The sequence below is a fragment of the Gobius niger genome (assembly GCF_951799975.1).
Source record: "Gobius niger genome assembly, chromosome: 7".
In the NCBI taxonomy this organism is placed as follows: domain Eukaryota; kingdom Metazoa; phylum Chordata; class Actinopteri; order Gobiiformes; family Gobiidae; genus Gobius; species Gobius niger.
Genome location: NC_136858.1, coordinates 28,655,307 through 28,727,395, shown reverse-complemented (window position 1 = coordinate 28,727,395; position 72,089 = coordinate 28,655,307). Strand labels below are relative to the sequence as shown.

The 72,089-nt window shown below is 42.1% G+C and overlaps 2 protein-coding genes across 2 annotated transcripts; both read right to left on the bottom strand.

Annotated features, from left to right (window-relative positions):
* Positions 1 to 21,996: 21,996 nt before the first annotated feature.
* Positions 21,997 to 29,957, bottom strand: npas4l (neuronal PAS domain protein 4 like). Its single transcript, XM_079560457.1, has 9 exons — positions 29,729 to 29,957; positions 28,138 to 28,301; positions 27,809 to 27,954; positions 27,086 to 27,185; positions 26,321 to 26,591; positions 25,373 to 25,482; positions 24,193 to 24,322; positions 22,722 to 23,851; positions 21,997 to 22,640 (listed from the first exon to the last, which is right to left on the bottom strand). The coding sequence occupies exons 1-9, from the start codon at positions 29,830 to 29,832 to the stop codon at positions 22,612 to 22,614; spliced, it is 2,184 nt and encodes a 727-aa protein (XP_079416583.1). The 5' UTR covers positions 29,833 to 29,957; the 3' UTR covers positions 21,997 to 22,611.
* Positions 29,958 to 38,412: 8,455 nt separating this feature from the next.
* On the bottom strand, positions 38,413 to 70,496 carry klhdc3 (kelch domain containing 3). Its single transcript, XM_079559792.1, has 11 exons — positions 70,435 to 70,496; positions 67,770 to 68,020; positions 65,430 to 65,606; positions 64,536 to 64,651; positions 64,391 to 64,462; positions 63,241 to 63,454; positions 61,962 to 62,048; positions 60,933 to 61,041; positions 45,780 to 45,853; positions 43,599 to 43,677; positions 38,413 to 39,757 (listed from the first exon to the last, which is right to left on the bottom strand). The coding sequence occupies exons 2-11, from the start codon at positions 67,921 to 67,923 to the stop codon at positions 39,691 to 39,693; spliced, it is 1,149 nt and encodes a 382-aa protein (XP_079415918.1). The 5' UTR covers positions 67,924 to 68,020; positions 70,435 to 70,496; the 3' UTR covers positions 38,413 to 39,690.
* Between the last annotated feature and the right edge of the window lie 1,593 nt (positions 70,497 to 72,089).

Below are 72,089 nucleotides of genomic sequence, written 5' to 3'. Positions count from 1 at the left end.
ACGGCTGTTCAGGAGACCGTTCGAAGCCCCTCTCCTTCAGTTTCTCACTAAACATGCTGAACACAAACGCATTTTTGTGTGTCTTTTCTAGCAGTTGGGTGAGTGCACAACTGGCCAAATATCCAGGAGGCATAGTGTCTCCTTGTAGCTCCAGGTCTGTCCATGGCTCATTGTTTGTAGCATCCATCCAGTATTAGCGCTAGCAGCAGCGACGGGCTAATTTTTCCCATGGTGCCTTGCAACAGTGGCTTGTTAAGCCCAAAAAGGCGCATGCATCCTGGAGTTGTTTCGGATCAACAGTGGTTTATATTCACACCTGAAGCTAACTGGACCAGAGTCCGTCTGGAAGTGGACCGAGACCATATGAAAAAGTGGGGCTTGGTCCGGTTCTTTGATCCGCACCAGGATTTGTTTGTTGTATTCACACCTGCGTAAAAGGTCAGTATAAAGTGGACCAAACAGTGCAGGTCTGAATACACCCTACGTCTAATCTTCCATGCAGATACGTTGGCGTTTAAACAATGATGTCTTATTGAGAGAAGATTTGTCTTGTTTTATTTAGGGTTTTTATCAAATGTAACACAGCATGGCTTTAAAACGGTTTAGAATAAAGCTATTCACCTGCAGCGACAAAAGTTCACAACTGACACGGTCATTTTTCAATATAAATGATGCTCGGGACATCATCTGAAAGACGTAGAGCAAATACGTGGCCAAGGGAACACAGTTTACTATTTAAAATTACAGCGTTGGTCTGGTTTCATAACTGTGTGGGGAGAGGAGATTCACTGACATCTGTGGGCTGTGTTTCTTTGTGTCTGAAGAAATATCAAGTCAAGAAAATCTATATCAGTTCTGGCCAAGGTCAACTGTGTTCAGAGAGTTCCTGCACAATATCTGAGAGTTAGCCAAACGGAATTATTTCATTCGAATATTATTGTTATTTACTTTTCTCAATGCTGGACCAGCTTGTCTAAGTTGCTTGCTTTGACTAGAGCCGAACAGGAGGATCACAGTAAATGTGCTCCTTCAAATCTATATTTTGATAACCCAATTTTTATGACGTGTAGCAGAGATGTTCTATATTGTGGCTTTGAGGATGCGGTATTACTTTTCTTCAATTAACACTATCCATTATGAATATAGTGTTATCTCAAAGAAAATTAAATTAACGCAGCTGACAAGTACATAAGGTAGACACAGCTAGCGACACATTAACACTGTGTAAAATGAATTCCAATTATACTTTGATGAGGCATGGTATTCACATTTATAAATGATAAAGTATGGGATGTTGACAGGTATGGATTTGTTGTCGGTGTGCGGTGCCACCCGGGGAGATGCCCTCCATCACTCCTCATTTACATTCAGTGTTTTTATGCTGCTGGTGTTTCACTAATGAAGCACTCACAGGACGCACGGGGCCACAGGGACAATATTGTCTTAACATCACGGCAGAGGTCTGTGCAAGTAAGACTTGTTTACTCATTATTACAGGACCACGCAATAAATCACAGTCACATCATGTGCATAACAATGAACTTCCTATATCCCCTCATTGGACTGTGTTTACTGTTGGAAAATGAAAAGTAAAAGCAAAACATTTAAAGTTGTAGAACCTGGACCCTTACTCACACATGGGGACAATAAACTAAAGTAAATAACACTGATTATGAAAATAGACGAGCTTCTACTTAAATCTTCACAAATATCGCCATACAGTTGGTCAGCAGAGATAGCCTGCCTCAAGAGGAGGAGTTAAAGTATCTCTGAGACTTGTCATGAGAGAGGGAACGGTGGAGAGTGAGATTGGCTGGCAGATTGGTGCAGAGCGATGCAGTTGTTGTGTCAGACTGTTCTGGCGAAGAAGGATCTGAGTAGAAAGGAAAAACGGTCATGACCAAAAAAGCACAAGCGGTCAAGCGTCTTCAGTGGGATAGCAAGACGTTCCCTTAGAAGTAAAGTAAGGAACCCAGTGAGAGCTCATAGTAGAGCTGCTGCGCCTTCACATTGAGGGGAGTCAGTTCTTCCTGTACACTCCCTTGTCTTGTTGGGGAGGTGCCAGGTACATGAGTTGTGTTGGAGCGTAAAGTCAGCAACTGAGACGTCGTCAACTTACATTGTGCATCGTGTTTGTGCTGAAATGACTGGGTGGTCGTTGATACTGTAGATTCATCAATGTTTCATTATTTTTAGCTTGCTGGAGGCTTCTGCGTAGCTGGGCAGGGTCAGACACTCAGGGTCCAGGAATGGCTTGTCCAGAGACCGCATCACAACCATTCACCTGGTAAGCTTGTAGTCTGTGCTATATTATACTTTCCATCATATAGCCTTAGCCTTACATTTAATATACTGTTGTAGGGTCCTGATGCCGTGCCCACCTCCCCTATTGATTGTACTGTTTTATAACTGCTGTGTAACTTCTGCCTCTCTTGAATAACAACTCATTGGAACTCACTTGAATATCATTGGTCCGTAGAATTCAGGTAGAATTCTACGGACCAATGTTGGACTGTCTATAATTGTGAACCTATGAACTGAACTTCCTTGTCAAAAGATATTTTGCTAAACCTAACCCAATCTTAACTCTATGTTTCTTAACTTGCTTTTGTCCTGTCAATTTTAACAGACCTTCATTGCCTATGGGTTGACTAGAGCATAAGAAAATGGATTGATGAACTAAAAGTCAGTCCCCAATCAAATTTCAATTAAATCTTTTGACACTTCTTAGTGCCATTGTTTTCCTGTTCCTGTTGTGCCAAACCCCCCTTCATGTGTTCTGATTAATTCAGTTCAGTTTGCATTCTTGCCCCCCATGAGAAAGCTCAATGGAGTTAAATTATTTTTCTACTGGCAATCAGCCAACCCACCCAGCGTCCCAGCTCCTTTCTCACACAAATAACCACCATTAGTCCCTCATCGGGAGGTGTGTCTGCTCCCAGGAGGTGACCTGACTGTGGCTCCAGGGTCAGTTAGGCCACAACCGGGGCATTAATCTAGGTGCACAACTCATAGAATAATGGGACAAGGCTGCCAATTGTCGCCCATTCAGCACTGACTCCAATCACTGACATTTGCAAAGAATCAGTGGAGAAATAATCAGCGAATTGGACAGAACATTTACAAGATTTGGAGGCAAATGTTTGATATTGAAGGCTTTCCAAATTCTGAACCCTGCTCTCTTAAAGGAATAGACTTTACTGCGCATACATCGAAGTCTTCCCAAGGTATTATACACCTTACAATATAGTACCCCTTTTTATCCGCTTTGAAAATCGACATGTTTAAGTCTGTATTTAAATAGGGGAAATGTGGAACAGCTTGGTAGCTTCTATCTTCACCAAAGTTTGGAGCTATACCTAAGATAAGATAAGATAAACCTTTATTCATCTCACAAAGGAGAAATTCACTTGTTACAGTCGGCGTTACTTCACAGTCTTATTGTACAGTCTGACAGCAGTGGGGATGAAGGCTTTGCGGTAGCGCTCCGTCCTGCACTGAGGGTGTCTCAGTCTGCCACTGAGAGAGCTGCACAGCTCTTCTACAGTCCCGTGCAGTGGGTGGGAGGTGTTGTCCATGATGGAGGTGAGCTTGGCTAACACCCTCCTGTCCCTCACCTCCTCCACAGAGTCCAGGGGGCAGCCCAGGACGGAGCTGGCCCTCCTGACCAGCTTGTTCAGTCTGTTCTTGTCCCGCTCTGTGCTGCCCGGGGCCCAGCACACGGCAGCGTAGTGGAGAGCAGAGGCGACCACAGAGTCATAAAAAGTCCTGAGCAGAGGCCTGCTCACTCCGAACGACCTCAGTCTCCTCAGAAGGTGGAGGCGACTTTGGCCCTTCTTGTACAGGGCGTTGGTGTTGTGGGACCAGTCCAGTTTATTGTTGAGGTGAACACCCAGGTACTTGAAACTGTCCACCTCCTCAATGTCCTCCCCCTGGATGTTCAGCGGTGTGTACGGCAGTGGCTTCCTCGTGAAGTCGATCACCATCTCCTTCGTCTTACTGATGTTCAAGCACAGGTGGTTGCGCTCACACCAGTCCACAAAGTCTATGATGACTGACCGGTACTCCAGGTCGTTCCCCTTAGACACACAGCCCACGATGGCGGAGTCGTCGGAGAACTTCTGGAGATGACAACTGTCCGTGTTGTATGTGAAGTCCGATGTATAGATGGTGAAGAGAAACGGTGAGAGGACGGTGCCCTGAGGGGCCCCGGTGCTGCAGACGACCACCTCAGACTCACAGCTGCGCAGCCGCACATACTGTGGTCGGTCCGTGAGGTAGTCGATGGTCCATGCGGTGAGATGTTCATCCACTCCCGCGTCCTCCAGCTTCCCCCGCAGCAGCGCCGGCCTGATGGTGTTGAAGGCACTGGAGAAGTCAAAGAACATGACCCTCACAGCGTTCCCGGCGTGCTCCAGGTGCGTGAGCGCCCGCTCCGACAGGTAGATGACAGCATCCTCCACTCCGATGTTGGGTCTGTAAGCAAACTGCAGCGGGTCAAGGGTGGGGCTTACCACAGAGCGGAGGTGGGTGAGGATGAGCCGCTCCATCGTCTTCATCAGGTGGGAGGTCAGGGCGACTGGTCTGTAGTGGGCCGGTTCCCTGGCGTGCGCTGTTTTAGGAACTGGAATCAGACAGGAGGTCTTCCACAGGACGGGGACCTTCTCCAGGCTGAGGCTCAGGTTGTAGATGTGGCAGAGGACCCCGGAGAGCTGGTCTGCGCAGGTCCTCAGCAGCCTGGGACTGATGCCATCTGGTCCTGCAGCTTTCCCCCGCTTCAGTCGCCTCAGCTCCCTCCTCACCTGGTCCGGTGTGATGGAGAGGGGGGAGTGAGGGGGGGACCGGTGTGGGGGTGGACTGCCGGGGGTGGGGCAGGTGCTAGAGGAAGTCCGTATGATGGGGGCTGGAGACGTGGGTGCAGGGGGGCTGGAGGCAGGTGAAGGTGGTCGGGGGAGGGGGGCAGTGTCCACTGTGCTGGAGACGCGTGAAGAGGAGGGAGTGGGGGGAGAATCAAACCGGTTGAAATGTTGGTTGAATTCATCCGCCCCGCGCTGGTCTCCATCAGCTGTCCCTCTGGCACTCTGTCCAAAACCGGAGATGTTCTTCAGTCCCCTCCACACGTCCCGTGCGTTGCCCTGCGCCAGCTTCTGCTCCAGCTTCTGGCCATAGTCCTTCTTGGCCTTCCTGATCCTCCACTGGAGTTCATGCTGGACTCTCCTCTGCTCCTCTCTGTCCCCTGAGTTGAAAGCCCTTTTCTTTTGGTTCAGGAGGGCTTTAAGTTCAGGGGTCACCCAGGGGTGGTTGTTGGAGAAACACCGTACCTTCCGGGTTGGTACAGTGTTTTCCACACAGAAGTTGATGTAGTCTGTGATGCAGTGGGTCAGGCCGTCGATGTCATCTCCATGAGAGCTGCAGATCATGTTCCAGTCTGTGGTCTGGAAACAGTCCCTAAGTCTCTCTTCAGCCTCTTCACTCCACACTTTCACAGACCTCTTCTGTGCTGGCTCCCTTCGCACCCTGGGTGTGTAATCCGGCCGCAGTAGGACGAGATTGTGGTCTGAGCGTCCGAGCGGGGGGAGGGGGGCAGAGGTGTAAGCGCCCTTCACGTTAGCATACAGAAGGTCCAGGGTCTTATTGTTCCTTGTGTGGCACTTAACATACTGCGTGAGTGTGGGGATAGTGGCAGAAAGAGAGGCGTGATTAAAGTCACCGGTGATGAGCAGCAGGGCGCGGGGGTGACGCATCTGGGTCTGGGTCACGGTACTGTGGATGCGCTCACAGGCTGCGGCGGCGTCGGCCGAGGGAGGGATATACAAGCACAACACCACCATGTGTGAAAACTCCCTCGGTAGATACCTAGGCCTCATGCTGACGACGATCATCTCCAGGTCCCGGGTGCATATCTGTTCTTTCACGTGCACGTGTCCGGGGTGGCACCATCTCTCATTCACAAACACAGCTACTCCCCCGCCTTTCTTCTTCCCGCTCCCCTCCACACACCGGTCTGCGCGTGCGAGTTTAAATCCGTCCAGGGAAACCACAGAGTCCGGTATATTCCCGTTCAGCCACGTCTCCGTAAAGCACATCAGTCCGCACTCCCGATAAGCCCTCTGATGTCGGGTCAGTGCGGCCAGCTCCTCGGTCTTGTTCACGATGGAGCGCACATTACCCAGGATGACGGAGGGTAGCCATCTTCTCCTCTTGCGTCCACCTCTGCAGCCTCTGCGTTTTCTGCGTATCTCGGCGGGGATCACCGGCCTCTCCACATGCATGAGAGGTGAGTCCTTGAGTCCGAGAAGCTGTTCCCGTGAATAAACAAGAGGACTGTGTGTGTCACCGTGGCAACGAGAACAACAAAAAGATGCAGATCCCAAAAATGCTGAAGACATTGCAAATAAAAGGGAAAGTGCAACAAAAAAACAGCTTCCCCTGTGCACAAATGCACAATGTCTAGTCTACTTGATGAAATTAAAAAAAAAAAAACACGTCTATAAATAAAGATAAAAGCAAAAAGTGTAAGAGAGGTAACAGAGCCAACGCAACTAGCTGCCAGTTAGGGCCGGCGCCATAGCAATTGCATTTAGCCTCTCCTATGCTAGGAGAGGCTAAATGCTAACAACATTTGCAGGACTGAGCGCACGCAAAAGGACCGGACTGTTATGCATCAACTCGTCTAAGCAGTGGCGTAGTAAGAGTACCTGGGGGGCCCAAGCAAGAATGTCAGTAGGGGGCCCTCTGGTGCCTGTTCTCTGTGAGGGAGGGGTGAGTTTGGCTCATGGGGCCCTTTCAGGGAATATGCGACGGCCAATTGTTGCACCCCGTCAACCCCCTGCTGGCTTGGGGGCTCCAGGCAGCTGCCTGCCTTGCCTAATGGCAAGATATGCCTCTGCCTCTAAGCTAAGGTAAGAACATATCTCAGTATATAAAAACGGTGGCCTGTTCCTTTAAGCATCAAGTTGAAAAGTCAAGGGGAATGTTTAGCAAAATTGACTTTCAGAGCTCAATACAGTAGCATAATATTGTTGCATAATTAAACATACCTGGAGATATGTTTAAGAAAATTCTGAATCAGCTGTTATCAATAAATATAGCAGATAGTTATCAAGACGTGTTCGAAATGATTAACAATGCTGCAAAAAGTCGTTTTAATGGCAGAAAGGTTTAAAATACCTTTCTGATTTGCATGTTTTTAAACCCACACACAAATCTAAATTCAGTGCTTTCCATAAATGAATGAACATGTAGGTGAATAGCATTATGGATTTAGTGAATGTGTACAGGAACGTCAATGTCAAAACTAAAGTATGAGCTCAGAACAAACAGCTGAAAGTGCAGCAGAGAAATTCTGTAAATCAATGTGAAAGGAACATTGGTAGAACCTGTGCGCCTTTTATATTTTCTTGTCTCAGTTACACTGGGTAGCGTTGTTTTGGCTTTGGCTATAAGCAGTTTTATTTCAACAAATTACCACCACCTCTTGTAATGCCATATACATAAATATATAATGCAAAATGTATGTTTGACCCATGCATGCAAATGAAGAGTCACTCCATGACCTCGTTTGTACTGAAATGAGATCAACCTTTGATCATTTTCCTCTTTGGTTGATGATGATCAGCTGAATGCAATAAGTCCACTCAGGGGGCACACTTTAAAAGAAATCACGGTTATTCAGGTCTTGCCTATTAAATCAACCTACAGGGCTGTTTCTATGGTGACATCTGTAAAGCAGGACGTGAATATGGAGATGAAACTTCTCATTGTGAATACACGGTGTCGAACAATACAGCTTTTATCTCGAACACTTTGTACATGCACAAAGACACTGTCACCGTGCTCCACACAGCGTGCCTCCGTCTAACGAACAAACACGATGCATTTTTCATATCCTCTCCATTCCAAAATAGCTACATGCCATGTGGCCGACAAGTGTTTCATGTTGTCTGGGGTTTTAAAGCAAAGGTCGGAAGATAAAAGCAGCCAAGATTTGATCATTTTCCACACTACATTGATTATTCTTCACACTGCACCGCCAGAGTGTCAATGTTCCCAGGCAAAGTGCATCACTCCCCTGTAGATTTGGGTAAAGGAGTTGGTGGTTTATTAGCCCCAAAGTGAAGTGAATAAAACTGGGAAGACTAATTAAAATATGTCAATGTCTGCACAGGGAAATGTGTCGTGTCTTGGATAGGGCATAGTTTCAGTAGAGCTCGATTTGTACACAAAGTCATTCAAGGTCAGGCGAGTTTACAAGAAGAGCACAGTTTGTAGTCAGTACAGTTCAAAGTGCAATTCCATTCAAGAGCTAAACAGAACAGGACAGAACAAGTTCAAATAATGACACTTATGAGCAAGTAAAATGAATAAAACATAAATAACTACTAAAAGCACAGTTGAATAGAACCCTTTTCAGCCTGGATTTGATGGTCAGAGAAAAGTTGTCTCTCATCTTTCAATCTTTCATTTCTAAACCCCGGTTTTGCCCAAAACGAAAAGCTTCTGGACTGGAGTTTACAGCCTACAGGCCAGTGTGATGCCCCATTTGAAAGCTAAGACAAAACCGATCTAAGATTTTTCCTCATTGTGTCTTTTTTTGTCACGTTTTTTGTTGTGCTTTTTCGTCTTCTATTACATCTCGTTTTCAACGCTCTTTCAAGAAGCTTTTAGATTTGGGTGAAGCCTGGATACCCGGATAATAACTGGAGGAAATGTGCTGGGTTAAGGCGGGGGTTAAGAGGAGGTAAAGAACACTCTTCCAGATGAAATGCAGCCTCATTGTGTTCAGTTCTGACTCTGGGCACCAGCAGGAGACCACGCCCAGAGGTTCTCAGAGCCCAAGATGATTCATACGGCCCCAGCAGGTCAGAGAAGGCTATGAAGTGACGAGTACACAAGAAGAGCTACTTTAAAGGAACAGGCCACTTTTTTCCAATACTGAGATATGTTCTTACCTGAGCTTAGACAAGTTGATACGTACCTGTCTGGTCTTTGCTCATGCCCGTAGAAGAGTGTGGTAGCTTCCAGCTTCCCCTCCGTTTGGAGCTATAGGAGTACATTGGGAGAGGCCAAATGCTTGCTCAAGTGCTGCTGTTGCAACGTGTCAGGAGCAAAGTACAATTACTGTGCTGCTCTCATCCTTAGATTCGAGGCCGCATCCAAGAGCAAAAAAAAAAAGAGCCCTGAGTATGAGCCTTTTTATATATACAAGAAAACAAGCCCCACACAGTGCAGGTATCAAACCTTGAAACATCTTGCATGAATGCTAACTCTTTGTTCATGATCCTCTTTTCCTTTGCATTGTGCTTATTTATATTTTGTCTGTGCCACATTTCACAGTCGTCAAGCCTTCCTGCTCAGTTCATGACTTTGGGTTATGACAGATAAGAGCAACCGAAGCTCTTAAATGTTAAGATGACCTACAAAAAGCTCTTCCTTTAAGGACTTTTTTTTTTATACTTCATATTACTTGCAGCGGTGTCACCCACAGTTTCCCTCTGATGTGTTTGAAGTTTCTTGGAGACATTTTGAGTGCAGCAGATAGGTTCCTGCCCCTGCTGTGTCTCCTGCCTCAGTCTCTCTCTCTCTCTCTCTCTCTCTCTCTCTCTCTCTCTCTCTCTCTCTCTCTCTCTCTCTCTCTCTCTCTCTCTCTCTCTCTCCCCTCGTCAGCACTGGCGCTGCTACAGAGAAACATTTATATCTCCTCAAAACGCCATAACGCCAGGAGTGTTCACCAGGATGTATTATTTACATGTTTCTCCCAAATCTGCGCTGTCTCAAAGAAAAGGCTGATACGTTTTCGACATAGATGGCATGACAATCAGAGAGTGAAGGTGGCAGTAAACATAATATCATGAAGCTAGTGTACAACTACAGTACCACAATGACAACAATCAGCACATAATAGATGGAAAGACTTTTTTTTAAATGTCACCATAAATGAGAACATCTTGTTATATCAACCTTTTTAGTCGTCAAAGCAATGATTACAATGGTCATAGCTATAGTTGTCGACCTAATATAGAAGTAAAAGAATATATATAAGATACCTTTAGCCAAAATAGGATCATTATTAGGTTCATGAGGTCTCCTGCTAGTAGTGATAGAATTCTTTTAGTCAAACCTGTGTGTTTTGTTTCATAGCTGTGTATATTTTGGCCGCAGACTTCAGAACAGTCATGTGTGATGTGAGTGATGTGACGCGGTGGGTATATACCATGTTTTCCGGACTATAAGTCACACTTTTTTCCATAGTTTGGCTGGTGGTTCGACTTATACTGCAGTGCAACTTATTCCACATTGTTTTTTAATTTCACACTGACAGCCACTAGAGGGCGCTCTAGTGGAGATTTAAAAAAAAAAAACGGTAATCGAGCAGCAGAAAGACAGTTTGGAGTGAGCGAGAAACTTGTGAGGGACGAGCGAAAATCGGAGGTTACTCTTACTGCAATGAAGGGGAGAAAAGCTAATCACGGGCTAAAAGCTAGATGGCACAGCTGGAGGAAAGAGTTTGAAAATGGGTGCTTGAACAACGTGCTGCCGGGAGAGGCTTGTCAATGGTGCAGTTTCGCCTTCATGCCCGGGTAGTTGCCAAGGCTGGTGCGACTTATATGGTTTTTTTTCTTCTTCATTTTGCCATTGTACAATTGTGCAACACTGTCCAAACATGTTGTTGCCTTGTCTTGCTAGTTTGTTCACTCCTTTTTGACATACAATGTGAAACTGAGTATGTGAACGAGCAATTGTGAACAAAATGTTTACTGTGAAATGCTGAACTGTGGGCCAGCTTTTAAAAACAAATGAAAAACAGAGATTAATTTATGTAAACAAAATATATAGTAAAGTAAGGATTGTCTGCCTGTCAATCAAAATCAAACCTCCAAAACCTTCTCTCCCTGACGTCATCAATGTATTTTATATTTGACCTGGGATATAGTCCTGAAGAAGTTTCCAAGTAGAAAGACTTGTTATTGCTGACTGAAGTGAAGTGAAGTTGTATTGTTGAACTCTGATGTTTGATTTTATTTGTGGATCCAGTTTGACTCCATTGACATGTTTTTGGGGGGGGGGATGAAACCTGGCTGCCGTTTACTTTTAGGGGTCTAATAATGAAAGGAATAACCAAAATGCAGCAGCAGTGGTTGCTCTGATTTGGCCTGTGGTTATGCATGAGCTGTTACCGCGTGCCCTTTGAGTGAGCTTGCTTTGTCAGAATTTTTAATGAGAGCTAAAACCACGGCTAACTCCGTGTGCGAGGGGTCTCATGGATGTAATGAATTTTAAAACAGCCTGCTTCCTCTCATCTGCCGCCTTTGAAAAACACAGACAAAGAGAAAAATGACAAAAGCCAAAGCAATAATCTTTCAGCCTCTTGCTTCCGTCACTCAAATGTGATTAAGTCTAGTTATAATGAATATCAGGAGCAGTTTAGACAGGATGAAACCACGAAAGTCTGTCACACAGCTGTAAAAGCCAGACTACTGTGACCCAGTAAAGAATCACTTTATATCTTTAAAGGCATTTCTGCGTCAAATATATAAACAATTCATAACAGCTTGAATATTATTGAAGATTGAGTTGAAGATCCGTTTCCTTACAGTGTGGAGTCTACATACGAGTGTTGGTTTCCTCCAGGTGCTCTGTCTTGCCCCATAAACCTAAAACATACACAATAGGCTTCATCCTCTAGCTTGGCAAGTCTGACTATGAGCCTTGTTGATGATGTGGAGGTGGAACTGCAGTAGGAGGTGCGATTGCCCCATGTTTGCCCAGTGGCATTTGAAGAAAAGGTCAAATGCAGGGGACAAATTTTCCTACAAGCAAAGAGTCAGTATTTCGCCTTCAGTCATTGCTATTTGTCTTTGTCTTTGTCATTTTAACCCCGCTGCCTTAACCGAGCACAGTTCATATATACTCAAATCTAAAAGCTTCTCCACTGGAGCTTACAGCCTACTGGCCGTATTTGAAAGCTAAGACCCACAAAACTCTTGTCGATCACTTTTCTTGTTGCTTTTTCCATCACATTTTTGTCACTCTTTTGTGGCATTTTTGTTGCTTCTTTTCAGTTAAGTGAAATATGGTTGGGTAGACTGGGATCCATATAAGGATCGCAACACTCAAGGCTTTGGGAATGGCTTCCGTAGACATATATGGAGCTTTTGCATCCATATGTGTTCTTCTGTTTCCTGGCAGCGCTTCACTCAGTATCTATATTCAATCAATACCCCTTTGCACATGTCCAGACCCTCTCACCTACACTGCATAAAAACATGAATTGGCCTCACTTCTATTTGAATTAAAAGGGGAATAAACTGCAAGCTTCAATATATTTGGAAGATATACAGATCTAAATGCACGTCCGTTCAGTCTTTTGAAGACTATTTGCGCCCCCTGACACTGTGAAAATACGGCAATTTTACTTAAACAGGATGTACTGTATTTTCTTTTCAAAACAAGGTCAAGAAATGGCTTTATGAATGGAACCAATTAATCCGACGCCAACACCTTTTTCAATTCATTCTTTTGAAATTCCTTTTGAGGATTTATTTTTTTTCTTTAATGGAAGATAATCTAAGTGAAGTCATTCATCCACGTAAACACGATAATGCAATGTGTTTTCCCTCCGTTTCCTTCCTTCCTCTCTGGGAATTGTGCAGAAAAACATATTTACCATGCCCGCATATGTTGTGTGATAAATATTACATTACCATCTATATAAATGATTACCGACAGGCCTCCACAGATTCATCTATTTCTTCAAATACCCTCATTACCACCAAGAACAACAGCAGCAGGAGGAAAATCAAAGTGTATTTTGCGGAGATACATCTCTGGGCCGCTGCGTATTGAAAATTCAGCAGAGAGCATTGATTTTGCCGGAGGTTGAGCTTTATGGTCATAAATACACAATGTTCGGATGTCTTTAAACCCGCGGCCAGGGTTCCTAAAGGGCTTATACTCTACAATTAGTCATTAGCATCTGCTGATTAGCTTTAGATAATTCAATTTCACCAATTTCCCTAAAGAGAGTGGAGTTATTTGTGGGGAAAGACTAATGCATGTATTTTGCATCATATTCTGCCTTAGATGCCAGATTTCGATTTTGTGATTTCAAAATAGACAGTCCAATATCCAACCATTGGCTTGAAAATCGCAGTGTTTCAGACCAGTCATTTTAACCTCTGAACCCCTGCCTTAACCGAGCAAAAACAATATGTAAATGAGGATGAGGATCAAAAGAGCGACAAAACAGGAGCCATAAATGTACCATATTTTCTGGGGTATAAGTTGCACTTTTTTCATAGTTTGGCTGGGGGTGCGACTTATACTCACTTATATATCAAAATATATAATTTCACATATTTGTTTTTTTCAAACTAACAGCCACTGGAGGGCGATCTAGGCTTGTGTACCAGTATCTGCTACTCTAAACCTAAAAGTCCCCAAAAAGAAAATCTGCAGATTACAAGCTGCAACTAATAAAACGGTAGCAGAAAACGGTAATCGCGCAGCAGGAAGAATGTTTTGAGTGAGCGAGAAACTTGTGGGACGGGCGAAAAGCGGAGCCTATCTTACTGCAATGAAGAAAACAAACAAAAGCTAATCACGGGCTAAAAGCTAGATGGCCACAGCTAGAGGAGGAGGTTTGTAAGTGGGTGCTTGAATAACGTGCTGCCGGGAGAGGCTTGTCAACAGTGTACCAGGGTCGTGCGACTTGTACTTCGGAGCGACTTATAGTCCAGAAAATACGGTAATAAAAAAGCAAGAAAAATGCAACATAACGGGAGATGAATATGCAACAAAACAGGCGGCAAAGAAGTGATGAAAAAGTAACAAAAAGGCGACTATACCAGGGAAAGCCTCAGATGAGTTTTGTAGGTTTAGCTTTTTAGATTTGGGTACAGCTGTACGGGGGGAAAATGCACTTGGTTCAGGCGGGGGTTAAGAGGTTTATCTAAATGTAAATTAACAGTACGGCGATGATGGAAACACAAGAGGTTTGATGCTACAGACTTACATAAACAGGTGACATTTTTTTAAATGAAATATCTAATTCATGTACTTAATTATTGTACTATCATTCCGATTCACTGGATGTGCTTGTGGAATCGACTATAAAAGCGAATTGAACGGAACTGAAATAAAACATTGGGCGTGCATTCATGTGAAGAATGCGTGATTTCCATTACCAACACATTTTTTTCCTTTCAGAGTTCATCCTTGAAACAGACTAATGTGAGATCCAAATGATCGGCCTTCCAAAAAACCTGTATGTTTTTCGCTTCGGGCAAGAAAGCGAACATTTGTGAACATTTTTTTTTTTTTTTTTTTTTTGAGCGAACAATTTGAGAGAGTATTTCTGAGAAGATCATACCCTCAAAGCGCTCACACAGCGGACAGGTCTACTGCTTTGAGCTCTGGATTCCTCTCAGTAAAAACAAAGCAGATTACGATAAGACGTTCATATGGAAGCGAGCCTGCCGTTTAATGTGTGACTCTTTTTTCCCCCGCTCGTTTCCAGTTGGCTGCTGTCCCCCCGTGTATTGCAGCGGGATGTGTTGACTCAGCATGACTTCAATCCGACAAGGCAATTTAAGGTACAATATAGCAGAAAGAATAGAAGGGGTCCAGAAGGGAGTATAGACTATTTTGGATCCTTTTGTTTGACACAATTACACTGGCGGCGTGCAGCGGTTGAGCCAGGAACAGTCAGGTGATCACTGAAAAGGAGCAAACATGAAATCCAACCAGAAAATACCAAGCGGAGGAATGGAGATACCAAGCAGGATTCCAGCGCACGGTGAGGAGAACTGGAAAGCAGGATAAGGCAGGATAATGGGAGCATAGAGTAACAGCCGATCGGTTTCTGAGGCTCTAGTGTCACGCAGACAATTACGTTTCAAATTTAGACTTAATGATACTATATACATTGTTTTAAAGTGATAGTCTGTAAGTTTGCAAAGTGAGGAGAGATTGAAATTTGAAAGTGAACAATCAAATTCCTCCCCTCTTTAATCAGAAAGCCCTTCTTGGTTTGCAAAATAAGGAGAGCAGGAACAGAATTTTCAAAAGTAAATGATCAAGCTCCTCCCCCTCCCTCCTGATTGGACCTGACAGGCTGGTTCACAGGAAAAGCTAGTCTCATTGGTCAACGCAGGAGGATACAGGACTCTGATTAGCATCTGAGATCCGGGAAGGAAGAACTTTACCAAAAAATAAATAAATAATCAAAATGCAAGACCAGGTGGTAGATTTTGCACTTTTAATAAAATCTGTAATACATTTAGACTCCAGACTATCGCTTTAATGGCTCATAATTTATACTTCACGATTGAAAAGCTAGGGATCTCAAATACAAGAGGTAAAAATGAATTCCCCACATTTGAAAGTTTCTCGCTCTTCCCCCCCACTGTCCTAAAGCTCCTGCAAGGACTTGGCGTTAAGTCCAAAATCTTCAACTCTATCTGCAAATGGACTCCCATTACCCCCGTCCCATAGCGACGTTAGTGGAGCTTCCCTTCAATGTGATTCTACTCTTTTCTCTCGCTTTGTGGTTTTCTATGCTGTTCATCTCTACTGTCTGACTGTTGACGGTTCTTTTGGACATCATATTCGTTTGTCTGTTTCACTGTTTGATGAGCGAAATTTGTGCAGCCCTGTGAGACAACTGCTGTTCAACAATAGCTATTTTATTCTACTTGATTTATCCAGTAACATGATATTGAGAAGATATTATCGTACAAATAAAGCTGTTTTTATAAATGCTAATAACTATAATTATCCTGAAACCCACCAAAATGTACTCTTCGACGCCCCCTGACTTAATATGCAGACTACAGTGAGTCCATGCTGCAACATTTTAATGAGCTGACTTGTACTTAGCTTATAGCTTCAATCAGAGAAGACATTCAGTTCTGTGGCTGTAAAAGATCAATATTTGAAATGATTGTTGGGGGCATTTTAACTACGGCCTAATGCTGCTTAGACTGTCTGACCATGCCCTCCTTGTATTTATTGAGTATCTGTCATCACATTTGGGCTGTTGTAGCCTCTGTAGAATAGCGTATCACTAGCTCGATCTGTCCAATAATCCTGCCCCAGAATGGACATATTAGACTCCTAGCTGTGTGTCTTTGTGAGCCTTTGTTCGATCAAAACCAATGCATACTTCGGGTAAGCCCTCGATAGCCAGGTTCATTACAGCTACAATACAGAGATAAATCCAGTGAGTGAACAAGTGAGAGGCGAGATTTACTTTGACTTCTCTTTCTGACATGGTAAGACATAATATTAAGACCACTGTGCTCTTGGTCAAAATGTTGTGGGTTACCACCAAATATTTCACCAACTACTACATTACCAATGCACTGGATACCTTCCCCACAGAGTTAGCAATTTGAGGAACAGTATCTTACGCAGGTTTACGGACTGTTGACATGAGTCATTACCCAAATCATGACCACAGATGAGGCTGGGAATGTAGATTGAGCGGTAAATCGAGAACTTTGCCCCCCGACTCAGCTCCCTCTTCACCACGACAGTCCGATACATCGACCGCATCACTGCCGACACCGCACCGATCCGTCCATCGATCTCACGCTCCATCCGTCCCTCACTTGTGAACAAGACCCTGAGATACTTGAACTCCACTTGAGGCAAGGAGTGTGCATCAACATGGAGAGCCACCTTTTTTCAGTGGAGAACCGGATTTGGAGGTGCTGATCCTCATCCCGGCCGCTTCACACTCAGCTGCAAACTGCTCCAGAGCACGCTAAAGGTCCTGACCTGATGAAGACAACAGAACAACATCATCTGCAAACAGCAGTGATGAGATCCTGAGGTTCCCACACTGGACACCCTTCGGCCCTTGGTTGCGCCTAGAAATTCTGTCCATAAAGGTAATGAACAGAGCCATTTTATATACTTTCATCCCTTTTCCTCTGTACAGCACCTTGTGTACAGATTGTGCTCTACAAATAAACTCGCCTTGGTATCAGGGAACAAAGTGCTGCTGACCCTGGACCAAATGGCCATCACTGTTTATTGGCACATCACTCTTTCTTGCTTGGGTCACAGACAGGAACCCCATAAGAGATACAATTTGGAGATTCCCTTACTCATTCTTCTAATGTGACTATTTGTGCACCCCTAAATCCTTACCCATGTATGCTGCTTTTTACCAACCATGACCAAGGAATATATGGAGGAATGGAACATGCAGGTACCATGAAGAAGGAAGGCGTCATTCAGTGGATTTATTATCCCGCCAGCAGCCCTCCACCTGTGAAAACCCTTTCAACAGCATTGAAGTCTTGAGGCTGGTGACACTTCCCTGTACCTGCTCTTCTTCACCTCTCCTTGCCGCAGAATAATGTTCGGCTTCATCATTTACCTCTTACTCAGCTCCTGTGGGACTCCAGATACCGGTAATATTATTTCTCATAAACTTAATTTCATTTCACAGACAGGAGCGGCATTGCTGTAATTAAATGATGCATTAAGTTATAAAGTGTGTGGGTCGGTGCCTATACTTCACTTTGTTATAATGGCAACTCTATATTTAGCTTTAAATGTACTGCTCGGCACGGTTTCTTGATTCTAGGTTGTGCTATAAGTATGCTTGACCTTTATTTAACCAGGAAAGTCCCACTTAGTTTTCAGAGCATCATTTTCATTGTAGCAAGTGACTGTTTTGGAGATGTTTTGTTGCATCTTTGTGGACTGAAGAGCATTGTTGTTGTTGACCTTAGTTAGTGAAAGTACTGTTTTAAATGTAACTTATGGGGATGTGATCTGCTCTATCGATCTCAACAAGAGGAGTGACAGAAAACGGAGAACACTAAACAGAGTTATCTGATCCAGACCAGGGAACTCCACACCAGCCCCCGTCTTGACTGTTGAGGCCATCGTACACACATTGGGTAAAGCTGTGTAAGACACTTGCGGTTTTGGCTCAACAATGATCTGGACGGGGCCCATTCGACCAGCTTTCCGGCAATAGAGCGGACAGAATTATCTCATAAGGAGGTATCACTTCCTCAGTCCTGCCTCAAGGAGAAAACTGCTTCATCCACCAGGCTGTCAAGAAGCTAAACCCCGCCTCTCTCTGCTGCCCCCTATTGTGCACATATGCATTCGAGATCTATAAACAATGGTATTTCATCCATGCATTGAGCAAAACAAAAAATGCCATTCTCTGCATGTGCTTTACATGTAGCAGAATTGACAATAAAGCTGATGAAATTGAAACGAAAGCATGCCGCTTTTTCTTCACCCAAAACAAAATTTCCCGCAAGTGTCAATAAAGATAAATCAAATCTGTTGGAAAGTGTGGTGCTCGACCGAATCGATGCCAGTGTAAAACTTGGTCACTATTTGTGCAATGCATAACTTTACAGTGCAACACTTACACTCATGCCATGTTTTTATACATGCCTCAAGTTCAATCCCCTATTTCAAGTAGATCTTTGAGTATGTAGATCTTTGAATTGTAGTGCAAGGCAAGTAGTCATCAAAATGAGCAGAGGTAAGAAATGATAATACTTATTTATCAGTCGATCCGGCGTTCCATTAACAAGAGTTAGTATTCAAATATTTCATGCTGAAATACTCATATAATAGGGATAATAAAGTGAAACTCGCTTGAATGATTCCTTTTCCGACATTAAGTAGACATAAGCGATCATTATTCAGATTAGCCTGTTCAGAAAGCTGAACATATTTGGCACAAGTAACCCGAACAGACCCTCTGAGTCATTAAAGCGTCAGGGCGTCCTGAAGGCACCGCCGCAAATGCTCATCAATGCAGCAGGTGTTCACAGGCACTGGGGTAAAACAAGGCTCTTCCAAACAGAGCAGTGTTAAACAGCTTTGTTCTCAACCTTTACTTTTTTGGCTTTTATTTCTTTTCTTCAGATAAGGACTCCGTTTATTAGACTTAAGCTTTTTCATTTACTGTTTGACATTCAAGAATATTGTTTCACAAAACCTAGAAACGATTGCGTTGAATTATTGAAGGTATTCTGTCGACCAATGGTGCTTTTCAAGGTGAAATGCAATAAAGGGCATTGGGGGAACATGCAAACTCCATCATCTGGGAATTGAACCCAGGACCGTCTTGCTGTGAGGCGATATGTGTTACTCATCCAGCATTGTGTGTACTATAGGTATCCTCTACTATAGGTATCCTCTACTTGCACCCTATACACAATCCTTTTTCCTCTACAGTAGAAAGAAATCATCTTTCCTTACCACGCCTGCACTTTCCCTTGTCCTTGTTAGCAGGTGTTCATTGGAGGCCGGAGTCTTTGATGGTGGAGGTCAGACCAATGCCGCGGCGTCTCCTGGACGTTGGACACAGTTCTCCTGGCGTCCCGTTGCCTGTGGGAGGTCATTATCGCTGTTCTAAGAAAATGCGCCGACCTGATGTGCCAGATGTACAAGACAGTGAGTTTTTAGCGAACTTTATTTGCCGCTGCGCCCTGCAAGACACTTCGCTCTTAATTAGGTCTCGGCGGACATAACACAGGCATCTGGACACTTCGCCCATGAATGGATTTGAGTTGTGTCCTTTTGCACATTACAGTCTCAAAGCAGCCTCACATGCTGCATTTTAGACTGTGAATAACAAGCTATATGTTATCAAATATGCATCAATTGGAGCGTAGTAGTATTTTCATATATTTTGTCAAACAGAGTGGATGCTTGATAGCGGAGTGGTCAGCAGTGCACCATTTGTAAAAGTAAAAGAATAAATAAAGTGGGTTTAATGCTTGAAATAGCCACAAAACTGTTTCACATATAGAGTTTGTGTGTTCTTCCTGTGGATTCTCTCGTTCTTTACATTTGAAATCTTCTCCATGTACATGCAGGTAAAGGGGAATTGAGTTAATTAATAGTCATTGTCCAGGGTAAAGCCCTTTGTAAAGCCCACATTATCTAGGATAAGCTTCAGCCTCCTGTGACCACAAAGGTAGTAAACAAAGTTGCTTCCTCCCCTCCTGATTGGACCTGAGCGCCCCTTCTCGTTCTCTGTGCACCGGAAAGATCAACTCATTGACAATCCTGCAAGACTCCGATATGATGCTGAGAAAAGGAAAGACTTTTGAAAAATATAATGATTTCATGTTGCTTTACATCAAACTGCAGGCCCAAGAGGGTTCATTATACACACACTTATAAGGGAATCATATAAAGGGAATCATATAAATTTGACCTCTTCTTCAGTGCCGGGCAACCTGTCAGGAGCATCATCGCCGGATCTTGAACTGGGTTCGGTCAGGAGCACCGCTGGAGGAATCTATGCTTTTTATTGATTGATGGGGGATTGATTCAAGCATCCAGAACATCCCACACACACAGAAAGGCCCGCAATGTCTGGGAATCCAACCTGAGACTTTCTTGCTGTGAGGCTAGAATGCTGAACCGTCATCGTGCAATGTTCATCCTCTCAGTACCTCAAGTATCTGGCCAATACTGTAAGACACTAGAATTTGTATGTTTCAAACCATCTCCAGGTTATACTCTTATTCGCTCTGCAGTCTTGTAGCCCAGTGTTTCCCAACCAGGGGTACTGGGACCACTGCTGTTGCCTACATGTTGTGTGGAAAAGGTAAAGAAAGTTGCCAAAAGTTTGTAGCGTCGGAATAAACAACAACAATTCTCCAGTGTTGCCCCTTTAGAGCCTTTATATTTATCCTGTTGCCCCAGTGCTTTTACACCAACTCTCATCGAAAAGACATCAAAGGAGACTGTGCGAGAAATCATTCACGGTATTCTTTGAATTCTTTGCAGTCTAGAGCCCCGTCTCAGAGATGTCACTTAAAACGCCCAAGCTCAATCTTCAGCTCGGGGCACAGTCATTCCCCTGCGCCTCTCCTTTTTATTGTCTGTCTGCTGCTTCATACCAAACATATTTCAACTCACAGTAATTCTAAAAAAAAAAAACACATTAGGAATGACAGTCACTTACTGAATCTAGCCCACAGTGAAACACCCATGTCAGATTGTACATGTGGTGCCAGTGGGACAGGGTCGGCGCGATCACTCCATCTAGTGGCAGGTTTAGATCGACTGCGAAATCCCTGCACTGCACCATCGCAGATAAGCCTTATTTAAACACGATGAGCCTCAGTCAGCTCAGCCAGCTCTCTCCCCTCTCTCTCTCTCGTATCTCCGCTCCTCTATTCATTTTGCATTGACTGTGCGCTCCTGTCTGTCCACATTGGTAATTGATTCCCCAGTACACAGTATGTGTATACGGCACCAGTAAGTAATATGTGGAAATCAATGGAGCCCTGAACAGACCAGATGGCTGCGTGTACAGAGTGTGTTCACAAGACAAAACACTGCACCATACTGTGAAAACTATGGTCTTTATAAATGCTTCCCTTTTTTCACCCGTATTTATGCAAAGATGTATTCATTAATATCCCCGTCACTTATAATTCAAGTTTAACACCACGGACAATAATGAAAATGTATGCCGTCTCATTTTGCTTGCAATTTAGTCTTATTGTAGACCCAGTTTAGTCCTGATTTGATCTTGATGTAGGGCTGGTGGTGCTTGAAAGGTCAAATATCTCATAAAGTGGTATTCTCGAAGTGTTTTATGAGATGGTACTTTGTGTGAAAAGTTTGAGATGTTCAATAGGATCACTGAGATTTGTGTAGGGAAAAACTGCACCAAAACTGCACCAATGAAGGACAAGGTATAAGTGAGTCTGATGCTGCTCTATGTCATAACCAGAAGACCAAACCAAAGCTGATGAAAGGCCTGCAATTCAAAATAGCAATACGTAAGTAAGAATAAAACTGGACTGGGATACCACCAGAAAAAACTATTTGTGCTGCTACCACAGATTGAGCCACTAGTCTGTCATGGACACAAACCACACAGTGCAAATCCTTAGCGTTCATTATTACTTTATTTACAAGAGTGTAGTACCATATCAAAGAAAAATTGGAATGAATGTACTTCCTAATTCACATTTCAGTACCATAAAAGTAGTCAATCTCACTCAGTGTTTGATACTAAATAAATACATAAAGTGAATCTGGAATGTTTTTCAATGAGGTCATTTGGTTCAATTTATCTCAGTAAGCTCCTTCATAAAACACGCAAATACAAAAATAAATCTGTTTTTCTATCAAATTTAGGTTGTTTCTCTGAACCGAAGCATCTTATAAGGCACTAAATGGACTAATGCTGTTGGCATACGTCTCAGAAACCTGGGGATAGTCCCTCTGGTGCCTCATTATTGTAATTCAAGCGGCTCTGACATTGATAAAGTGCTCAATTGTAAACGGTTAGAACGAGAAAAATATACTCTTTCTCTGTTGTGTTGTCAAAAACAGTTTCTTGAAAGCACCATTTTTAAAAAGTAGTTTAAGACATCAGCATAAACAAAGATGACGGCAAGTCTCAGTAAATGAAGACAAAGCTGTGGCTCGAACAAAGTACTTTAGATTCTTTCACAGAAAAGAAATTGAGAATCAAAAGCCAAACCGCCAAAGGAAAGATGTCCTTCATTTGACTTCACAGTAACTTTGAATCCAGCAAAGGAAGATTAACATGGCAATATGCCATACAAATGGTGTAGTCACAGACTTAGTTCAATACAGGTTTTCTTCAGCGAGTCCATCTGAAAAGAGAAAAAGGAAAGAAACATTAGACAAATCGGCATAGTAATTACTTATCGTTCTCCGATGGGTGGGACACGTACCTCGCTGAAGGCTGTTGTGGATGTAGTGGTTGAGTTGATGCAACCCATTGTTTTGGCCCATGTTTATTCTGACATCTGCCGGCTCTGTGATTTCAGGAGAGAGACCCAGAGGCGGCTGTTCTTGACAAGAGACATTTCTGCTGCTGCTCTTTCTGGTCACCAAGTCCAAGTCACTGAAAATGCTGTCAAATATACAATCGTCCAGGACAGGCTCTGTTTTGAACCCAGGGGACAGGGGAATTTGTTGGGGAAAACGGCAAGGCAAAGTTTGGGTATTCACCGTTGACGACGGGGTGTTTTGCACTGGGCTTAAAGTGCGAAATATGTCAAAACTACTCGCCAGGGAGGAAATTTGTTGAGCCAGGATGCTGATCTCCTCTCTCTCCCTCTCGCTGTATTCAAATGTCCCCTGGGTGGTGGGAGACTGGCTGGGAGTAAGCAGACTTGGATGCATGGGTAAAGCATGCTCGGGAACATGATGGGCAACACTGCCCCCTTGTGGTTGCTCCAACAGGTTGTAGTCGTCTTGATGCAAGGTGCACTCCGTCGGACTCTCGCAGGACACGGAAAGACAATCTGGAACCAATCGGGCGTTTGGTGTACAAGCTGGGAAGTCATCATAGGAGGGAGATGGAGAAGAGGGAAGAGGAGAAAGGGCATTGAAGGAGCCTAAAGGGGCATGTTCATATTGTTGTATGAGGGGTAAAGACAGAGGGGACTGGGAGGGAGATTGTCCACAGGTGGGAGCCACTGTTGGGTAGGTGAAATAGGACGGAGAGGCCTCTGGGGAAGAAAGTACATCCAAAAAGAGGTCATGGCTAAGGGTGGAGCTACAGGAGGAGGGGGTGTACGGAGGGGTGAACATTGCGGGGCTATCACACATCGGGCCAGGTGAGCAATCTTCTTGAGAAAAACTACGGACTTCAAACGCTTGGTCCGGCCCCGAGTCTCTCCTCTCCTTCCTGGCACACGGCTCCTCGCTTTGGCTGCCGGACGTGCGCTGCCTCTTTAAACATTTACTGGATTTGTGATTTGAAGTTGTCGACTGCTGAGCTGAAGAGTGGCAGGAGTCCGCTGGTCCAAGAGCTTCACTGTCAATTTTCTGCTGAAGGAATCTTGCCTCAGTTTCACTACAGGAGCAGAGACAGTGATTAGACGACGTGTTTTTATGGCATTGTGTGTACAGTGTGTTTTTTTCATTTTGGCTTAAATCAATACTGTGCCGTTTGTTTGAAGCAACACCAAAAAATATATCAAACTCTTGATTGTGTCTTCATTCTTTTTCAGTGGATAAATATTGAAATAAATGTCCCAGGGAAAGGCTTGTGACCCACTAAAAATGCTGCATCGTTTTATATGCAGACCACATACCCCCTTATCGACCTATTGAACTAGTACCGTGCTCTGATAGTAACAGCAGCTAAACCACACAGACGTTTGCTCCATACATGCAGCCAGAATTTGTTTTCACCTGATGATGTAGTTGGTGCAGAGGATGCTCTGAGGGGTCTTGTTGGCTCGAGTGTAGACCCAGCACCAGGACAGATCTTTTCCCTGGAGTCTGAGCACCATTTGAAGCTGGAAATCCTCATCTGTCTGCACTGGGAAGAGAAGTCACAAAATACAATAAGAAACCTTACTCACTCGCAGCATAATAGCATGGTGCACATCTACGTTACATGGAATGGGAACTGCATAGACCAGTGTTCCCCAATGTGGCATATTTTTGGTTTGGTTTGATTCAGCCCAAGTTCTAACCTGGGATAGCCCTGATTCAGACCTGGTTTTGTTCTGGTGGTATCCAGAGAGTTACTTTTCTTTGGTGCTACTTGGTCTGAATTGTTTGAGAACTACTGGCATGGACCATGATTCTTTGCTCTGCTAATGTAAGACTATGCATTTGATACAGGGTGTGTAGGCAGAAGCAAGTCAAATTTAATGCTTTTTAGTGCCCAAATACTATGTTTTAATACCACAAACGCAGACAAAAATGTGCACATGTCGCATTTCTTTAGATTTCAAACATTTAGTCAAACAGAGGAAAGAGAATTGGAGAAAAACAGGCAACTTTAGAGCTAATAAATGTGGGAAATTTCAGCCAAAACGGCAGCTGAATATGTTTCAGACCATCATTTTAGTATTTAGTTGTTGTTTTTTAACACTGTAAAAATTGTTGAGCAATGTCATAATTGTCCAATAAATTTACATTTAATTCTAGTTCTAGTTTTCTGCTTTTTAATGACATTTCAGGACATGATTTTGGACAAATTAATTGAATGCTTTTTAATGCCCTGTGATAGAAGCTTACGGTTTATGTGTATGTGATAATAAGTTGTATGTCCATAGAATCATGAGTCTTCCCCAAAATATTGGTAAAATAGCCCAGAAAAAAAGAGTAAACAACAGGCTGTGAATACACTGCGTCTTCAAACGACCCTCATCCAGCTCGGTTCAGTGGAGAAAGCCTGTTGCCATTATAAGTAATGAGTTTCAAAAGGGCTCACTAAGAAATCATTACAGCTTGTTGGCTGTTCAATGTGCCATAAACACAGAAATATGAGTAGATTTTGTTTACCACTGACATTAATGTCCGGATCATTACGTCTATTATTGCGGCTTTCGTTTTGCTGGAGAAAATGCGGGAGACTTACCCAAAGTTTTGTGGGATTCTGCACAACGAGATAGATCTTCAGGATGAATGAGGCTGTACCAAGATCTGTTGGTTATTTCTTCAGACGAGTAGCCGAGATAATACAAAACACTGGGAAAAAAAGAAACAAAGGATATAAATCAGTCTGAAAAGCAAAGTTCACAGGTGAAAATTAATCGCCTCTGGTTGTTCTACTTTTATACCAAGTACTGGATCAAGCCTAAACTCTGACCGTGATCAAATCGAGGCTGAAAAACACTTCTGTTTAATTGCACTTTGAATTACTTTGTGTATAAATTGTGCTCTACAAATAGCTTTTCTTGCCTACAACCTGTTTGGCTTTGCATGTGTGAATTCTTCAGGACTATACCTGCTCTAAATAAGGAGAGAAAAAGGAGTAGAAAACTTGATTCAACAGAAAGGGACAACACAGAGATACAAAAAAAGCGGCAAACCCAGACACCCAAGCAAATATGAGCAGCACGAGGAAGTACTTAAAGTGCCTCTACTGTATTTAGATGACCAAACCAACATGTTGAAGGCCTTCTAAGTACTTAAGTTTCCCAACAGCACCTATACAAACCTTTGTAATACATTTGGACACATATTGCTGTTTCTAAACACAGACACTCAGTTGGGATTCCACAAAATTAGACTATGCTGTTGCCACACCTTCTTCAAATTTTAATAAAAGACTATTTGTGTTGCCTGTAAAGATGTTCCTATGCTTGTGGTAAAATGGGCTTTCTCCTGTTATTAAATATTGGAAGTTATTCTTAAAATTAATAATGCAATGTGCCTCGAAGTCTGGAGGTGCGCACTTCTAAGGTTTCAGCAACATGACCTTTTTTGCTATTTTTTGATTAAGCTTAAGTTAAAAAAAAATGTGCATAAAGCTGCTGTTTAAAATATTGCTAGAATGAGTTTCAGTAACTGCATTATCACATACTTGTCTGACACTTGGCTGATGCTCATGTCCAGTCTGTGGATGCTACTGAAGGTTTGGCAGAACTGGGAGTCTTTGGTCCGGAGGCGGTTGACTGTGGGGGTGCAGAGGGCCACAAACAGGGGCTCAGCGACGGGACGGGTGGAGGAGGTGGAGGGGGCACCGCAGGGCAGAGGGAAGAACTGGAAACTGCCGCGCACCAGAATGGAACAGCAGCCTCCATTATGGAGCTTGAAGGCTTTGGAGGTTTGCACAGCGCAAACAAAGCTCCTCTCTGGGAAAAAATAAGAGACATTTTGGAATTGGCATCACTAATGTACCAAACAGAATGACTGTACAAGGGCAAATTTATTATAGTTGTCATTCTTTAAAGGGACTATACGAAGTATACGAAATTATGTATTTTCCTCCCACTACATGTTCCAGCCATGTCCTAATCTGTAGAATGAGCTCAGACTTGTTCACCACAACTGCCTCTAAACTCCTGCACTGTCACTCAAAAAGGTGTTAATTCGGGTCCGAAATGCTGTTATGCACAAGCTTAATATAGAAGCTGCAGTTACGCATAAGACCTGAAGTGGCAGTAGTGAGTATAAAATGACTAACTTGCATCTGGCCCCTTTAAAGACAACCTTCAAAACTTTTCCTTCATTAACTTACACATCTTAAGGTACAGTTTGGGTTTGCAAAAGATTGAAGCCAATCCACTTCTACTGTACTACAACTACTACAACTATTCTTTATCTAAACAGAAGTAAGAACAATTACCAGGCGATGAACTGCTGTTGAAATCCAGGTTAGATTTCACAACATCGATGTCTGATCGCTCCACCATGTCGTACAGAGAGTCTCCTTGCAAAACATCCACCTAAAATATTAAAAAAATCACATTTTAGTATGTCTAGTGGGTAGAACAGCCTAAATGGCACAAAAGAGGCGTATTGCTCAGTTGAGGAACTTAAATTACAATTTATTACAACCCGCCTTTGGCTCTGTAATGAGACACACAGCCTTTTCCCAATGGCAGCCAAACTAGGACCTCCCGATCCTGGCCCATCTGTCTCTCCACACTCACAATGTTTCTTGCAAACCCAACAAGCCAAAACTGACTGCACAAACTTAACTTTTTCAATATATAATAGATCTCTATTAACATGAATGGTATGTTTTTGACATGTTTTTTCAAAGCGAATATTGATTTGCTCATCCGCAATCATGCAAACGTCTTAAAATTCAATGATCGTTCATGTTAATGCTTTTTTGTTTGGTTCTCAAGATCATGGTCCAATCAGAAAGCAAAGTGAGCCCCACACTTACAGACGCCAGATCCTAGGGCTGAGACCAGTTCTTAGCTTTCAAATGAGGATCGTTGGAGAAAGTTGCGCCCATGTTTTCATTATGCAGCTTAAGGAAACCCCAGTTCAGTTGTCGTCTTGCTCATTTTGAAACCACGATAAGCGCAAACAATACTTAACTGAAGGCACAACTCACCATAGAAATCCCCAAATATTCCACCACATTTTCGGACACGTAGACCAGCCTCCCCTGAGCGGTGGTGACCAAGACGAAGCCGTGAAGCGCTTGCAAGAAGGCCTCATAAGGAACCGAGCATTTCCACTTCTCCTTTGACGTTAATCCTTCGGGGAGGCAGAGAGAGAGTTCATTGTTATCTTGACTTTGCATTTTGTAGCTTTCCACGTCTCCTAAAAGAGTGGCCCCTAAAGCGCTGCAAACTTTTGGCGATAGCCTAGTATTTTGTTTTGACAGTTCGCACACGCTCGACTTTTAAAGTGCAATGGAAGTTTGGAAAAAAGGCTCACCTTGAAAAAGCACCGACTTTCTGATGTAGGTGCAAATTGCTGCCATGGAGTGCAGGTAGGAGAGGCGTTCCTGCTCATCTGACGTGACGGGCAGCAGGGAGCGCATGTTCCTGATTTCATTGTTGATGTGGTCCCGCCTTGCTTTGGATGCGCCTTTGGTGGATCTATGAGAGACCATTATCGCAATTTAAACTTCGGAAAGTAAAAAAAAAAAAAGATCTCAACACTGCTCATTTAAAATCATTCTATTGCTGAAGCTAGCTCGGATTGCTTTCCATCGGCTGCTGAAATGTCCCTAGGTTTCACTCCAGCGAAGGCTTGTGTGCTGTGTGGATTGGAGTCCATTCATTCAGGGGATTTATAGCCACTGCTGGGACTTAAGAGAGAGAGAGAGAGGGGGCGTAACCAAAACAAAAACAGACACATCGATAGAGGAGGAGCCATTCGGGTCTTTGCCCAAATACAGTGGGAGGCATCACAGCATCCCACACCACCACGTCACAATCACTAATGAAGACAGAGCCGCAAAAGGAAAACAAAAAGCATGAAGGGGACGCTGCTCGGATGTCTAAATAAAGATGAGCTAAAACAGGTCGAGGTTTTATAACCATATCCACTCGTGTTTTAGATGAAAACGGCGCTGTATTTTTATGTAATAAGAGAAACTCGGGACTGTATTTAACCAGGAAACACCGCACATAACAGAGGTTCAGAATCTGTCTTTTACATGGGAGTCCTGGCTCACAGAAAGGACCCTATTGCACATGTTTTGAGTTGTTGGGGAACACACAACCGGGAGATTTAACCTGTGCAAGTCGAGAAATGCCACATCAGTCTCGTGTTTAACCTCTTAAACGAAGTGCAATTTTCTCCAGTTCGGCTTTACCCAAATCTTAACGCTTCTGGACTGGAGTGGATACAGCTTACAGGCCAGAGTAACGCCTCATTTGAAAGCTAAGGCCTACTAAACTGATCTAAACGGATCTTCACTTTATGTTGCGTTTTTATCCTTGTTTTCTTCTCGTTTTTGTCGCTATTTTGACACTTTTTTCCCAGAAGCTTTTAGAATTGGGTTAAGCCAAACTGGAGAAAATGTGCTTGGTTCAGGTGGGGGTTAAGAGGTTAATCAAAATAGGATATTACAGTCGATTTAAATGTTTACTCAATACAAATCCAGTCCCTTCCCACTCCTATGAACAGCCTGCCCACTACCAACCATAGTATAGGCCGTAGTTAGTGAGTGAATGAATGAATTTGTACATATTCAATGATTGCTGCACTGGGAATTAATAATGCCTCTTTATTAGAATTCATCTGTAAATGTGTCAAATCATAACTTCTACATCGCTCCATTGATTAACGTTTTGCAGCAGAAAAAAGTGAGAATGTGCATGATCTGATCTGGCAGCTCTTCAGTTTAACACTTTACTATTACATAAACAGCTCTTTGGAAAAACGTGTGACACAGGGTTGTAAAGTGCAAGCAAAATGCAAAAATATTATTAACATCACAACCGCTTCGATTCAGCCACTAGAGGACGTTTAACCCCCCCCCCCCCAAAAAAAAAAGAAATAGACATATCTGACTCACCTGAACCTCCTGTAGAAACATGAGGGGCTTTGATCCTCGCTCAGATGATGCGACGTACACGGCGTCCTCACGTGACACTGGCACGCGTTACACCAAATGCTCATGTTTCTTTTTCACCACTTTTGAATTTTCATCCAAAAACTTGAGTAACTCTTATGATGTCGCAGAAAGAGCATAGACGTTGTAGGAGAAGAAAAAACAAACAAGTAAAGCAAATGATCTGAGAAACACAAACTATGGCGCGCGCGCTAAAGTGCAGCTAGAGAGATAACCATGTCACCCCGCGAGAGCTGCGCCGATCTCCAGGCTCTGAGCGGTTTCCTCGCCTGCACCTCCGTCTGTCCCTCCCTTTTATAGTCCCAAGCCGGGCACCTCTCATCCACAGAGCCGCGGGGAGCTGGATAAGACACAGAGGAGGCAGGCGGACGACAAAACGGGCTCATGTTACTGTTATGACGCGTGATATTCTTAGAGGAGCGACTCTAAAAATAGTAGCTTTATACGACAGACGCAGGTTTGGAGCGGAGGACTGACTGTGGAGATGTTTGTGACATAAATGGGCTGATGGTGTAACGAAAGCTTTAAATATTATTAAGTTTAACTCCTTAACTCCCACCTGAACCGAGCACATTTTCTCCAGTTTGGCTTTACCCCAGTCCATAAGCTTCTGGAGAAAAGCTGTGAAAATAGCGACAAAACTGAGACGAAAACAATGATGGAAATGTGACAAAAAAGTGAGAAAACATTAATAATAATAGTAATAATAATAATGATAATAATAATGCATTGGTTTTATATAGCTTTTATATTGCGCTTTTCTGGACACTCAAAGACGCTTTACATTGCATTATTCATTCACTCCATACTCGGTGGTAGTAAGCTACTATTGCAGCCACAGCTGCCCTGGGGTAGACTGACGGAAGCGAGGCAACCAGTCTGCGCCATCGGCCCCTCCGACCACCACCAACCACTCACTCACGCACTACATTCACTAGGCTTCCTGGTGTTACTAAACGGTCTCCCATCCAAGTACCGACTAGGCCCTTCCCTGCTTAGCTTCCAAGGTCTGACGGGATTGGGCATCGCAAAGACGGTATGACCACACACACATTGACAAAAAAGTGACGAAAAATTGATGAAAAAGTGGCAAAAATGTCACAAAAATGTCACAACAAATTGACAAAACATTTCCGAAAAAATGACAAAAATGTGACAAAATGTGACAATTTTTTTTTTTTTTTAAATATGACAAAAATGTGATAAAAATGTGACAAAAAATGACCAAAATTTGATAAAAAATTTCTGAAAAAAATTACAAAAATGTGACAAAATGTGACAAAAAATTGACAAAAAATGACAAAAAAATTACCAAAAAAATAACAAAAAATGTGACAAAAAATGTATGAAAAAATGACAAAAAAGATACAAAAATGAGTTGAATACCCAACAAAAAAATGATGGAAAAAAAATCTGATGACGTGAGGAAAAAGATCCTCTCGGTTCAGGCGGGAGTTAAGAGGTTAAAAGTATGTGCACGTGGGAAAGATGAGATTTGTAATGCGGACACATGGAAATAAAGGCATGTTATTATTTGGCCTTTAGGAAACTTATTTGAAGTTTATAAGGTCGATAGGTTATGTAGGCGCCCCACCCTTTTTTATTTTCTTTACAGAGGTGGTTAGAGTAGCCAAAATATTTACTCAAGTAAGAGTCACGTTGCTTTGACGTATTATTTTTCTCAAGTAGCTACAAGTACAACGTGTTGACCCAAATAAATACTCAAGTAAAAATAAAAGAGTATTAAAATTTGACTTAAGTTCTGAGAAACTGTGAGTAAGAGTCTATTTTTTATTCAAGTAAGAGTAAAGATACTTCATTGCAATATTACTCAAGTAAAAGTAAAAAGTACTGAATGATACAGCTACTCTAATTAGTACAGTTCCTTCACAAAGTTACTTAAATATTTGTACTTGAGTAAACTGAGTACTACCCGTCTCTGCCTCTCTATATAGGTTAAGCTCACGTGACGTCACAACATTCTAAAGACCGGGGCAGTTGAAAATACCATGGTGGTAACTATGGTAACTGACAAAATGCAGATTCCCTAGTCTTATTTTTTTTTTTTTTTTGCTCATTTCTTTGTAATTGGGCCAAATCACATGAAACAAAAAACTGTCACACAAAGTTCAGAGTCAGCTCTTCCTGCTCATATGAACTAAAGGAGTCCAAAAGTGGAGACAATATTCAAAAACATGAGCGTGATGTTGGCCAGTAGAAAGGAATAATGTGACAGCTTTGTGAATCCAATCACTATCAAATAATGATCAGGGAAAACATTTGGACATTTTCTTTTTGAAGATTTCTTTCAAAAACTGTTTCTCTCCCGTAGAGTTGAATTGGCACCTGCCCTCCAACTCAAATATAATTCTAGAACATGAACACATTCTTCCTATGGTTTGTGACAATTATCTTATTAGGCTATTTTATAATACATCTTGTGACAGTGGCTTATGGAGCGTTCGTCGAAAGGTCACTGCCAAATCCTGGTTCCAACTGGTGCATCCTGTCGTGGTGCCCTTGGGCAATACACCTACCGTCCCTATGTGGAACAGGCTGCACCACAGAGTATGGAGTGAATGAATGACTGCAGTGTAGAGCTTTCAAGCTCGTAAACACAGGCTTGTAAAGCGCAATATACTTTCATTATTATCAACTGTGTCAATGTTGTTTTAGAGGTGCCAAGATAGACTTTTTTTGCCCTTTTCAAGTTGGCATCTGACTGATCCTTAAACCAGTATCATGGACAGTGGAGGATCTTGTGCCAGGGTCAGGATGCCTGGGTTTTAAAGGGACTATAGGGAGTTTAAAAATGTTAAAATTATGTATTTTCCTCCCCCTACATGTTCCAGCCATGTCCTAATGTATAGAATGAGCTCAGACCTGTTCACCACAACTTCCTCTAAAATCCTGCACTGTCAGGTGTCACTTCGGTCCGAATTGCCGTCATGCACGAGCTTAATATAGAAGGCGCAATTACACATTTGGCCTGGGGTGGCAGTAGTGAGTATAAAATGGCTAACTTGCATCTAGCCCCTTTAAGTTGGTGGGGAAACAGCACCCGGATCCCATCCAAACACAGGGGGAACATGCAAACTTCACACAGAAGAAAAGTACTGCACATGATCTGGAAATGGATCTACTGAGGCAAGAGTTATGGCCATAAACCCACTACTATTCCATTAACAAAGGTTTCAAGACAATAATACAAACATTTAGCAATCAATTGAAATAATAATTTGTTGAAAGTGCAAGTGACATTGTGACATTATTCACAGCACTCAGAACTTTACCGCAGCATCCAAAGTGCCGTCATTAAGATCACAGCTTGGTGCATCATTTGTGCAGAGACTGTGATGCAGTTCGTCTTTGAACTGTGTTAGTCACTCCATTAAAGCCCTGCTGGAGGGAGTTACACACAGGTCTGGAGTTGTAGCTGAGAGAGGCTCAGTCACTTGGACTCAGTCAGGACTCCGCAGATGAAACGATTATCGTGTGCATCACAAGATGACTCATGCAAAACAGAGATCGTGAAATAGTCGTAGTAATGATGGGTTTGAGACTATAGCACTTTCTGAAACCTTTTGAAGTGACTTAAAACACGTCTGTTGTGCAATTAGATTAATGATTTACTTTGTTTAATGAAGCTCAAGTCCACAATATTTGAGAGACTCAAACTCAAACACATTTGACATGTCATTTTTATTACTTTTTTCAGTAACTTAGGAAATATAACATATTACTTACTCAAAATACGGGAATATATTAGTCATTACAATTCAAGTAACTCGAGTTCAAGTGCATTTAAATGTATGAATTCTCCCCAAATAAAATGCAGCAAGCCAAATTAAGCTAGACACTGGTGTTGACTATAAGATCAGCAGTTGCATGTATGTCCTCAAAACAAAACACAAGAGAATGGGGGAAGGCAAAGGAAAAGGAAATCTTTGACTGCACTTTTGCTTATATTTTGCCAAAAGTAACTCAAAAGTAACTCAGCTACATTTCTTGAAACGGGAATATAATTGTAGCCTTGGAATAATTGCCATCTGTTTTCCCACACTCGGACTCTCACACACACTCTCATTCATCTTGGTCTATTGTTAATGTTTTTAGGGAAGCCAGAGTATGCAAAGGAAGCCAATGCAGACACAGGGAGAACATGCAAACTCCACACAGAAAGGCCTCGTCCTGGTGGGAATCGAACCTGGGACCTTCTCGTTGTGAAGTACAAGTGCAAACCACTGTGCTACCGTACCGTGATCCTAGTTAATCCTGCAGATCTTGCAACAATAATTAACACTTATGATTGTTTTTATTTTCCCTGGCCTTTGGCTTTCCCTTTCACAGGTTACCACAGAAAAGGATCGGCCTCTTTGTGACTCTTTCATGTCATGTCATTTTCTTGGACAAAACCTTTTATTCTTTATGAATACCTGTCAATAATGTAATCTTGTTTTCATTTAGATTTTGGATATATTTTTTCATTCTTCAATTCGCCACTTATGCTACTTCCCCCACCCCATGGAAGACACACTGGAAGAGTTGAAGCAAAGTCCCCTGAAGTCAATACCTGCCACTGGATTAACTTTCACCTCCTGATGAATGTGTTTTGGGACTCAAATCCAAACAACCAATTGACTCTTTTTTTTTGCTTTCAGCTTTAATTTGAGAGGAGTTTCAATTCTCCACGGCCTCGTGCCTCTCAAATACCTCTTCTCCCACAAATCCCCAATTTACCGTCGGCTGCTGCTGCTGCTGCTGTGGCGATGTTGGAGGCCGCGAACTCGAACTTGAGACAAGGGGAGGATTGGACATTGGATCGGGGCGACAAGACAAAACAATTCACTCTGGACAAATCCCTGGGTCTGACTCTCGAGGGCCGCTGGGAGCGTCTGAGTGGGGAGCTGAAATGAGAGAGTCATTTAGAGCGTCAGCGCCGGCGTTGTTGACCGTGGCCGACTGCGGGGCGAGACAGAGGGGGGTGACGACTGCGCCCGTGTTTCCTGTGTCCCGGTTGGGGGATAGAGGATAGCAGGCGGGACAGGGTGTCTCTGGTGCCCCTCTCCGCGCGGGCCCTCCGTCTGTGGCCTGCACTTAACACGGGAGATAACAGTGGCTTTATAGCACGCGGCCGCTGACAGACAGGAGCAAACTGCTACTGCACTGGGCTGCACAATAAAACTCATTTGTATTTCATTGTTAGTTCCATTTCAAGTTCTTACACATCTTATCTTGAAACTTATTTTTCTCATCTAATGTCTGATTTTTCATACATATTGCTGGCCTGTGTTGGGAAGTCCCTGCAAAATGAGATGTCCCACTGTTAGGGACCAGGCAGCAGCGGCAATAGTCTCAAATCAGAGCGCTCAGTGAAGGAGCCAGTGAGGGCTATCAGACGGGACGACTGTGGACATAAGTCTGGCACTGGGCAGGAAGCAGAGCAGTGGGTTCAAAGACTTCCAGCGGTTATAAAGGCCAGGATGCATCTGGATTTCTAATGATGAGCAGAGCACTTGCTACTGTTCAGTCGTTTTTTTTTTTTTATCAATTAGTTGCTGGCATGACTCGGGAACGAACTGTAATCGCTGCTGCTGATAAGGGGCGTTCAAACTATGGAGCAGGGGCCAAATGTAGACCTTAGATCAATATTTGTTGGCCCTTCTTGCTGAAATGGCCTGGCAAGAGTATTCAAGATGGCAGACAAGGTGGCAGGGTTACTTAAATGCAGTGGTAATAGGCTACCTTTTCTTTTAAGTTTTGGTAAATGTCTGTCAGTCATAGGCTCAGTTAAAAGACAGACCTGATATTAAAGGAACAGGCCACCGTTTTTTAAATACAGAGATATGTTCTTACCTGAGCTTAGACGAGTTAAAGGGATATTTCAGGATTTTTGTCAAAAACGCCAGACTAACCATATAAATGTCTGTGTCGATAGAGTCATTTTAACCATTTTGCACCTTAATACCGTATAAGCTACGCAGCAGTGGTGGAGTGATCTGCTAGAAAGTAGTCCCTCAAAATGCGATCATTCATGTGATGTAAGGTCAGTTATATTCCAAATAATATTCTATCGACACAGACATTTATATGGTTAGTCTGGTGTTATAAGTGATTGTTAGGTGACTGTTTTTAATGCAGGCTAACTGATGCCATAGAAATGCGCTAGCCTTGCACTCGCCTAGCGCCACGTAACTCTTCAAATATAAGAACATGAATTACAAAAAAAAAATCTCCAGAAATCAGCAACGCTCTGGATAACTAGGAAATGAGGCCCTATGTCAAAAATCGTGAAATATCCCTTTAATGTGTAACTGTCTGGACTTTAGGCGTGCCCTCAGTCACGTAAACCGAGCACAGACAGCGTTAGCATTTAGCCTCTCCTCCTCTCCTCTATGGCCCCCAACAAGAGAGAAGTTAGAAGCGACCAAGCTCTGCCACGTTTTACCTATTTGAATATGGTTCCATGAGCCTGTACATGATCCAAGTATAGTCACAAAAAGCTAAACATGTCAATTTTCTAAGCAGAAAAAAAAAGAGGAACTATATTGCAAGGCGTAGCAATATTGTTACGCCTATACTACTATATTGCAAGGCTACGCATCAACTCGTCTAAGCTAAGGTAATTTAAAGACGGTGGCCTGTTCCTTTCAGCCTGAATAAAGAAGGGCATGGTCAAAATAATGTTGTATGTTTCAGTGTGTTGTTTCTGTGGCCACCTGCTTTGGATAATGTTTCAATATATAATTGTTTTTGGGTAATTTAACAATCATCATCAATCATCTTTTTGGTATTTCCCACAGATTCCTTTTAAAACTATCGCCGACTGTGTCCCCAAAGCAGCATGAACTGTCGTCTAAAGCAGTTCATGCTTCTCAACTGGTGGGCTGGGACCCAAAACTGGGACCCGGGACCTTTTTTGATGGGTCGCAAGCCTTTCCCATCGGAAGCATTTCTTAATATATTTAGTGACTGAAAAAAAAAGCGTCTCTTAAAGGAACAGGCCACTGTTTTTTCATACTGAGATATGTTCTTACCTAGAAGCTTAGACGAGTTGATGTGCACCTGTCTGTTTTTTGTGCGTGCGCTCAGTCATGCAAAAAGACCAAAGATGTTGTTAGCATTTTGTTGTTAGCATTTGGCTTCTCCTCCTCTCTTCTATCGGGCCAAACGGATGTTAGAAGCGACCAAGCTCTTCCACGGTCACGAACACAGACCAGACAGGTACATATGAATATATCGTCTAAGCTTAGGTAAGAACATATCTCAGTATGGAAAAACGGTGGCCTGTTCCTTTAAAATGTGTGGTGTCAAGTTCTTTTGACTTTGATTTCCTTTTAATAGGTTTATTTAATCCTTTTTAACATTAGAACAAAATGAATCCTCCTTCAGTATATTGTAAAGTCAGTCATTTGGAGACAAAAATACTGTGCATCCTAAAACATTTGTTAGCATTTCTGTGTCTATGAGAAGTGAACCAGCAAATTGTGAAAAGTGCTTATCATCTCTTCCCTGTGTAGAATTTAGAAGCTAAGAACGTGTTAGGAAAGTTAGGAAATAATTTGGACCACTACTCCTCCAGCTTTCTTTCTTTGTAAACAAAAACAATCAAGTACAGGGCAACAACAATCTGTATGAAAACACACACACAACAACAACAACACAACAGATTCCAACCACAATGTTTTTATGGGTTGGAAAACACATTTTTATTTGGCTCACTGCTCATCATTGTGGGGCACTAATGGTGGATCAAATGGTCACTTCTCTTTTTTTTTGTATCACACCGAGCCAAAATGCTTTGCTTCATTAACTTTCTCACCCAGAGAAAAACACACAGAATAAAATGGCAAAGTTCCCAAGTCAGTGTTAACTCAAATTGTTGCAGCTTTATTGACAGATATAAAGCATATTGCACAGGAAGTTTTGATCAATCTTAACAGAAAGAAACCCCGCCAAAATAAAACATACAAAAAAAATCTTAAAATAACAGTTATGGAGACCTGATAATAATTGTAAAATCTATACACTCCGCTTTGTTCTCAACACTTTCCCCCCCATTAGTATTTTTGTCCATCAAAAGATTATCCCTAAGCTCAGCCGCATTTGCAGCTTTTAGTTCATACCAGGCTTCAAATAAAATGCAGTATGTCCAATCACATACATGTACGACACAAGTGTTTTTAGGCAAACTTTGACAAACGTCTAATACAAGTTAAGGCTTTCATATACTCGAGGGGCTTCAAATACAGTTAATCCTTTTAACTGTAGTAATTCAGCAAAATATTCGGTATCACTATATTTACAACAAAGCCCAAAATTATTCATTACTTTTTGACGTCATTATTAGTTATATTTTCACTCTTAACCGTGGCATGATGGTTCATCTTTCCAGAACATTAAGATTTTGTAGTAATGTTACCTAGTTTGCATTTTTTTTTGGGTGATTCCTTACTGGTACTTGGACTCAGAATGTGACAGTCCACACAGCCCCACTGCAACCATACTGTACATAAGGGCCATGGAAGAGCCACGGTTCTATACTTAAAGAGAATAAAGAATCGCCCCTCTTCTGATATCACGTATGATTTAGAACAGAAGACTTTTTGTTATGAAGATGCCATTAATACTTTCCATCACCCCATCAAACCAGGTAATAAGAAAACCTGTCATACGCACTTGAACTCGTCTCAGATATGAATAATTTTGGGCTAATCTGTAGATTTCAGCACTAATAAGTCACTTTGTAGGCAAGCTAAAGTTGGTGATTTCTCCTTTTTTTTTTTTTTTTATGTTTAATCAACCAAAGAGTTCAACAAGAAATGGACCACATAAGAACACAAAGACAGAGACGTGTGTATATACGTTATTGATTGTTAGATTAAGATGTCCATTTAACAACTGTGTCCATACTGCAGTTGTTGTAGAGACGTCCCAGTGCATTTTAAGATTTGTCCTAGAGAGAGAGAGAGAGAGAGAAAGAGAGAGAGAGTATTGACAAGGAAAAAAGCCCTTATTTGTAACATTTGCTCAGTTAAGCCTTTGGAAATGAGTTTACATTTCACCGTGAACAAGCAGGTAACAGGGCGAGTCCGTAAGATTGTCTGAAATATGCATATTAGCAAAGACAGCGTCGACACAATTAGCAACTTGTGTAAAAAGGGACATTTGCACTGCCTTTTTCATGTTTGGCACTTAACAAATAAGTGGCATCGGATTCACAATCTTTAGGCCACAAATAATGAGCTAAGAAGAAAGGCTTTTTGTTTTTTTTCATAGGGGAGAGAAAGCATTTTTTTTACAGATTTGAATATCTCTATCTAAAAGGGAGGTAGTTGGATTTCTCATTATGGCATTACCTTGCAAAGACGCCTGCTTCCATTAATGCTGGGTGGCATTTTTCACAAACAAACCGACACATCTGGTACCATTTACAGCCTTGGAGAAACAAAAAAAAAGTATAGCCTGCTTTGCCTCAGAACAATAACTTAATTAGCAACGACAAATGCATCATGTGGCGTGAATAACCTGTAACTTAAACAGCACTTTCTCCATGTGTCAAATTCACATTGATTGTTGAAGGGAGATATGAAGACCTTTGCCCCCGGGGGGTTTGCGTCTCTTCATGTGCTTAAGATTGTGGCTTATGATTATCAGCGGCTCTGATTGGATCGTTGATGATGCGATATAGCAAGAGGAAAAACAATCGTGATTATCTTCTCACTCGCGTCAAAGGATTCGGACCATCCTTTAAGTCGTGGGGAGAAATGTCCCAGGCGGTCGCTGGTCAGGTGGTTGTGAGAATTCGACGGACGGTGATTTAACTCCGTGCCCGGGTCAAACTCGTCCAGAGAACGGCTGATTAGGAAAAGATAACAGTTCAGGGAAACGGGCGTGGTTCCGGATCAGCCGTGGGATGAGAAAATGGGCCTGCTGATGTTGCTGTTGGTCGTCATGGCGGCCAGCTCCCACCTGCACCGGGACACGAGAGCAAGAGTTAGAGATGTCACTGAAGTATTCGATATTCAGGTATTGGGGCTCGGAGTGTCAATGTAATGACGACATATGATCAAACCCCTTTCATTTAGTTCTGTTTTACTTATTCATCCAATCACGTAACCCTCCCTTCCCCATATGTATTCCATTTGTCTCTTCTATTGTGTCCTGTGTCCTTCTCACTTGTGTAAATATGCACTTTGTATCTTATATACCCATCACTTTATACCTGTGTATTACCTATCACTTAAAGGTACACTGCGTAACATTTTGGACTATACTGTTGCGGCAAAACAAAACATGCTCCTAAATGACCAGCTCAACACAGAAAATGCCGTTACTGCAGTGTGTAATAAAAGAATGGATTTGGATGAGAAACTAATCTGTTTATATCGCAAATTCTACTGCCTTTTGTCACATCTCCATGGAGACAAGCTGGAGACGCACCCACTTCCAGTAAAGTTTACAGTCATATCTTTGGAGGGGTGAGTCTCATAAATGTTTGTTTGTACATTCATGAGGTATTTTTCAATTCTGAAAATATCTGTCATAAAATAAATGCTTGTATTTCAATTTTATTTATTTGGTAAAATTTTACGCGGTGTGGCTTTAAATAAAAAAAATACATATATTCAGGCAAAGACAAGAGACACAGCATTGTCCATAGGTAATCATGGAAGCTACTCATAAAGGAAACAGATAATTACTTCAGTTGAACTATTGTTTTTGCTGAGTTGTACTGTACATTCAGAACAGAAAGAGAAAAAAAGCTGCTTTCGGTCTTAAGTTCGGGTCGAGTCGCTCCCTCTATCCAACACACCTGTCCCTATTGTTTTTTGAGTTTTATGTTTAAAATGCAAAACAAACAAAAAAAAGAGCTCAAAAGTCGGTGTTGTAACCCCTGTGTCAAGTATCCTGTAAAATATGTTGGGGTTGTGGTGGGTAAAGAGGAACAATGGTATGTTCTTTTTAGGCAGTGCAAAGTGGAAACAAGTGATGAAATATTGCTTAATTGACATTGTACAAAGTAAAAAAAACACGAAAATGCCTGTGAACCGTCGCACAGCGGTGATTTATTAGCAGAGCGGCCGCTAATAAATCACCGGTGTTGGAAGTACGACAGGGAGCGGGCGTTTTTCTCCGCTTTCTTGTTTGACCAGCTTCGTGTGCGGCAACGCCAATGCACCTGTCCCAGTAAAAGAGCCGCAAAGTGCACTTCTCGTATGAAATTAATCAAATATCTTGCTCTTCATCACCTTTATTTATAACTAAAAGAGCACGGCACAGAAATAGAGGATGGAGACTCCAAAAAGAGCTTTACTTTACCCAAATGCGACTCTGATGTAACAAGCTCAATACTGATATTGTTTTAAATGTTATAGCGACATTCAAACACTCAGTCAAGCTTTAGTGTCACATTTGCCCCTGTGTTTTAAGTGAAGATCGCTGGACAGGTCTAGAGGGGTAACTTTAGAAGCCGGAGCAGGGCCTGACAACTTGGTCCAACTCTGACCCACCCGAAAGCCAAAGGTCGAGAGGCAGATTGTTATCTCTGGCTTCGGTTTCACGCTCGCTCCTTCTCCGCGGCTTTGTTCGTTTTTTTTTGTTTTGGAGATTTGGCACACGGGCTGTAGATGCCAGGAGGGCGTGAGGAGAGGGAGAGAGGGGAGTTAACCAGGCCCCAGTGACCTCAGCTGAAAGGCCTTTTAGACAAGTGAAAACATCAGAAGTGTGCGGCGTGCAAGGTGGCAGTGATGGTGCAGGAGGAATGAGAGACTAAGAGCGGTAATTAGGATCGAGTTGCAGAGATGGAGCCCGAAAGCAGAGTAATTAACCCTTACATGTCACCAAACGTGTCCGCGTGAAACATGCGGCTCACGTCTACTTTGGGGGATGTCAGATTACTTTTTCTGAAGTAGATTAAAGACCCAAGAATAAGACTTTCCAAAACATATCAGTGTTATAAAAAAACATGCTTCTGATAAGACAGCAACAGTAAGACTCCAACTCGACTAGCTTCTTGTTCAGGGCTTTCTATGCCGTTACTGGAACACACCTGGACAACTGAGAGCTTGCACTCGGTCAAAATGTAAACGAAATCCCTACTTTTAGTCCGTTTCACTTTGTTTAGATTTACACTGCTGTGGGATTTACGTGGAGAGCATGAAAACTACATATTTTTGGAAACCTTATGGTATAAGCCAGTGGTTCTCTTGGAGCCGCGACCCCCATTATAACAGTTAAAGGAGTTTGTGACCCCTTGCCCGGGTCACACCGTGAGAAATAGAACCATTCGCCTAAATAATTCTTTAAAAAAAATAAAAAAATACATGGCTAAAATCAATCTACGAACAAATAATGCCACTCTGGCAAAACAGCAAACACATGCTACAAGAAAATAGTAGATTATATGCTAATGAAAATATGTATATTTTATCTAAATGATCTGGCGACCCCCCAATTTTGTCTCGCGATGCCCTTGGGGGTCCTGACCCGCAGGTTGAGAAACCCTGGTATAAGCAATAAGAAAAACAATGTTTCCATTTGCCCTTGTCATTTGGTAAAATTGTACAATTTTTCCATTAGAGTAAATGGGGAGTTCTGGTCGTTGCTATGGCAACTCCATGAAACATGACATGGGTTTCATTTACTTTTTTGATTGGACCGAGCGAATGGAATTTTCTGGCAAATTTTGTAAGTTTCTGCCAAACTACGTTTTTTACTCCCCATATAAATGTTATTATTGCGAGTATTGCACCTTTTTAAAAAAAAATATCAGAGCAAATGGAAACATTGTTTTGCTGATTTGACTTTTCAAAAATGTATAGTTTGATACTCTCCACAAAAATCCAGCGAAATTACATAGTGAACCGGACTATTTGATCAATCTCAATAATCTTAATGGGACTTTATATAATTTAATCGACAGGTTTACAGCCATTTCTTTGGAACAGCATCTAGTTTTGGAATTTGGACGAGACAATGGAAGATTTTTGTGACGTTTGTATAAAAGATATGTCCAAGTTCATGTATTTATTTCTGGTATGAGAAAATAAATATTATTCTTTTTTTTACCACATCGTCCAGCCTTACCTTACACAGACATATCAAATCTAATGCACAATAAAAAAAATTTTTTTTTTTGATGGTACGAGCATATTCCAAGTGGACTGCCAGGATTCATCACACTCTTATGGTGAAAAAGTGGTTCAAGTGGAGCATGAAACATTTAGACCATGAGCCTGCAGTAATTTACCAATAGGAAGCTCTTACTTATCCAAGTCGGGTCGTTTCTCTCAGGCCATAAATAGGTGATTATAGGAATCCTTGTGAGAGCCTCTGAAAATGTAATAATCTAAATCTTCGGGACACAGTGGAGGAGTAGGGATGGCTCCGGTGAGTTCAACGCCAGAAACGCTAAAAGTGCAAGAAGATGACTATGAGTATGTCCAACTTCTGTAGCAGACGTCATCCAAATGCAATTATCATCAGATTAACTCATCAGAACACTTTTCCTCTGCTTCTGGCATCATCAGCAAGAACAACCTCATAATTATTTTAGCTACTCCAGCGCCTGACGTCAGTTAACGCGTTCCTCCCCAAACTTTAATTCACACAGTGACACAAAAACCAAACACAAATAGCGCCATTACCGTTTCTGCGAGGGCGTTTAGATGCTTTCAGGCAAACTGCGAAAGAAAACTCAGCTAAAATCAGCCAAATGAGTCATAAACAGCGCTTAATGACCGTTGCGTACGTGTGAGTCGTTAGGTGCAAAGGCGAACAACAGAGCGCTCCGGAGGTGAGTGCGTCTAACCTGATGTCGTGTGGCAGGCTCGACTGCTCCAGACTGTACTGGATCACAGCGATTTTGCATAACGTCTTCAAATTAGGGCCTGGGAACAAAGAGAGGAAAAGAACAATGATTCATAAAACAACCATGGGAGTTACTCAGTCCAGAGCTGTGGGGAATTAACATTGATTTTTATAAGATCAGAAGACGTAGATAAAAGTGCTGCGGTTAATGCTAAAAACCAAAGCTTGGTTTAATGACGAGCTTTGGTTTGCGCCCAAGTTGTCCTACATATAATTGAACAACGCCAAAAAACTGTCTTTGAATGAAAATCCAATTGTGTAATTTTGAAACCGATTAGCATAATGATCATATTCATAATTTAATTGTGTTCATTTGCACAGCTCCATCTTCAGGAGTAGATTATATTTGGTAGCCTCTGGACAAATAAACGTTACCCCTGAATAACATTGTGTCTCACCGTACAGTACAGCATGTCATTAAAGGGATATTTCAGGATTTTTTCATAGGGCCTCGTTTCCTAGCTATCCAGAGGGTTGTTGATTTCTGGAGATGCATATTTTTTCATTCATGCAGTCCTTATATTTGAAGAGTTTAGTGGTGCTAGGCTAGTGCATGTCAATGGTAACTAGTAGCCTGCATTAAAAATCTCTTCAAAATCATCAGGTAGTCTTCCAAACGTTGCCATATCTGATATGTAGAAAGCTCCTTTGTGAATTCCACGTGTAGAATTCACAAACCAAAATGCTGGCCGCAGATAAACAAACTACTGTAGATCCGGTAACCTAGCATATCATTCTGCGTAGCTTACAACCAGGAAGTTGATGCTGCTGAAATATAAGTTATTTTAAATGCAAAATGGTTATATTTCAAAATATTTCAACACAGACATTTGGGTAGTCTGGTGTTGCAAGTGATTTGCCTCAGGTGCATTGTGCTTGGTCAGACTGCTTTTAATGCAGGCTACTAGTTACCATAGACATGTGCTAGCTTAGCACTAGCCTAGTGCTAGCCTAGCACCACTAAACTCTTACTGCATGAATTAAAAGAAAATCTCCCTTTAATCCCTCTGCATTCGACCAATTCTTCACTGAGACAACCTGTCAGGAGCAGTGGGCACCATGGAAGCCACCTGAAGATCCTGAGTGAGGATAGATCAGGAGACGCAACTGGAGGATTAGCCTAATGCGCATGTTTGTAAGAGGAAAGGGTTTGACATAAAAATTGCGAGTTTAATCAATTTCTTATTTTCTTCTCGCATTGTTAATTTCAGTAGTAATTCAGAAAAAAGTTTGAACCCTTTTCCAGAGTTGTGGATAAATGATTAACACGTCATATACATTTTACCTTGAGTAATAGCTAAAATAATAGTTGCTAAATCTCACAAAAATGAGAGCAGATCTGCAGATTTCTCTTATTAACTTTGCCTTGTTCTAATTTTAGTGCATCCTATTTCTGCCTCATGTTTGTTGTAGGGCCATATGCTCAGTGATAAACAGTCCCAGTGTGTCCCGGTGCAAACCCACACACACATGAACCCCGACTGTGACCCAGCAGTTTTACACACTGCCCCAAGAACAACGCCGGATACGTCCCATATTTGGTGTGTCCCGTCTACGGAAGTGGTTCATGTCATTTTTTTATAGGCATGGCTTAAGGATGACGTGAAGGATTGGGAGGAATTAAAAAGACGTATGACGGTGGCAGAGCGGCTGATTTCCTCTGGGTGCTTTGGTTTCCTGCATCTCCCGAAAACATGCACAAAAGACTCAGTGATACCGGCCAGAAATATCTCAAAATGACTGGATCCTGAACCATGCACGGCAATGACCCACTGCTCCTGACAGGCTGACCCAACCAGAAGAATGAGAGGACAAATTTTCCTCCAGCAACAATAAATAAAGCACTGTGTTCCAAAAGGTGCATATAAATCCAATTTTATTAGAATGCACATGAAGAAAAAGGTGTGTCTAATGTCATTTCTTCTAAATTTATACCAATTAATCAACAAAGTGCAGCAAACTTTCTTTTTTTTTCTTAGTTTGCCGAAGGATATAACCTACCAATTAGCGTTACCGATTAAGCATGGTTTACATTGCTCTCTGTTAGACAAATACATTGCATTCATTACTGGCAGATGTAATTAGGTGGACTGAAGCTGGCCGGTCAATGCCCATTACTTACTGAAGTCTAGTATGTACAGGTCTGAGTGATCCATGAGGTTAAATTCGTCTCCCATTCCTTGCTCGGGACAGGGGCTGCGAAGAGAGCAAAACACGTTTAATTTCAGTAACCCTGAAATAAAACCTGACAGCTTACAATGTTTCACCGCTGTAACACTTTGGGAAGATTTAGTTTATAGACTTCCTCTCGTCTCTGTGCGTTGAAGAGGTGCCAGCGCTACTTCACCTTTCCACTTTTATGAGACAAGTGCATTGTTTCTGGTATTGATTTTAGTTTTACACTATTCTCCACAGGTACTTAAGAACTCAATGAAGATGTATTTATCACCTTTCGTACCCTCTCTGGGCATCAGTCAGTATTCTGCACCAGTCTGGTAATTCTTACGTCATTATGTTAAAGTCTGATCCAAAAACATCATTATTTTCTTCTTAAAATAAATGTCCATAAAGGCTTAAATAGAGGCTGTACCTTTCTTTGTCATGGGCAATGAATGGAATGTACTACAGGCCTAAATGGTAAAGAGCATTGTCCTTTTTTCAATTATAAGCCTTACTGTGTTGTGGTAAGTTTTTATCAATAGAAGATAGATCTTAGTATTAGACTGCAATTTAAAGTGGACTGAAAACTTTCTGAACCGCTGCATCTTTAATCACTAAGAAACACTTCACAGCAAAGACCAAAATCGGTCTGTCATAGCCCAGAAACACTGGGTCTGTCTGCTGTGGCCTTCTTATCTCCAGCAGCCATGATTTAAGCCCCAGGAAGCAGGCAGCAGCGGGGCGTCCAGGTGGTGCGGGCTGATAGTGCCCCTCATGAAATCAGTGCACATCTGCTTCCTGCCATGGTTTACATACACCTGTAAATACACCTGGGAAAAGCCACTGGCTCAGAACTCATGAGTATGTGCACGGCGTAGACGAGGAATAATTTGTAAGATAGCGTTACCTAGATTTCAAAACTAGCAATGAGAGCGAGATACTTTTTGGAAAAGGTGATTTGCTTTGTTGCCAGATATGATGTAACATGCACTTAAACGGCATGATGGCGGAGCGCACTCGTTCCTCACTGCAGTCCAATTCCATTTTCCTCCATCAACCTAAAACATGTATAACAGTCTAAATCCTGCAGCTAGGTACACCGGGGCAAGTTCTGGAGATGAGCCCCTGGTGCTGCACTGCTCCTGACAAGTGGTTCCATCAGTACTGAGGGATGGGACAAATGCAGAGGACAATAAACTGCACCTTAACCTCAACATTAGCCCGGTGCCAGCTTGAGTCGACAAATACACATGCATACAAGTCCAATCTAAGCAAAGTCTTCTCCACGAGTGCTCCACTCTTTCACAGCGTGAGCCCAATTAATCCAGCCATTGTTATCTTGGAATATGCCCGTGCCATCAGAGAAGATGAAATCCATAGATGGAATAACCTGGGCACATAGTGTTTTTGAGTCACAACCGGCCGCAGTTAAACAAACTACTGTAGATCCGGTAACCTAGCAGATCACTTCGCCGCTGCAGCTTACAACCAGGAAGTTGATGCTGCTCAAATATAAGTTATTTTAAATGCAAAATGGTTATATTTAAATAATTATTCAGTCAACAGAGACATTTATATCAGTAGTCTGGTGTCATTAAGTGATTTGCCTCAGGTATATATAGGAGGACAAAACAAACAAAGGAGCTTTCCAAAAATCAGATATGACTATGTTTGGAGGACTACTCGATGATTTTGAAGAGAATTTTAATGCAGGCTACTAGTTACCACAGACATGCGTTAGCCTAGCACTAGCCTAGCACCACTGAACTCTTCAAATACAAGGACTGCATGAATTAAAGAAAATATTTATCTCCAGAAATCAACAACACTCTGTGAAAAATCCTGAACTATCCCTTTAATCCCAAAGTCACACTTCAACTTCACATATTAGTGTTTCTGGAACTATCCATCTCTATCCCTGTTCAGACCCGTCCTCTCCACTACGTGGCCCTTTCTCTGCGTGTTCAGGATGTTGTAAGGGTTTTACGTTGCTAATCTTTCCCTAAACAAACAGCGTGATGAGTTGGAGCGGGCAGGAGAGGCGCAGAGCACGAGCGCACAGGTCCCAGGGGTCCCATCTGTGGAAGACATTACCCCCTACCCCCCCTCGAGGTGCCCCGCTACAGCTTTTATCAGCCAAGACCCATCACAGCAGAACTGTCCACTGTCTTTAAACTTGTCGCTTCACTGGCTGCGGGACAACAGCGCTTATTAAATAATTATGGTCTTTAGCGATGGCTCATTTTGACGTCAAACCCATGCCAACTCTTATTTAATTCATGATGCAACTTCGACAAGCACCTTCAGGAGTTTGTCTATCGAAAAAGCAAATTCAAGACAGTATCACAGTGAGAGTTATATTGTTAAAAGTCAGCATAGTTTTAGTGCACTGCTACACTTCTACAATCCTACAATCACTGTGCACATCACTGCACACTAGGGGTTAGATCATTTGCTGAGGGGTGCTCATTTTATTCCCTCAAAAGCAGACATTAAGTAAAGAAAAGCTGTCCTTCCCCTCTCTATCCAGAATTGTCTCATGCGGAGCGCTATCACAACTTATGCCCACTGTGTAATTGAGCCATTGTGCGAGTTCGCATTGAGAGAGAGCCGTGCTCCGGGACTCTGAACAGTGGAAGTGCGCTGATAAGAGGCTGCTTTAACAAGAGAAACGAGGATGGCTTCCCTCAGGACAGGGCTTTCTCGTGCGCTCACCGAAGACGTTAGCCTGGGTGTGAAATTTGGCAGAACATTAGGCCCCAGTGACGCTTTATAGGTCCCCCGCAAAAAAAAAGAAAGAGCCTGAAGAGGGGCTGGGGAAACTGGGGAAGGGGTAATGATAATGATGGTGTTTTTAAAGGCGCAGTTTTATGTGACATCCTGGCGTTTGACTTTGTTACGCGATCAGCAAAGTATCACAGACACGTGTGAAAATGCTCCTCCCCCCTGTGACCCGCGGAGGGATGCTGCCCCCCCTTTAAGAAAACAAATACCGCTTATTCAAACAACACTCAATAAGGAAGAATAATCACCTAATTGCCAATGCTTTCCTGAACTACTGCCCGCGCTCATTATCTTTCAGAGTTTGCTCCCAGAAACTTTTGAAGACAGCTAAGACCCAATAAAGGGCATGGTGCAGTCGTGAAGCTCTATAATGACCTGAAAATAATTGTTCAGTCTGCAAGGAGTTTGAGAATAAGACTAATGGCATTTTACAGAAACAAAAAGCTTGCTGGTAGAGATGTAAAAGTCTGAAAGAGAGGTCATGTCAAAGGCTGGATAAAACATGGAAACATGTACTTAAGACCTCTACGAACATGCTTTGAAATACATGCGATTGTTGCGTTCAAGTTCAGTCTAATCACAATCGCAAAATACTTGCATTTAAAAGGTTTGCCCATAATCGTTCAGCTCTATGAACCAGTGACTCTTTGCAAACAGCACAATAGCTGTAAACAGGCTGCAGTTGAGTGGTCCGTAGCCGCTGCATCCTCGTTCTTGCAGAGATATGATCAGACAGCATCCTTTTCCCTTTCTCTCCTCTCCTATTGAACTCTGGGTCTCTCTGAAGCATGTACCACACAGGAACTCATCCTGCTCTACAACTTCCTGCTAAAAGTCTTATCAGGGCGGCCAGATGTGCATTAAATAATATAGTGGCGCTGTAGTACAGAGGCAAAACACACTTCCTAAAGAAGAAGATAGGCAGAATACGGCTCTTGATAAACTGTGGTATTTTGTGGGTACAAATGTATTGGTTTGACATTTGCTTTGGTCAAAACTACTTTATGCTATTTGCATCAAGAACCACTTAACAAAATATGACCTATTAACTGCCCGACAAACCTAAATTATGCATCAGGGCAGCACAATAACACAGTACATTTCAGTAAAAAAATATTGACTAAAATTGAACTTTTGCACACGTGTTTTGGCTTTAGGCTGCAGATAAAAATGTAAAAAGGATCATTGCAATACATTCTGGCTTCTTGCGATAGTGACATTGTGCCGCCTAAGATTGCGTGAATGATCATTTAACAACATTGTACAGGTTTATTATGTATCAATGCCCTTTATTAGGCTTTGTCTGCTCTGTTTGTTTGTTTGTTTCATTGGTTTATTTGGTGGGGACAGTGCATGTTAATGAACACGCCACACCGGATTGTAGCCTAATTTCCATCCGTCGTCTCTCATGCACACTCTCAAACACACTCCTATTCATCCTGGCCTATTGTACATGTTTTAAGTACCCGGAGGAAACCTACGCAGACACGAGGAGGGAATCGAACCCAGGCCTTCTAGCTGCAAAGCACGAGCGCTAACTGCTAAAAACTTGCAAAGGCACACTCTGATTTACTTATCGCTCTTATCACTGCGTGGATTGGGTTGTTTATAAACTAATCTCCTTCCTATTAACATATTGACAGGCTATTAGTCACAGTTGCTAGCTCGCCTATCTGACATGAAATGTACCTGCCGTCTTATCACTGATGGATTCCCGCCCAATAGTTTTGTCCTAATCTTGGCCGTCTCAGCTACTACCTCGGTATCTGCACCTCCTCCTGAGCAGAGGCTGCCAGCTGGATTAGACGGCCGAAGTCCAGACTGGCGTGTGTTTAGAACCTCAACTGGCTCCTGAAGAAATACCTGGCTTCAGATTAGGCTATTCAACCAGATCACTTCTCAAATTGCGGCATCACAGACAGAATGTGCACCGTGAACTGAATCTTGAATTTAGAAATTACAAAACTAATATTTTTCTGATATTGTGCAGCCCTTATGTTGACAGAAATCTGGCAAGATATTCAAATTAGTCAACATAATCCTCACCGACAGACACCGGCCTTGCGAAGGTGCAAGCTCTTTTGAAAAACATCTAAAGCGACTTTTTCAGGACAAAGTAAGAGGAGAATTATTATTATAATAAACTATGGTGGCAATAAAAATGACAACGTACGGACCTTGAGAACAGCTGTTTGAAGTGCTACGCTTCAAAGATCTATAGTTTTTATGATATACTGCACTGCTTATAGTTTAGCGACTTCCCTTTTCTCACTTCAGCTGCAGTCTATAATGTCAAGGTCAGGGACATAAAGAGAGGAAACGCATAAACTTGTCCAGATTTTATTTCTTTGGTTGTTTTGCTGTAGCTATAAAACGGCTTTGTCACATCTAATTCTTGAAGGCGCAACATGGACGTCTGGGCGGATGTAGGCGGATAAACCTTTCCCTTTATCTTATTGTAGAACACAACAGATTAGCTTGCATAAATGCTGAGGGTTGTGTCAATGTATCTGCCTTAAAACTGTTTCCAAATCATAATCCGAATGATACGTTATTGTTGTCCCAAGAATAAACATAAGGCGTCTGCAATGAGCCTCTGTTACAATATGGCGCACCGCTAAAGCAGGTCTAATTATGTAGCTGGATAAAGAGTTGTGTTCTGAAAGACTGCAGGTGCAGAATAAGAAAACCTATTAAATGGGGCCTAATTAAATGTTTCACCAAGGTCATATGAATTAGAAAACCAATTACAAAGCTTGTTTAAGTTGAACTCCCTCTTGGCTCCACATTGTTGGCTGAATATCTCAGTTGTTTAGCAGAAGTAAATCAGTTACTAGTACGATATGGACAGGACAGGAGACACGCGCCGCAGAGTCACAAAGCCTCACTTATGGAGCTGTTTATTTGAGCTGCTGTGCAACACTCGCCCCGTGACACTTCATATACACAGGCCGTAGGTGGGTTAAGGAGGGTTAAGATGCAGATGAACTACTATCATCGGCGTGTCTTTGAAGAGTAAATCACCGCTCTGTGCCGCTGCCCCGGGGGTCCTGTCCGGCCACGCGCACTCAGGACGCCCCGTGTGCTGCGGGGTCACCTCCGCTGTTTGACAGGTTTTATCTGAGCCGCGCTAACATACACACACAAACACAAGCGCACAATTAATAAAGGAAACTTCTGCGGCCTGCCCTTTGACACGCGCGGCCCAAAGACAACATTTGTGGCACCGAAATTTATCGAGTGTTGATAAACATGCTTTCAACGGAGCCGGGTTCGACTGTGGCAGATTGGGACCGATTACAACAAGCGAACAGTCAGGGAAGCAAAGGAAACTTTCGGAACCGGAGAAGCATCCTTTTGAAAGATTTAGGTCTGGAAAAGTCATAATCATAAGGAAATAAATACTAGTCCTTCTTTTATGCCGCCTGTTGTCAAATTCAGCAGAGATAACTCGGAACACTTAGCCAGCTGGACTATCGTAACAGCAGCCCTTCAGGAGTTGATAAGCTGCAACATAACTGATATCAAGGCACCAGCTCCTGACCTGCAGCTCCGCTAAACAACAGCCACTGGACTCACGATTGACCAGTGAAATTCCTGACAGATTATGGAGCGCGGTGAGATTTTGGCGGATTAAACGAGACGTTGAGGCTGGGATGTTGTGGCTGCCGGGGGGCTTACACAGTATGTGGTCCTGCTCTGCCTGAATTTACCTAAACTGAAGGAGCTCAAGGTAATAATCTCAAAAGACAAGGCATCCTGATTGAAATTGTATGTTTTTGTTTTGCTTTTGTGGTCAGTTTGGGAGCATGTAAAGTCTGCAGACTGGTAAATTAGTGCTTGGCATGATATGAGAAATGAGGAAAACACGGCTAAAATGCCAGAAAATTAGGAAATGTATGACTAAAAATGAACCATTGCACATTTCCAAGCTTTCCTTTTTAGGCTGTGTTTTCCAAAGATGAGTTAATTGTAGTCCGATGAAAAATCACAGTGATTTTGTGATGTGTTGTGTACTCTTGCGATGGAGATATTGCGCCAGTTCCTAATTTTGGCGATATTATGTGCAGCCCTACTTGGCATTTGAAAGGATCTTTTATTTGCAAATACAAGTGACCCCGAAGATTCATCAGAACGAGATCCATCTGTATTTACTGCCCCGGGCCACGCTCAATATTGTCCAGGGAGACATGAGGCAAAGGCAGCTCTGACGTCGGCTCATGACTCACAAAGTCACAGCACCAAATCCAAACAATGCACACAGAAGTTTGGCACCGGGCGCCGGAAAAACCAAGACGAGCTGCACAGACTGTGGGTGATCTCAGCAGTGACAGACGTCCTCAAAATCTGTCCTATTTCAGTTAGCCGAGATTTAACCGAGGCGGTGCAAACTAGCAAAATTTGCAATCGAAATAGGCAAAAATGTTTAGTCTTGGCAAATGTGTTTCTCAAAACAAGCAGTACTTTTAACAATTGTTCCATGCAACACTGACTTGACTATGTATTTTTCATCTCTTACTAGAAACCATAGAGGAGTTTAGTAAAGTATAATGTTAGTAACTAAAGAAATCTATTCATGTCCGAGTCGATCCGGCCCTGGGTTTCTGTGTGCTGTGCCTGATTCGTCTGCTCACAGCGGGTCAATCTGTCCTGTCCTTGTTCATTTCCTGCCCCTTGTAAGACCTCTTCTCTGGGCCCGAGCCTCATCCTAATTTAGAACAACCTGAACACGTACAAGACTGTGACGCATGCCCGTGACTCCATTCATAATCTACAAAAGGTTTGTGCCAATTCCTCAACAGGCCAGATACAAGTCGTCTATGTTTCATTAATCAAACCAGAAGTGAGGCAAAATATACATTCAAAAGAAAAGAAACAAAATCATATCATACTGGCTTACACTTGTATTTCCCTTTAAAAGCCTGTGTTGACACGTTTTGCAAAGGGCTTCACTGTAGTCATTATTCATTCATCTATATTATTGTAGCCACAGCTGCCCTGGGGTAGACTGGTGGAAGTGAAGCTGCCAATCTGTGTCATCAGCCCCTCAGATCATCAACACACACTCACCCACACTCCAAATTCCTATCAATAGCAATGACACGCCTCATTTTATGCTTTTATTTGAGATTTATTTATACAGGAAACGGCCACTGATAAAAGGATTATATTTTTCCTTGGCTGTAGAGATCACCTTATTGCAGGGGTAGGCAACGTCAGGCCCGAGGGCCAAATCTGGCCATCCAGCATAGAACCTCAGGCCTTTAGGATGTTTTGAAGGATTTTGAATATGATATTATTACAAAAATCTGAAATCAAATGCCTAAAAATCGATTTGATTGGACCGAGAGCATCAACACTGTATATATATATTTTCTTCGGTACCTGCTTTATATACTTTCATTATTTCAGTACAGGTAGTATCTAAACCAGACTGGTATTGTTTAATACCCAGCCCTAATCATGTACATGCAAACGCTGGCATTTGTAGAAAATGGTGCTTTACTCTGGGCTAAAATTGGCAGGTTCGGCACTTGGTCTTTTTACAATGAAGAAAATCAGCCCTCCACTAGGCAAACGTGCCTACCCCTGCCCTATTGTCCTGCTTGTACTTGGTTTTAGTGGCAAGGGGCGCTGGAGCAAAACGAAGAAGCCAACCATGCCACAAAAGCCCAAATACTGACAAAATAGGTTTAGAGACTTTCCTCTATCTGACTCTGCAGCTGGAAAGAATTCAATACTATATTCAATCAATTTTAAGCAGATTTTTGGTAAAACGTCTCACTGAAACAGTAGAGCAAATATCTAAATACAGGACAAGGATCAGACACTTTTTAGGCAGAAATAGATTCATACAAAATGTCTTGCAAAAAAAAAAACTACCTTTCTATTTTGACAACTTAAAAGTATTCCAAATAAAATCAAAGGGCTTCATCAAACACATCAAAAATACATTTTCCAACATAAGCAAATATTGAAGTGGATTATTTTTCAGTAATTCCACCCAGCTCTAAGTGACACCAAGTCTAGGCCAACGACCGTTAGCTCAGTTCAGCCAAGTCCCGTCCCGCGAACCATCCTCCTGTGCAGTGGGTGAAGGCCAGTGCAGGTGGAGTTAGTCATGCACGGGCCGACCTTCGTGGGGCAGTGACCACAGCCCAGTAAATGAGTGTAGCAGAGGGCTGAGGGTAGATCAAATTGCCCCGTGTGAGAAAGAATGCTCCCCGAGGTCATAAATCAGGGACGGGGGCAGAATTTCGCGCCTTTCTGCAGCCCCACAAGCCCCTTTATACTGGTGTAAGTGGAGCCCAGCAGTGCCCTATCCAGCACTGTAGGGGTTTGCAACGGTCATTTCCCTGTTATTTGAGGGGCAGCATGTGGCCCGTGCAAAGTGTTTTTATTTAGCAATGCATTTTACGACGACAAACAGGACATTACATCCTTTTAATGGGATTTTAAGCCCATCAGAAAACATAATGCAGTCTAATTATTCCCTTTGAAGCACTAATTACATTGAGGAGAGAAGACATTTTTTTTCCTTTCTAAATAAACCACTGACCTGAAATAATTGCGAGCCACAACTAATGACAACAATGCAATATGTAAATTGCTGTACCACGAGGGATTAGGCTGCGGCTAACAAATCCTTGTGTTGGTTTTCTAAATGAAATAAAAGCCGAGAGTAGCATATCTGAGATGTTGGATACAACTGCAGGGCTGCACTTAAAACCACACACAAAGTCTAATACACAACATAACAAGGTTATATGAGCCTAGTAGTTACATAAACTAAATGTTTTCTTGTCTATATTTTCTTATATTGACCCTCAAAATGCTACAAATAAGTGCTTGGTGAAAACATTTAACCTGCATAGCGGTGCTGTGATCCTCCTTACACTCAAATTTAACCTCCTGTGGTAAAAAAAAAAAAAAGTAGGATAAATTGCAAAGTATCTCATTTTGAGCCAAGTAATAAAGTTATTTTGTGGCATAGGGTCAAAAATGGAACAAAACACTGGATTTTACAAGTTCTAATTCTTGAAAGTCCCATTGAAAGACCGTCTTGTGCTCTAGTAACAACAATAGGATCTTGTGCGCTAATTCCCGCTGGTAAAATAAACACCATAAACATCAACAGAGAGGATCTGCTCTGGATCAACAGGGCGAGGAAAACAACGAAAAGGTGAACCATAAATTTCAGCACAATTCACTCAGGCAAAGGGGGGGAGAAAAAAGAAAGAAAAAAAAAACACAAGCAACGTTTCCAGCAGTAATTCACTTTGAGCAAACACTGGTCCACGGCACTGACGCACGGAGCGGCGGTTGGGCTTTGCACTGACCTTGTGTTTGTGAGGTCAAGAGAAAATAAACAGCACGGGGCCGGCAGAGATGAGATTTATTTTTTCTCAAATGTCTGAAATTGAAAGGTTTATAAAGACGAGTGGGTCTGTTAACCCCCGGGATCATCACAGAAAACATCGGCTAATGAAGTTTCAGCTCAAATTGACTCAAACAGGAACAAACGCAAGTGTAAACCTAAGATGACGAGGAAGAGATTTATTATGTAGCAGAAATAAATGAACATTTCTATTAAGGATACGCGAAACCATCCACAAATACAGACAAACTGGGAATTCTATTGTTCATCCTTTTATCTTCAAAACAACATGAAACGCAGCTAAAAGGGCCCGATTCCACAAGTGTAAGTTTACAAATCACCAATATAAGCTGAACTGAAGGGTCAAATTGGCCTTAAGTAGTAAATTCATTGTTGTGAGGGGCTAAGATGTTTGCTTTCCTTGTGTGTATGGACGTACTTATGGTGGTTCCTGTCTGAGAGGCTTAGGAGCGCTCTTGTAAATAAGCAATGTGCAGTGTTGTTCAGGAGAGCTAAACGTGGGACCAATGCCAAGACAACACCGACTGTGAGTGAAGGGATGAGCCTGTTAGTTGTACAGTAACAGGAAACAATCGCCCGACTCAGACTTAAGCGATATACGAGTAAAAAATATACAGATTACCTCTTCAACTGTGACCATGTGACTAAAACCTCTTTATTTATTCAGGCTTGGGACTGAAACAAAGAGAACAGTGGCCTGTACAATTTGAACACAAAGACTGTAGTAATTTAGGCTGTACACACAACAGAATATTTGTTCTTCATGGGATCAAATGCCATAAAAAACCTGTAAACCCGTTTTTTTTAATCCACCGTAAACATATTCTGAACTGTAAGTGATTCTTGTCTATTCTACTTTTGTACAACGTCTCTCAACGTTGTGCCTGGACGTGTTGAAAATTAAAAAGTAAACCGGATTTTATACCATTTTAATTTTAAATATGAATTGTAGTACGGAGATCTCTTGCATGAAACAAAAGTTTATATGGAGTAATACAAATAAACAGGAGAAGTTAATGGAACAAACGCCAGATGTATAGACACAGAGGAGTGTAACCTATGAGATCAAAGACATTTTTTTTTCTGCTACACATTTTTTTCAATAGTGGATTTCAATAGTACAATATATTATTTTTTTATTCCACGCTTTTAAATTTATATTTAGATCTATAGCTAGTCTATATTGGGTCCAGTTTCCTATAAGACCCCTGCCAGGCCCATTCAAACAGGATGCAGGAGATATTGCGGTGTTTAATTTCTTCCTGTGCATGGCCAGTGCCCTCCATCATCCCAATGAGCCCAATGACACCCCTGTTTAAAGGCCCCGGCCCTATCTGCTCCCTACAGGAAATCATGACTCCTGAAATCCATCCCGGACTAATCCTGGCGAGAAACCAAGTAATGCAGAGACAATAAAGGCCGGCTGAAGACACCTACACGCAGTACTTTCTATATAAAAATAGTATGAATATCACTGCAGAATTTGAAAGAACTGATGTTCGTTCACACTTTTATGTAACAGAGGCTTTGGTTATCTTTTTAATCTGAAGATCCCTCAGCGACAGTCACATATTGTGGCATCCTTTCATAGTGCCAAGATGCTTCCACATCTTCAAGAGCCAATTTTTACTGCTACAGAAAAGAATGTATATTTTACGCTTGTTTTACATGTGCCAGGACCCACAACAACTTTCTTTGAGTTTTGTTGTTTCTTTGTAGTTTCTTAACTTCAAGCTTTTCCAACACCTTACTTCTATAACAAATTACACAGACATATTCAAGGCTACGAAATCCATCTAGAAAAAAATATAGCACAGCCGTGAGAAGTAGTGTTGTGTCAAATTGGGTGAGTCTTACAGAGCCAACACTTGCTTCATTAACAAAGAAAATAACACACTACAGGTCGAAAGCTGAAATTTAAGCATGAACACAATCTTTCTGATTTGGAAATCAAGTTCTTCTTCTGTCAAAGTACTTGAATCCTGTTGCTGCCTTTTGAACCACCTACTGAGTGTGTATTAGACAATTTGCTACCCCTGATGTGTGTCCGGTGGAGCGTTGAAGTCCTAATCTAGCAGCAGCCAGGGGCCCGCGGACTTAAGGGCCTGTAGACGAAGTGGGGCTGAGAAGACCCTTATCCCTCTCCTCTCGGTTCCCTCTATCAGGACGTCCCACTGGGGTTGGGCTGATAACGTGGCCCTTGTCTGATAACAGTAGCCCAGGACTAAAAACTCGGGACTGGGCTAGAGCCGGTAGTTGCCTCAATACAGCGGCTGCTACTACAAGGTCCTATCTGAGAAGTGTCACCAGGTACAAACCACCAGCAATCAGCGCCGTTAAGAGACGGAGAGGGCAACTGCCACCGGCTGATGTCTGCAGAACCAGGCCATTTGTTTGGGCCGGTAACAAGGCAGGAGAGGTTTATCCACAAATGGGGCACTTTTCCTCTGAATGTATTTGGTCGACGGAGCCGGTGGGCCGTAAAGATTACAACAAGGAATTCAATATGGGCTGAAAACTGGACATGCTCAGTAATAGAGGTAACATTTCTGTGAAACAAATCCAAACCATCGTGCGTGTTGGATCGGTGCTATGAAAGGGGACATGGGCAGAATATTTCATGATGCACAATTGCTACATTAAAATTACACCTTAAAGGGGCAAGATGCAAGTTGGTCATTTTATACTCACTACTGCCACCTCAGGTCTTGTGCGTAACTGCAGCTTCTATATTAAGCTCGTGCATGACAGCACTTCAGACCCGAATTAACAACTTTTTGAGTGACAGTGCAGGATTTTAGAGGCAGTTGTGAACAGGTCCGGGCTCATTCTACACATTAGGACATTGCTGGAGCATGTAGGGGGAGGAAAATACTTCATTTTAACATTTTTAAACTCTGTATAGTCCCTTTAAGTAAAGCATTCCCTGTCATTCAAACAAAATGATGTGAACCGGTCTCTTCTTCAGCAAAAATATATTGTTGAGGACTGCATTTTATGGTGTAATTGATAGAACCACAGTTTTTCAGCTTGTACTCGCTTTTCAGAACCTGTTGTGTGCCGTTAATTGGAAATTAAAGCTTGTATTTTCTGTTTCTCATTCACATTGCTGCCTGCCTCCCATTCTTCACCCAACAACTGTGTCGTCTAATAACGCCCAGAGGTCGATACAATACAAAGAGAATGCTCTTTTCTACAAAAAAAACATTTGATGTCAACTAAAAGTGCAATAATAATGCAGTGCAGCCAGGCCTCGGTGAGTGCACAGGCTTTTCACTGTAACATCCCTGTGAAGTCAGAGCCACTGTTCCTACACGGGTGAAAATGTGGTTAATTGGGCAGAATTGTGTCTTATTTTTCTGAGAGCTTCAGATTGTTGCAACTGTAGCAGAGAGAGGGAGGGGAGAGTTTGGGCAATTACGGCCAACTTCTGCAGCAGAGCGTTCGAGTGGGAGAAAGTGTTAGCTCAGTGTGTCAGGCGAGGTGTGCACGAGTCAGTTTAAAAGGATTTGGACACATCACAGCTTTAGGGAGGATTGGAAACGAGAACTTTTTCGAGTAACTGTGCAGAGGAGTGATGTTTACATTTTTCACCCTGATCTAAGGATCTGTAAATTGGTGCAATATGGTATTTATTAACATGCTAGAGGAGTTGCTCCTCGGTGTACCAGCAGTACATTAGCTCAGTAGGCAATTTGTAAACTTTTTGTTCGGCAGTTAGTTTTCTACTGAGGGAAATCAGTGAAGTTTGTGAGAAACATTACACCTAATGGCGCAGAAAGAGTTGATGACTTAATATGAATATTCTCAGTTATAGAATTTTTTTGATCATTTCAACGATGGGCAGCAAAATGAATCACAATCATTTGGAAATTGCACTTTAATGTTTCGATTACTGAAACTGCAGAGACAGAACTTACTTAATATACTGTCCTCTGCAGAAAACTAAATGTCTCGGTGTCTCTATGACGTCATTTTATTTTGTGATTAAGACTTCTACACACATGTTCTGAAATGACACGATTCTTGTATTATTTTAGCTGTTCATGTTTGTATCGTCTCACAAATGTAATGCTCGTCACGGAAAAATTTTGACAACAAATAACAAAGTTGAGTTTTCTATTAAAAAGGACTAGATGCAAGTTGGTTATTTTTATGCTCACTACTGCCACCTTAGGTCTTACCTGTAACCGCAGTAACACCTTTTTGAGTGACAGTGCAGGATTTTAAAGGCAGTTGTGGTGAACAGGTCTGAGCTCATTCTAAATATTAGGACATTGCTGGAACATGTAGGGGGAGGAAAATACTTCATTCAAATCATTTTTAAACTCTGTATAGTCCTTAAATTAAAAAGAAGAACAGAACAAGCTTAGAAACTGTTAAATCCTGCGTGGCTAATGAACTTCAATCTGGATGGAATTCTTTAGTTTTTTTTTCCCCTCTCAAAAGTGTCTGAAGGCCTGGGTTTTAACATGGCTCGAAGAAAAACTATGCATAAAATAATTGGTATAAATCATAAAATGGTAAATGGACTCAACTTATATAGCGCTTTTCTACCTTCATTAGCCCATTTAGGGCTAAAACGACTGGAAAAATGCCTGTAAAACCTATGGCCGATTTCAGAAAACACCCCCAAAAACCTGAAGTTTTTCAGGAAATTCAGCAAATGTGTTAACGCCTACTAAATGATTGATTTCTGTAGCAGATAGGAACAAAATTCTAAAAGTATTTGAGAGCTTAGCGGCCCCGGCTTTAATGGCAGAAATGTGACAATGCTTTCCCAGCCTAAATGGGTTAGGCTCAAAGTGTTTTACAGCAAGGAACCACTCACCCATTCACACACCAGTGTACGCAGACACTGGAGGCAAGGAGGGTGAAGTGTCTTGCCCAAGTCACCCAGGTTCAAATGATAAAATGACATAATAGTCCCACCTGGTTCCTCCAAACAGGATTATCCGATCTCCAACCATACAGCAGCACTGCCGTCTGCGCGGACAGGGGCCTTTTCCTTTGGGCTCCACCTTCTCCCAGGCAAAGGCTTCTGTTGACGCCACACACAAGAGTGAAATCAGCAGATGTCATCTAACAGTATCAGCAGGCTGGATATGGGGAGGAAGTTGTTAAATTATCAACAACTCTACCTTTGGAAACATATAATCTAGAACCAACAACACATTTGAGACCCCTAATCAAATTTTCTCACGCCGTCAGTTTCAAAACCAAACCAACAGCGACTTGGGCCAATCACGTGGCAGTTTTGTCGCGTATACAAACAAATACACATATAGTTTTTCAAAAGTAAATATCTAATGGATTTGTGGCTTGTTTTTTTGAGACTTGGTTGTGATTAGTTAAAAACACCTAGTTTTAGCTAAATGTGCGTCCTCTCTTCGAACAATTTAAACCGTTATCAGTGTTAATGTTATTGGCACTGTAACATCAACTTGTCTCTTGCAAGGCTACCTTTTTGTCCATTTTCTTGATAAAACATAAATAAATGTAGTTTGGGGAAAAAAACACTTCATGCATTGTTTATGAGAGGCTGCAGCTTCAAAAACCCATTTTTAGCTGGGAAAAAAATAAAAATTCACTTGCTTTATTTGTGTTGACAGATACTGCTGGTTTGAACATTTTTAAGCAGACAACGCCTGAAGGCAAAAGGCATAAAAATAACACCATTTGAATTTTACTCGACGGCAAAAGTTGAGATTTCCGAAATAGAAGCAGCGGAGCCATGCGGAGTGCAATGAGAGTGACGTACAGAAGCTGTCGCAGTCGTGCCATAAAAGGAGAAACCCTGTTGATACATTATGAGCATCATCCAGTCTCTATAGCAACACACAGTTTACTTCATCAGTGTGCTGCCATCTACTGGTCTACATTATACAGTCAGTCATTCAACCAGATCTAAAGCCAAACTCTGCACCAAGTGGTATGGAATGAGGATTGTGTTTGCTTTACCTGGGTTAAATTTCCAGAGGTCGTTGAAATGCCGGTCCAAGCGAGCGTTGTATCCTCCAAATATGTACAGGTCGCCATTGTAGGTAACTGGGCACAAAACGGAACAAATACTCGCTGTAGATAAATTACACTCTCACAAAGGGGGAGGCTAGGGGCAGATTTCTGTACTTCTAATATATCTTCACAATAGTTCACTAAATTAAAATTAACAAATGATTGAAGCATTGATTATTGGCATATTTGATAATAGTCAATGATTTGAATAAATCACACACAAATAATCTGCACTTCAGCCATATAAATCAATACATTTGACCTGCTTTGTATTTCAACAACAATATCTATGGGTTCAAAGGGATGAAGTGTAAAAACATGCTTCAATAGATATTAGGAATTCAAAACAAAAAGTTTTATCGTTTGAATGATGACTAAGGTCCTCAAATGGCTCTAGAAGGATTTTGTGACATTGGGACTACACAATGAGGAAAATGTGTAATTGTTGCTAACTTTCTTGAATACTATGGTAACGATACCATCATTATAATATTTGACTAAGCCTGGCACCACAATATAACTCATTAAAGGAACAGGCCACCATTTTTCCATACTGAGATATGCTCTTACCTGAGCTTAGATGAGTTGATGCGTAACTGTCTGGTCTTTTTGCGTGCCCTCAGTCACGCAAATAGACCAAAGACGTTGTTTGCATATTCCTATAGCTCCAACCAACCTGGGGTGAAGTTGTAGCTACAAAGCTGTTTCACGTTTTCCCTATTCATAAATCGACATGTTTAATTTAAATAGAGGAAACATGGAAGAGCTTGGCAGCTTCTATCTTCACCCAGTTTGTAGCTAAATGCTAACAACTTCTTTGGTCTATTTGCGTGACAGAGCACACGTGCAAAGACCAGTTACGCATCAACTCGTCTAAGCTAAAGGAACAACATATCTCAGTATGGAAAAACGGTGGCCTATTCCTTTAAACACGAGCTGTAAGCAGCTTGTTTTTCTCCACAAAATCCAGTGTAAAATGGAACCACATATTGATGACTATTGTGTCACCAAACTGAACGATAACTTTAATTGGGCAATAATGATGCAAGCCTATCTGAAACCCAGCCAAATGCTTGCTTGCTTTGGATTACACAGAATGAAAGAAAGCAATATGGAGCAGTGAGAAAACGGTCAAACGCAACACTTCAAAGAGCAGTGACAATATTATTGCCTGGGCTTGTTTTCATTAAAATGCACTCTGTTGCTGTTTTTGTTTGTGTCTTACAGGCTGAGTGGCTCCTCCGGCCGTCGGGCAGCGGCTGCGTGGAGGGCGTGCTCAGCCAGCAGTTGGTCTCTGTGTCGAATACTTTGATCTTGTTGCAGTAAATCTCATTGTTGGAGTGAAAAGGACCAAAGCGATCGGCTCGGCCTCCGAACACAAACATCTTTGTGCCGATGATGGTGGCAGAGTGGAAGTCTCTCCACCTCGCTGGAGTGCCCTGTGGAGAAAGGATCAGTGAGTGAAGCTCTGGACACTGGTCGTTTATATATGCACAATTTCCACTGATGAAAGAAAACATCAAACAGCGCAGTGATGGTCTCTGTGGAGAGTAATGCATTTATTCAAATCACCTTGTGTGACCCCAACTAATCTATTCTCAATATGAGCATCATCAAGAGACAGCCTGCCCGCTTTGGGTCTTGGGTAAATATTGCCATCTAGTGGAGATTGTTTAGAACGACAGAGGAGAATAAGGTTTAAACATGCAAAGCTCACACCAAGTGGATCACAAATGCATGCAGAAACTATAATGACATGATATCTGCTTCGGAGGGGAATATAAACGCACAGAAGAACAAAGCGGAGTGTAAAGCCTCTTTGTGTTCAGCTGGACCAAAGCCAGGTAAAGCCTAACAAGCCTCTCACTCCTGAATCCGCTTCTTTTGTTCTCCTCTAGGTCATACAGAGAGGAGATATTATTTTTACTGCTTCAAATCTATATAAAATTAAACATGAGTGTGTAGAGAATGAGCACAAAAGAGTGTCTTCAATCCAAAGTATAACTAAAATAAAGAAGTACAACATGATTAGAAGTACATAGTTGTAAATCAGGTTTTTCATGTCAACATCTTTAAGTGCAGTTTGAAAGACAAAAATATATTTCACTATCCTGAGTTTATGAGTTGGGGGACAGTGTGCAAACACCAATGGCATTTCCCCAGTGTAGAGGGGGGTATAATCCTGCGCGAGGCTTTTGGACTGGGCTAACTCCCAGAGAGTAGCATTACATTTCTGAGCTTTGTACACAGCCTGTCAACTGAGAGGGGACTTGTATAGCAATACTGTCAACACAAACACTCATAAGTGGTTGAGCTACCACAGACCCACTGCAAGTTTATTTCGTTTCTTACAGGCAAAAATGCCAAAAACTCACTCTGGCGTTTATTAACGTCCAAACCATGGTGACGGTGTCCAGCTTATGGATGTCATTGGAGAAGCAGTCAGCCTATAAAACAGCAAAGGAGATTAGTTCAACCGTACAACCTGCCTCCCTGTACTGCACAATAATGACGACTTACCAGCTGCTCGTACCCTCCAAATATATACATTGCTTTGCCCAGTACACAGGCAGAGTGGCCGTCCCGAGCTCCAGGGACTGTCCCCGAAATTTTGGGGGTAAACCATCGGTGGGTATCTACACAGCAGAAATAGATTAGCACATTCATTTTTGTTTTAGTCAGTTAGGGGTTAAGAGTAGTCAACACCTCCTCTTTCTTATTGCCAATGTAAGGTCATACATGTGCTTATTTGGCCCGACGAGGCTTTCAGTTCCTGACATCGCCCATGGATATCTTTTGTTGAGTCCCGTTTTATTTCGTAGGCATAAGTGTCTTTTTAAAATGCCTTTATAATTGTCTAGTCCTTTAATTTATTTTTAATGGACCATGAGTCTGGAATAAAGCTGAATTGGACCGAATATTAATTTACTATTAACCTAGTTTCCTGCTTCCTTTATAGTTTAGTCCATGCCTTTATGTTTTTCATGACAATAGAACAGTCAATATCCATATCGCAAACAGGAACAAAATACTGCAAAACCAAGCTCCATCTGACAGTGATTTACACATTTTTCAACAAAATGAAATATTAACTAAATGATTGGCAGAAACTAAGTTTTGGTCATGATTTTATTTATTATTTTATTTATTTATTTATTTGTTTATTTGACAGGGACAGTACAAGGAAACATTGCCAACTCGTTGGCCGATGTTCTGTAATTAAGGTTAACTTAAAGACTTTCTGAGGTGATGCTTGAGATGGCACGTATAAAAATCCCTGTCTTGAGCGGCGTGCAATCTGAATGAAAACTTCAAAGACACCTTTCTCAGAGGCAAACGTACACTGAGAAACAGGTGCGACTCAGCAGAAGAAAAGTCAGTTTAGCCTCATGTGGGAGAGGCAGCTGTACTTACTGACATCAAAGGCGTACAGCACATTGCAGGCCCCCTCCGTGTCGTTGCGCCCGCCCCAGAGGTAGATAGTATCGTCCAGCAGCACAGCAGTGTGACCATAACGCATGTACGGCACTTCGCGGACCCGCTCGTGTCCCGCGCCCCTCACCGGCGGCAACTTCATCCATCGCAGAGACACTGGTGGCACAAGACAGTTCTCATTATTGGGGAAACAGCTGCCCCTGGTGGCTGTGTATTATGCTCTTTGAGACGTCTTCGATTGGGCAATATTCAGCCTTTAAGTTAGGCCTAATTAATGATTCTCTGGGTTTTAAACGGACATTATCGTTAGCAATAGCAGCAAGTAGATTAGCTGTTGAATGAACCATGTACCATTCGCTCTCAAAAGCGTCAAAACTACACTGTAGGCTGTATGATTTTTATTTAATGACAATAGAAAAGGGACAGACTAAAAGCTGACGCTGTAATGGCATTATAAAGCAACCAGCGAAAAAGTTACACAAGCTGTTACTGACAAGTCACGATCACAGTGGGTTTCTACAGATCACTTCCATGGTTTCCTTTTCACATTCGACAAATAACTTTTATAAATAACGTTTTTTTTCCATATGTAAATTAGAAGTTTTCAGACGATCTTTCCTCATTCATTTCTATGGACGAAAGCTCCTGTTATCACTCAAAAAGGGGCAGTAACCTTTTGGCGCCACTGATGTGATGTAGACATTGCTTCCATCTATAGCGCTAACTACTACAATCATACATTCATCATCGAATGCAGGTTAGACAAAGGGTCAAGGACAGTTTGCTGGGCAGAGAGTGAGCTACTGAGTAAAGATTAAAATTTCGTGGCTGCTTTTTGATGATGATGAAAAGCTGTGGAGAATTAATTGTGAAATGTGGAAAGCATTAACCTCAGTAAAGATCAACAGCATTTGTCCAGATAAACTACACACACCAACACCACTCTTTTCTGCAGATATTGGAATACAAATGAATGTTACTGCAGTGAAATTGGGTGCACTGGGACTTAACATAAAAATAAATGAGCATCTCCTTCTACATAGATCGCCCCTTTTAAAATCCCTTTAAAAGTACCATCTCAAGAGGCGAGAAAATCAATAAATAAAACTTAATACGCAGGCGTTGGCTCAATAATGGGTATTATTAGGCTCATCTGCAGCTTCTATACGGACTTAGTGAAAGCAGCTAATAAAATGTGGGAATATCTGTATGTAAAATGGGTTTTAAAGAAGTGGTTTACTTCACAATACTGTGAAACATGAAAGCTAATGTCAACACAAAGGTGGTGAGACAAAACTGAGAAACAACAGCTAACGTGGCAAAGAAACATGTTAATTATTTGCGTCTTTCTCTCGAGTGGCACCAAGAGGTAAAATAAAGTAGAAGCCAGGTGGCGGATCACAGAAAGTAGAACACAAGACAGTTTTTATAAAAGAAATTAAGCAAATCTAACACCTGTTTCGATGAGAAATGTGGAGCAACTGAAAACTCCATTTAAGCCATCTGCTCACGCCGCAGTGGAAACGGTATTTATCCTCTTTTGCAGCAGTTCATACTTGAGGTTTCACAAGCCCCCAAAAAATGTGGAGTATGCAAAGTATTAACAAATTAGCAAGATACTAGAAACTAGAGTGGTTTCGACAGCACGAACCGGTTTATGATGCAGTCAATGCAAAATACCCCCATTAACTCCTCAGAAAACTATTTAGAAATAAGAAATAGAATTACAAAAACAACCAAAGCAGGTGTTGACAAAGAAAAGTTAGACAGGGCTACAAGGTATGAGAAAAAACATATTACTGTGTTTGCAATATATTAACTAAATCATTTCAACAAAATCTTAAGCCATTTGTTGTTTTTCTCATTAAACTGAATCAAAAGACGGCTGTAAAAACACTAAAAAAGGACCAAAAAGGCTCAAATGGAACTAAAAACTATACAAATTTGACTGAAACTGAACATGAAGCACGATTTTGTTGCAGGCTATGTGTTGACTTTGAAGTAAGTTGTGGCTTCTTGCAATGTGCATATTGCGTCACCTACTATTACAAATGCACGGACCCAGCTGGAACAGTAGCATTTGTGGGTTGCTACGTAGTTTGAAACTTGATAAAACTTCCCCAATTCAAGAAGCTCAAGTTTGAAACCCACAGGAAGATCAAAGCGTTCCCCATAAATAAAAAAAATACTAAAAAAATCCACTAAAAATACATAAACAGCTACAACACAGAGTAAATTAACACAAAAAAGCTTGAAAACAAAGGGTGATAACACTTCTTAGATGTACATGTTGCCAGTCTAATCTGTCACATCAAATACCTGTGTTAAAAACGTGAACATCGATCTGCCGGAGTGTCTCGTAGTCCTCCCCGGAGCAGTACCCTCCAAAAGAGTAGACCTTGTGCCCCACGGCCACCGCGGCATGGTTCACTCTCCTGGGCCCTCCTTCAAGATGCACCGACCAGCGCAACATCCCACGCCCGAGCTCCACCGCGACGCGCAGCCCTTAGACCATCACTCGGCATGGGTCAGCCGAGGCAAGCCCGCCACGCCAGAGCCTTCTTCATAACCTGGGGAAGCAAAAGACGGGGAATTAGCTTTCAAGTGGGACAGTAGCTTGAAGTGGGAGGAGCGAATCGCAAAAAAGGGGAACGCTTTATCCTCTTGTGCTAAGAGATCCCCAGCTCTTCTGTCACTGACAGGCTCCCAAGGCCCTGCATTATCTGAGCGAGTATTTTAAGAGGCGCTTAGACCTGGGCATGCCACTTCCTTTTATTGTGGCTCATTTGCACTTTCACCCTGCACACACCCACTGCAGCACTGCCAACTATTGATCTTTAGACGAACTTGAACTTGCACAACCTCAAACTTCTACGTATACATCTATCAAACCTTCAGGGCAGCACCAATAACAAGGTGATGGACTCGGTGGCAGGTTAGGAGGGGTAAAGATTAGGGTTGTTCCGAGACCGATATCACAGATTTTCCTGGTGTCGGTGGCATATTTTTTTACAGGTCGTATCGGACTGGTACTCAGTATTGGCGACTGAACCCGAGTATCAGTATTGGATTGGATTGGATGGAAAAAAAACTGGTATCGGAACAACACAAGTAAAGCTGTCATTTGTTTACCATGCCCGAGGGTCTTTGCATAGTCAGAAAGCAATGCAAATGCAAAGTGCTTGAGGAGATGGAAGGATATGTTGCAGGCGGACTATATTCTTATACTTGACTCATTCTAACTTGTTCTTATCAAAGCTGTGCCCAAACTTACTACGTGACCTTTCCGTGAAGATTTTAGTCGCTTCCTAAACATCAGACACAACACATCATTAACCTAGTTTATACACATAATCTCATGTTTGCCTATAAGACTTTATAACTACACCCTTCCTCGATTTCTTTTTATTTCCAGACATTGCATCACCATTAGAAAGACACAGTTATGTAGAGTCCACTTCAAGCAAAATGTCTTTCTTTTACACTTTGAATTCATTGTTTTTATTAGCATTATTTAAGCATTCTTATAACTGATAAACTGTCATAAACATTCCTATTGAAAACTTTTCCTGGTAAGGATTGGTTGCATTTCATGTAAAATTAAAAACTCACAGTCACAACCCTACCTTCACCCTTCCCCATATTCCGACTGATTCATTTTCCTAAAACCATCAGTGTCCTTGCTTATCCCAGCCTCACTCACTCGCTATCTCACTACAACCTTCAACCTTTGTTAGCGCTTAAAAATAGTTCATCGTGAGAACATTTACACAGACATTTCTATTTCCAGACCAAACATCCCTGCGGACAACAGACGGGAGCAGACCCAGACCCACCATTAACTGTGTGTTTGCATTCAGACGTGTGTGAAGATCATCAACTTAAAGTAAAAATACTGTTCTAAAAAGGAGTCCATGCATTATTTATATCATTTATTATCTCGTACCGCTGAGACGGGGTGACGTCAAACACACAACAGCTACTAGGGCACAATACTACTTTAATATAAAAAAAAAACTGTGCTGCTTATGAAGAATTTGTATTGAGCAGGTATAATAATATTAACTCCCATAATAACTCAACACATCATTAATCAACAAGCACAGCACTTCCTCGATTACATCAAGCGTCTGAAAGTGGATATGCTACAAGTGTATTTATGAACACCCAGTCAGATGTGAAAAAATAATTTAGGGTGTTACATGTTTTTGAAATGATTTACTTTAACAATAATGGAGCATCTCAAAAGGGCTGTGCAGAAAAACAAGTTCCTGGAAAAAGATATCTGGTTTCTAATATTGACACATTCTCAGTTGTCCTCAGGGACACACTTAGCCTCCTATCGCAGCTAAACAACTGCATTTAAAACGGGTTTTGTGAGATATAGTGGCTAATCCTGATTGTAAAGAAAACACAAACCCTTAGCTTGAATGCATGTTACTGCTGTCCAGCTAACTTTTAAGAGGACACATCAACACTGAAAATGACTGGTCTGATCACCTAAAGGAACCCCCCAAAAGATTCCTTATCCCTGCATGACCTCAGTTGGCCGTGTTTGAGGGAGCACTCTGCTGATAGGGACTATCAAAAACCTGTGACATTGAACCACACTGAGGGGGGAGCAAAACAGCAGTAAATGCCTAATGTGGAGGCTAGCAAATGTTAGCCCACAGCGCACCGGGATCGGGTTGTTTACTAGCACAGAAATATGGCTCAGATACATTTTATGGTGCAGTAAACTACAATAATAGTAGTCCGGCAAGCTGCACATGATCGCAAACAACTGTCCAGAGTGATAAGGTGTTAGTAGCTAGGCTAAAGCTAATCATTTTTGAGCAGTCTAATTTCAACTCTGTGGTAGCCTGCAGACACGTACTCAATACATTAACAAGTAAAAAGCTAGGACAACAACATGAGAGTCATCTGTGTGGTCCCACATCAGTGCTGTAGCGGAAAGAATGAGAAATATAGCACATTTTAGTACCTTTAGCCTTGAACCGCCGTGGATGAGGTTGGTCGACTGGTGTCTGTTGAGGCAAGAAGGGGGGATCCGCAGACCGGAGCCCACAGCAGATTCACCACCCACGGTTTTAATTTAGATGAACATTTATTGGCGTGAACATATTTATATTGAGAATATTGTTGGATTTAGTTATTTTGTCTGTCTTTATTTTTTTTATTCGATTTTCTTTCTAAACAGTGAGTCAATCATAAATCTGCAACGGTCCTGAATCTGCGGCGGCTCCGCTCTGCAGACTGGGTTGAGGAGAGCAGACAGGGGTATTCACGGGGTTGCCACATCAAAGTTACGATTTTCAGGCCAGTGTGGGCTCCAGTGGCTACAACATAAGGGCGAGACTTGCGGTGCTTAAGTGGAAAAAAATGTTATCTGGCAACACGATGCCTCCGTTTTTAATTTCATCGCAGGTCAGGTGTTCTGCCGAAAAATGCATCTCCTGCATTTACTGTGTTGGAGACGGAGAGTAACTAAATACATGCATTTAGAATACGTATTTAGAATACTAAATTTGAGTAACTGTATTCTTGCAAAGTTACACTTTCATTTGAGATTATTTAGGATACAGTTACTTTCCAAACATCAAGGGAATACATCCCAGTTTGCAAAACATTATTAACAAAGCACTTTTAATGTCTTCCTCCTAAAATAACACTGTGCATGTGCGTCACATGATGCGCATTGATCTGCTGCTTCTGTGCATTTGCCAAGACAATTTCTGTCCATCCATTTTCCAAATCACATTGCACCAGCCTTTTATGGCTCCTCCTGCAGGTGGTGGGTCCACAGAAGGACGGTCTCACGATTCTAACCGGGCCTGTTGGTCTCTCATAAGAGGCATCTGAACCTTTGAGTTCCTCATTTATGGCAAGTGAGTTTATGGTGTTCCAACAATCGTAGTTTTCATTTTTGCAATTAATGGACTGACATCTGACACCGTGCTTGTTTTTTTGTTTTGTTTTTTGTTATCAAATCACAGTCATACAGTACTTTTCTGTTACACTTCAGTAAAAAAGTACTATTTCCACTGTGATTAAAGGAACAGGCCTGTTTGTCCATACTGAGCATGTTCTTACCTGACCTTAGACGAGTTGATGTGTACCTGTTGTTAGCATTTAGCCTCTCCTAGCATAGGTATCGGCCCAAAAAGTTTCTGTGTGTCTGTTTGTGGTCCTAAAATATAAATAATAAACTACATGTAGACCTCAAACAATGTCCAAATATCATGTTCAGCCATGTTTTGAATGAACAAGCCGTAGATTACCCCCGCCCTAGAGTTTCCCCTCTTTTTGGCCAAACAACAACAGGCCATTTTACTTTATTGTTTTTTTAAAAGCCATTATAAAATGTAATATTTCTCCACTATAATGATAAAAATTGTTATTTGAAGTTGCGTTTCTCCTCCTCAGAAAGGTCGTCCTCTCTGCAGCGCTGTCCTGGAGCCGGGACAGAGCAGCTCAGGTCCCGCTCCCTCCGTCGGAGCCTGTTTAGCTCCATCTCTTTATGATGAAGGTCCTTTTGCAGCTGCTCCCTCTTGGCCTCCAGGTGCTCCTCTCTCTGCGCCCTCTCCGCCGTGTCATGGCCCGTGTGCTGCTGGTCCATGGAGCAGAGCGAGCAGATGA

Coding starts and splice junctions, on each gene's coding strand:
- npas4l (XM_079560457.1), bottom strand. CDS start 29,832: ATGAGCATTTGGTGTAACGCGTGCCAGTGTCACGTGAGGACGCCGTGT. Junction 23,852..24,192: donor TGCACCAACTACATCATCAG/GTGAAAACAAAT, acceptor CTGCTCCTGTAG/TGAAACTGAGGCAAGATTCC. Junction 22,641..22,721: donor CCACAACAGCCTTCAGCGAG/GTACGTGTCCCA, acceptor TTCTCTTTTCAG/ATGGACTCGCTGAAGAAAAC.
- klhdc3 (XM_079559792.1), bottom strand. CDS start 67,923: ATGTTGCGCTGGTCGGTGCATCTTGAAGGAGGGCCCAGGAGAGTGAAC. Junction 62,049..63,240: donor CCGGAGGAGCCACTCAGCCT/GTAAGACACAAA, acceptor TTTTGTGCCCAG/TTACCTACAATGGCGACCTG. Junction 61,042..61,961: donor CCTCTGGAAATTTAACCCAG/GTAAAGCAAACA, acceptor TGGCGTCAACAG/AAGCCTTTGCCTGGGAGAAG.